Source organism: Gigantopelta aegis, chromosome 3 (assembly GCF_016097555.1).
Source record: "Gigantopelta aegis isolate Gae_Host chromosome 3, Gae_host_genome, whole genome shotgun sequence".
NCBI classification, from domain to species: Eukaryota; Metazoa; Mollusca; class Gastropoda; order Neomphalida; family Peltospiridae; genus Gigantopelta; species Gigantopelta aegis.
The window spans coordinates 76,306,436-76,378,524 of record NC_054701.1 but is presented as its reverse complement, the minus strand read 5'-3'; positions in this window follow the sequence as shown (position 1 = coordinate 76,378,524).

The window sequence follows — 72,089 nt, the reverse complement described above, 5'->3', positions numbered from 1 at the left end:
TGGCATTAACTGAAATGAAATGGATACGTTCATAATACATCTAGAGAGAAAATTAATACTAATTCTAAATATGAATACCAGTATTGTTTGACATTTATTAGATTTCATTTCGTTTGTCTTGATAGACCAGTTCTTATCGACTAATATCAAATAGGCAGTTTGTACACTGGTTCTGTATTTTTCATTAAAACTTAAAGGTAGAGTATCTCGGATTACAAAGTCTGGTTTGTAATGCCGGATTGTAGATGACATATTGTAACTTGAGATACTAAACAACGCTATCGTATCGCTCAAGACATTTGGTCGAATAAGTTCTATTTATCATACAGTCATACTTCATGTGACCCGATAACTCATATCTGATAATTCGAAGTGCTATTACGTCACTGCCTGATTAGCATCTTCGTTGCTAACATAACTTTCTCATTGCTATATTATCATGTCACTTGGAAATTAATTTTACGCATGACAGTTGTCACGGGGATCCTATGATACCCGTAACTGAATAAAACACGATTATCCAAATATCTCTCCTAAATGTATATCTATTAGATCGCTCTGTATCGGGCAGTCTATACCCGAGTGGCTCGGCTCTAGGTATAATCAGAGATAAGATCTTATATAAATAAATATATAATATATATATATATATATATATATATATATATATATATATATATATATATATATATATATATATATATATATAGCACGTTTAGTTCACTAGAAAACACAACAAAACAGAGCTAATCACTTAATTAGTTAATCACTAGGTGTCTAGTTTACACAATATTCTAATCACTTCACCGTGATACACACATACACGTGTGATAATTGAGAAACGCTGCCAGGGGAACTTAATTACTAAAGGAATTACAACTCTATTCCTAATTGGTTAATTTTTAATTAACCCTTAAATATTCATTCAGTAACCTTGTAATACAGAATTAATACTGGTACATATCACAATAAAGACAATAACCTACAGTTTACCTAGGTCCTCTAGGATGACCGGCTAAGCTTTATTTTACCAAATACTCGTATAAAAATATTAGAAAAGTGAAGCCTACAATTTACTTCGTCAGATTACCGGAGACACTGTCTAAAGAATATTGGTATAATACAGTATTAAAATATTTAAAGTCACATCAATCACATCAAGGTTATACAACAGAGCAGAAACATATATTTACCAGTCCAGTCGGACAACGTTCACCGGGAGCCTTCCAATGTTTCTCCTCGATATCTCTAAAATCCTATCTATTTATTCAAAAATCTCAGAGACAGCGAATATCGCCTGAGGGCACAACGCGGTACCTCACCTATCATGTGATATTTCCACAACTCCCAGAGACGATATATTTTCTTAGATGGCCAGATATACTGTCGCCTAGTTCGCCAGAGATACCATGGTCGCGCAGAGGTATTACGTAACCACTCTCCACATGGCCTCCACATCTGGTCTGGGTGTGTATTGGGATGCAGGACTACCACCGTCGCGCGGGTATTACGTAACCAAGCTGCACACGGCCCTCTAAAACAATTAACATCGCCACAGGCGAAAGGATAAGAGCATGTTCCGTCCCCCCCCCCCCCCCCCCCCCCCCCCCCCACATACACACCTCAAAAAAGGATATTTCCTCTACTCTAGGATTAGGGAAGATATACTACATTTAAACAAAACAAAATGTGCGTTAACCGACGCATCCGGGCGTTTATAACGCATAGTAATAAGGTGACTACCAGTAATCACACTGAGTCTCTGAGTCCCTGGTATACAATAAAATATATAAAAACAAAAACAGAAATCAAGAACGTCAACACATCATCACAACGTTCAACTTCGGGACAGGGCATCAGCGATTACATTGGATGTGCCCTTGATATGTTCAATGGTAATTGGGAATTCCTGCAGAAGAAGACTCCATCTCAAAACTCTCTGGTTGGTGGCTTTCATTCTGTGAATGAAAGTAAGCGGATTATGATCAGTAAAGACAACCACTTGATGCAATGCCGATTTCACGTAGATCTGAAAATGCTTCAGAGCTTGTACCATGGCCAAAGCTTCCTTCTCTATAGTGGAATAGTTCACGTGGTGTTTGTCAAACTTTTTGGAGAAGAAACATACAGGATGGTCCAGTCCATTTTCGTCTTCTTGGAACAGCACAGCTCCAGCTCCCACATCACTGGCATCCACAGCCAACTTGAAAGGCATTCGGTAGTCTGGTACTGCCATCACGGGAGACGAGGAGAACATCTGCTTAAGACGGTTGAATGACTTCTCGCATTCATCTGACCACTAGAACTTCGATTCCTTCTTTAGCAGCGATGTGATGGGGGCAGCTACCGTTGCAAATTTCGCACAGAAACGACGATAATAACCGGCCATACCAAGAAACAGGCGAACTTCACGACGGTTGGTCAGTGCAGGATACTGGCTGATACTTAGTGTCTTGGCCTGCAGTGGGGTGACGCAACCATGTCCGACAGTATGACCTAAGTAGGTCACTGAAGCTTTCACGAATTCACATTTACCCAGGTTCACAGTCAAGTTAGCTTTCTGTAGGCGACTGAATATTTGTTGTAAACCGGTTAAATGTTCATCCCAAGTGTCGGTGGCTAACACCACATCGTCCAGATACACACTGACGTTTTCTAAGTCTGATAACACATGGTTCATCATCCTTTGAAAGGCTGCACTCGAAATTGGAAGAGGCCGTCAGGTGTGATGATCGCCAGAATGTCCTTAGCTTTTTCCATTAACGGAATAAAAACCCTTCAATAGGTCCAATTTGGTGATGTATTGAGCGTGTCCAACTCGGTCGATGCAATCGTCAAGGCGGTGTAGAGGGTAGGCATCTGCCTTGATGAGTTGATTCACACGACGTAGGTCAGCACACACCCGAAAACTGTTATCTCCCTTTTAATTAGTATAACAGGTGATGCCCACTGACTGCTTGATGGTTCCAGAATGTCGTGTTCCAACATGTAATCTATCTCCTTTTTCAGTGTCACATGTTTTACAGGGTTTATCCGATAGGCATGCTGTCGAATCGGTGTAGCGTTGGGTTCCAAGAGCACATCCTGGATTAAGGTATTGGTAACCGTTGGAAAGTCCTGACAAATGGAAACATTGTCTTGTATCAACGTAGTCAGCTTTGCTCGCTGGGGGCTGTCAAGGTGCTGTAGATAAGAACTCAAATCTGCTAGAATCTGGCTGTTGGTTAACTTGATCTCCGCAGTCTTGACGTCATCACAGGAAATTGAGTGACTCTCAATCTGGACCGGTAACACTGGAACTATCGGCAGTCTGTCAAAATAACCGTTTAGCAAATTGATGTGACAATACCTACTTTTCCTAACCCTATCAGGAGTGTTTATCACATACCCTGTCTCATTAACCCGTTTGTGCACAACATAGGGACCGAAATACCTGTTCTGTAATGAACCCCGTTTAATGGGAAGGTACAACAGCACCTTATCCCCTGGTTTAAATTCCCGACTCCTAGCCTTCCTATCAAACACTGATTTTATTTTGCTCTGAGCATAGCTCAGATGCTTCCTAGCTAGTTCGGTCGCCTGCCACAACCTATCTCTAACTCTCCCTACATAAATCAGCAGGTTTTCGGTATTATCCTTGTCTAACCAACTATCTTTTACCAATTTCAGAGGGTCTCGGTCTGAATGCCCATAGACCAACTCAAATGGGGTGAATCCTAAAGATTCTTGCTTCGCATCCCGTGCTGGGAACAACACGAAAGGAATTGACTGGTCCCAGTCAGTACCATTGTCGAAACAATGGCAGCGGAGCATACTTTTCATACTCTGGTGGAAACGTTCTATTGCGCCCTGGCTCTCAGGGTGGAATGCAGCAGAACGAATCTGTCGTATATCTAACATAGACAGTACTTGCTGGATCTACTTGCTCATGAAGTTAGTATCCCGGTCGCTTTGAATTTCACCTGGTAAACCCGTATACGTGAAGTATTTAAGCAGCGCACTAGCTACAACAGATGCAGTAACCTTCCTTAAGGGAATCGCCTCTGGAAAACGCGTAGTTAAGCACATAATTGTTAATAAGAATTGGTTGCCTGAACGCGTTTTCGGTAATGGCCCCACGACATCTATCAATACTTTTGAAAAGGCTTCCCCAACTATGGGAACCTTCTGCAGGGGATAGGGAGGAATTAGCTGATTTGGTTTCCCCACAACCTGACACACATGACATGACATACAATGCTTACTGACATCTGCAAACATTCCCTTCCAATAAAACTCTGAGGCAAGTTTACTATCAGTCTTATTCCACCCTAAGTGGCCAGCAAACACGTCCTCATGTGCTAACAATAACAATGATGGACGGTACTTAGAGGGCACCACAATTCTACATCTTGTCACACATTCCTCACTATCAGGCACAACCTTCTCCACACTCTTGTTCATTAATACTCCCTTGTCCATATAATAACCAGTACCATCTGGCTGTTGGTTAATTTGTTCTCTGCAGTCTTGACGTCATCACAGGAAATTAAGTGACTCTCAATTTGGACAGGTAGCACTGGAACTATCGGCAGTCTGTCAAAATAACCTTTAAGCAAATTGATGTGACAATACCTACTTTTCCTAACCCTATCAGGAGTGTTTATCACATACCCGGTCTCATTAACCCGTTTGTGCACAACATATCACCCGAAATACCTGTTCTGCACAGAGCCCCGTTTAATGGGAAAGTACAGCAGCACCTTATCCCCTGGTTTAAATTCCCGACTCCTAGCCTTCCTATCAAACATTGATTTTATTTTGCTCTGAGCATGGCTCGGTTGCTTCCTAGCTAGTTCGGTCGCCTGCCACCTCCTATCTCTAACTCTCTTATTCATTAATACTCTCTCAGTTAACAATGTAGTGCGAGCTGCCAACAAATTTGGATCAGCCCCCTGCTCTAAGATTAACTCTTGTCTATTACAAGGTAAGTCCCCTCTATCAAACACAACTGGTTCATTTACCCTCTGCGGGAGGTCAACTGGTTCCACCACTTTTAGTCCCTCAGTTGACTTATCTACCATTTTACTGAAAACCTCATCCACTCCAATTTCATGAGTCACACACGTATCAGACAAATCACAATTTTCCTCTGGGTCTCGTGCTACCCTTCTGGCCATAGCCCTAGTCATTACACACGCAGGATATCTAATCTCATCAACCTTACACTCTTCTATTGGTAAAGGGCTGTCTTCAATTAACAATTTGTCACCTTGCGGCTGGCAACACTGACTAGTCAAATCGTTACCCAACAAAACTCCTATGTTTTCAAAAGGCAAGTCCTTCACAACACCCATAATGACTGGTCCCGTCACAAACTTCGAACACAAGAAAACGTTATGTAACTGGACAACCATATTTCCCCCAGTAACTGAGGTTAAGGCCAAACTACGTTCTGTATCTGAATTCTCTATACCAGCTAAACAATCTGACGTTATAAGAGACTGGCTACACCCTGTATCTCGATAGATTGATATTGCCTTAGAACTCAACTCTTGTTTTACATCACAAACCATACCAGTGGACACATACGGGTTTACTTCTCTGCCATGGGACTAACCATTAACTCTCTGGCTAACATAGCTGACCTCACTAAACCGACCACTTGCGCATTATCGCGTTTCTTTTTAAAACAGTCCCCGACAAGATGGTTATCCTTTTTACAGTAACTGCAATGTGGACGAAAAGTTCGTGCATTGGCTGATAATGCAGGTTTATCCTTACTTTGCCCACCAGGTGCATTCCTTTGCTGACTAGCTGACCAACTAGATGACTCTCCCCGATAGTTACTTTCCTAGGAAAAACCTGGCTGAAATTTCTTCTTATCACCCTGTTGTATAGAGCCACCCTGTACTGCCTGAGCTTTGTGTAGTAACACGTAATCATCTGCCGCTATGCCTGCCTCCTCTATTTTTTTTATATCACGATCCTCTAAATGAATACGTAAGCTAACTGGTAATCCATTTTTAATGTCCTGTAAGATCAACAATTTCCGTAACTCGGTATATGACCCTACCTGATGAGAAACCACCCATTTATCAAACATCCCTGCTTTCTCAGCCACAAACTCACTACAAGACTGACCCTGCGTTTTTCTCAACTCGCTATACCGTAAACGATAATCCTCAGGTCGTAACTGATAAGCCTTCAACAGTGCAGACTTAACTAGGTCGTACTGACTTGCTCGCTCATTACTCATTGAATTATAAGCTACGCTAGCCTTCCCCTTAAACTTAGACACGATTAACAATGTCCACTTAGACTGCTGCCAATTTAGCTGCTTAGCGGCCCGTTCAAAAAGTTGGAAGAACATATCTACCTCCTGGTCGTCAAATACAGGCACTGATCTATAAGCCTCCGACATGTTAAACCCATTTCCTGCCTCTCGTCTAATTTCTTCAGTATTCAACTTTAACTCATGTTCCACTTTTAATTTTGCTAACTGGAATTCTCTGTCCCTATCTCTCTCTCTCTCGCGCTCTCTCTCTCTCTCTCTCTCGCTCTCTCTCTCTCTCTCTCCCGCTCTCTCTCTCTCTATCTTCTTTTTCTCTATCCCTCTCTCTCTCTTCTCTCTCTCTATCTCTCTATCTCTCTCTTCTCTATCTTCTTTTTCTCTATCCCTCTCTACTTTTTCTCTATCTCTCTCTCTTCTCTACTCTTTCTTCTCTTTCTCTATCCCTCTCTTCTCTTTCCCTCTCCCTCTCTCTATCTAATGCACGTTCTTCTCTTTCGTACTCAAGGTTTTTAAAAGCTAACTGTTGTTCCACACTCAACTCATTTATCTCTATCTCTGGAACAATCTCACTTTCTTCCATAACAGGCCTATCACCAAAAACTTCCTGGATAATAATTGTCTTTATATCACCTAATGTTTTAGCAGATGTTAAATCAATTTCTCGCTCACTCGCGATTTCAACTAATTCGGCCTTACGCGCTCGCTTAATCTCAACTACACTGAGCGTAGGCCTATCCAGCAAATTCTTATCCATGTTTAGCTATGACGCACTTATTATTATTTTTTTCTAGTGAACAACGTTGCTACTTCTAGTAAATTTGTAAAAATAATTTATAAAGCCCCCATTTAGAAACAATACTTTTTAAATATGCATGTCCCGTTTCAGATCCGGGACGAGCGCCCCCATTTTTATTCCTGTCACGGGGATCCTATAATACCCGCAACTGAATAAAACACGATTATCCAAATATCTCTCCTAAATGTATATCTATTAGATCTCTCTGTATCGGGCAGCCTATACCCGAGTGGCTCGGCTCTAGGTATAATCAGAGATAAGATCTTATATATATATATATATATATATATATATATATATATATATATATATATATATATATATATATATATATATATACTACTCAAAAGAATTTAAGGGTCAAAAATTTATAACCAAATAAGTTTCAGAGTGTATTAGATTGATGATGTAAACTACACCAAAAATTTAATTTATTGTTCCATATTTACAAAAAAAACCACAAATAAACGTCACTGTATACAAGAAAGTCACATGACATGCTGTCAAAGTTGAAGGTTGTCAAACATGGATTTTACACATTAGAACATTCGTTTAATAGTGTGTGAATCCACCCCTGGCGCGAATACACTCGACACATCGTTGCCTCATGCTGTTGATCAGACGTCTGAAGAACTCTTGGGGAATGGCCTGCTACTCTGCCATAAGAAGTTGACCCAGATCATGAAGGTTGGCCGGAGGGGCATGGTTATCCCGAACTCTCCTGCCTAATTCGTCCCAGGCGTGCTCTATTGGGGCCAAGTCAGGCGAATATGCTGGCCAATCCATCCTGGCGATACCTTGTTGTCTGAGAAAGTCTGTTACCACCCTGGCGCGGTGGGGTCTGGCATTGTCATCCTGCAGAACTGCCCCGCCGCCAATCTGCTAAAGGCCTGGGAGAACCAACGGCCGGATAATCTCATTCAGATAGCGGATTCCATTCAGACTTCCATCCACCACATAGAGGGGGGTCCTGTGGTGGATAGAGATGCCGCCCCACACCATGACGCTGCCACCACCGAACCGGTGACGTTGTCTAACGTTAACGTCAGCGAAGCGCTCCCCAGGACGTCTGTAGACACGAACCCGACCGTCGTTGAACTGGAGACTAAACCTGGACTCATCAGTGAACATCACTCGACCCCACTGAACACGTTGCCACCGCAGATGAAGTGTGCACCAGTGACGTCTGGCCGTTCTGTGACGTGGTAGGAGTGGTGGTCGAACAGCCTGGCGACGGCAGCGTAGATTATTGGCTCTCAGACGATTGCGTATGGTTTGATCAGACACTCGAGTTCCAGTCGCAGTCCGCAGATTGTCACGTAATCGGCGTGCAGTGGTTGTGCGTTGACGTAGAGCCATATTGGTGATGTAGCGGTCCTCTCTATTTGTAGTGCTTCGGGGTCTTCCTGAACGTGGACGATTTCGAACAGAATTCGTTGCTTGGTACCGTTGCCACAGTCGGCCAACGACACTCTGACTGACACCAAGTCTCAGAGCAACATTTCTTTGCGTATTGCCATCCTGAAGCCAAGCAATAGCCCTTCCTCGATCTTCGATAGTCAGTTGACGTCGTACCATTGTCGAATTTGAAGTGTGCACCGTACACGAACGCAAGCTCCAATTATACGGAAATTCAGCATTGGGAACATGGAATACACGTGCAAAGCGTGCAAATGAAGCGCTTTTTGAAAAAGCAAGTTATGGGCACTTAGCAGACCTTTCGCTTTCGCCCTAATTTACGTGCAAATGTAAGCATGTTTTCGCCATTAGAACTAGTCGACAGTGTCAATGACAGTGGATTTTAATTAATTTATGGGTTGCTTAGACCCACTTTTGTCAAAATGGAACAATACCATACGTGACATTATGGTCTAGCTAATATAATTGACATTCAGAAAATAATGTCGAAAATATCGTCTGACCCTTAAATTCTTTTGAGTAGTTATATATATTAATACACTTTGGAATCTCTATTAACACTACCCTGACAAATGTACTAGCCGCAGTAATTAATTAACAACAACAATATAATAACAACCCAGAGCTAATCACTTAATTAGTTAATCACTAGGTGTCTAGTTTACACAATATTCTAACCACTTCACCGTGATACACACACACACGTGTGATAATTGAGAAACGCTGCCAGGGTAACTTAATTACTAAAGTAATTACAACTCTATTCCTAACTGGTTAATTTTTAATTAACCCTTAAATACTCATTCAGTAACCTTGTAATACAGAATTAATACTGGTACATATCACAATAAAGACAATAACCTATAGTTTACCTAGGTCCTCTAGGATGACCGGCTAAGCTTTATCTTACCAAATACTCGTATAAAAATATTAGAACAGTGAAGCCTACAATTTACTTTGTCAGATTACCGGAGACACTGTCTAAAGAATATCGGTATAATACAGTATTAAAATATTTAATGTCACATCAATCACATCAAGGTTATACAACAGAGCAGAAAAATATATTTACCAGTCCAGTCGGACAACGTTCCCCGGGACCGTTCCAATGTTTCTCCTCGATATCTCTAAAATCCTATCTATTTATTCAAAAATCTCAGAGACAACGAATATCGCCTGGGGGCACAACGCGGTACCTCACCTATCATGTGATATTTCCACAACTCCCAGAGACGGTATATTTTCTTATATGGCCAGACTTACTGTCGCCTAGTTCGCCAGAGATACCATGGTCGCGCGGAGGTATTACGTAACCACTCTCCACATGGCCTCCACAGCTGGTCTGGGTGTGTATTGGGACGCAGGACTACTACCGTTGCGCGGGGGTATTACGTAACCAAGCTGCACACATCCCTCTAAAACAATTAACATCCCCACAGGCGAAAAGATAAGAGCATGTTCCGTCACAGCAGTTTTATTAGGTTAGTAGGAAATGAATTCTGGGCATGACGATTGTTTGCTAATTTGTTAACTTCCAAATTGTTGAACTATATAAATAAACATAACGTTTACACCTCTCGTAACGTTATTTTTCCTCTTATGTTTTAATTTTCCATTATCCGCCCATATTCGGAACTAGCCATCGTTTTGAATTAAAGATTTAAAAACAAATAAAAAGTAGCTTTCTACAACGAATATTTAAATTGGAACAGCGTCTGACGTCACACAATCACTAGACGCCAGTGACGTAGCTCTCTTTCGCGTCACACCTAAACGTGTGTTTATTTTTACAGAAAAAAAGGAAAGAAATATAACACGAAAGGGATTGCATGATAAACAGAGGTTATTACCAAAGTATGTTTTGGTGTCGTCAATATCATATATTGTGAATTATTTGTATTCCTAATATATGCTATTGACGATACCGAAACACACACGTGTAATAATCTCTTTATCATATAATTTCAAACTTTTTGTAAACTACAAATGCAACTATAATTCCAGTCAGCCATCGCCTTGCACGAGTCTCCCCTGTGTTGTCATGCCACGACCAGAAGCGGTCAGGCCCTTTTTAAGGGAGGCACCCCAGCATCATATAGGTCTAATGGGCGTTCGAGGCGCGCCAGCTCCTTAATAGGTGGCGTTACGCAACAACAGGGTCCCACGTGACACTATGAAAAACAAGGAAGTAAACGACTTTGCGTCTATAACATTTTGTAAAAAGTTCTATAAATAATGCCTTCTTCGTGTTTTTGTGTTCCTCAATACCACGGAAGAAAGAAACTTTCCAAGTGACAAGATATTGTAAAACAAAAGACGGATTGTTGCTATGAGATACCGGTAAGACAAATGACACTTGAAAGTCGACCGTCAGTGTTGTTTCAAACAACACTGACGGTCGACTTTCAAGTGTCATTTGTGTCTTAACCACAGAATATATGCAGTCTTTAAAAACAAACAATGTTTGTTTTTACAGACTGCATATATTCTGTGACAGAAGATTATAAAACATGTAAGTCCTACTGAATTTTTATTTTACTATTTTCTCCTGTAGATTCTGTTACAATATAGTTTAGGTAATGCTAAAATATAAAATATTAATAACACGATGATATGAATTTTTTTCTTTTTGCTTAAAGGCACACTATCTCTATCACTGATATTATCAGTTTGCATGTGCTATATTTTCACAACTTTTACATTATTTAGGTCTAGCCTACTTGTCAATTATAAGTACACATTTAATTAATCAATCCTACAATTTATCTTTGCATAATTAATGCAAGGATATCAAATTGTAATGTGCAGCCAATCAAATTGTAATACGAAGCCTCTCAATATTTTATATAGAGCCAGGGCATAGACCAGTGGTAAGGCAATCACCTAATGAGCGGTAGGTTTAATATTGATTTCCGCAATGGGTCCATTGGGCTATTTTTCATTCTATCCAATGCTCCACAGCTGGTGTAACAAAGTCTGTGGTATGTACCATCCTGTCTGTGGGATACTGCATGTACATGTATAACAGATTGCTTGCTGCCCATCAGAAAGAATAGCCCATTGTGTGGTGGAAGCAGGTTTCCTCTGTCATTATCTGTGTTGTCATTAACCATATAACCTTACAAACATTTGTACTATGCATATAATAATAAAATTTAAAAATAATATTTGGATAGTGGGGGTGTTATTGTGTGGGTTTTTTTTTAAATTACTGGTAGGATATACATGTATTATATTTGTTTGCACAGAATCCCCCCCCCCCCCCCCCCCCCCACCTCCTCCCGGCATCTTTATACTGATTCCAGTAATATATATACTATATAAATTATAATGTTATATTTTTATAGCATCTTTTATGATGTTGTTTTGCCCTTGTTACCAGTTTGCCCGAGTCATTTCACATTTTTTAAAGATTTATAAATAAGGAAAGAAAAGGAACAATAACTCAATAACACCCCCTCCACTCAAATATTATTTTAATATATTTTGTGTATATTTGATAGATGTTTGGCTGTGTAAAAGCTGCAAGTTTCTTTTCTCACTAGTCAGAAATACCATACATGTATGTCAAATACTAAGTACTAAAGTACCTATACTATAGGATCTGCGGAGGCTCTTTAAACAGACATTCCTGTTGTTTCCTATTTGTTGATTTAAAAATAAGTGCAAAACATATTAAGCTTAGCTACATGAATACATTTGTATTATAATTGAATTTTGCATTTCAGGTACAGAACTAGTACCGTTCCTTAAAGACTGATGCAAGAAGCCATTCCATGCTTGTTTTTATGGATAGAACCTGATTCATTGTCTTTTGGGGACAGGACAAGCAGACTACAGAATGGAAACAATAAGAAAAGTGCCAGATTCGTATTCAGATGATGAAACAAAGTTTTTTATTTTTCATGATGATTGTTCCTTAGTAAAAAAAAAGTAATAAGTGTCAATTTGTCAGATGTTGAAGTTGTCAGATACAAGTGAATATCAGGTTGGGGATCCTCGAATCGTTGCCTTACAATGGTAATACATATTGTAAGGATGTGTCATGAATAAAAATCAAGTAGATACACAACTTCCTATAATATAAAAATATACATTTCCAATGTTCTGCAACAGAGAAAGTGAAGTGTATCACATGTGCTTGAACGTTTTTTGGGGGGATTTGTTTTACATAATTGTGATTTATATCTCTAAATTATGATGCATTGCATGTTGTTGGTTTTATATTTTTAGACATTTATAAATGCTTTCTGTTTACATACATTTGGGGTCATACCCTCCCCCCCCCAACCCACCCACCCCAACCCACCCCCAACCCCCCACAAATTCATTGACATTAATTGGCTTTGATCTGGGGGAGGGAGATAGAGAAGAAGGAAAAGAGAGAGAGAGAGAGAGAGAGAGAGAGAGAGAGAGAGAGAGGGAGGGGTGAGCAGATGGAAGACCTTGATGGTTATTGCTGGGGATAAATACACTGCGAAAGTATGGATTGCTTGTCGACTTTTTTTTTCTGTTGTGTACTGTATATATAACATAACATGGTGACAGATGTAAAAAAAAAAACAACCCACCCCAAAATATGTTGATGACTAAATAGAATTCATCTAAAAATAGTTCACCCTTCACAGCTGTTGTATTAGTGGCACTGGTACTCAGGGCTTTAGATTTCACTAATTTGGGCACAATAATAATAATAATAATAATAATAATAATAATAATAATAATAGATTTTTATTTCAGATCAGAGATCCATAGAACATATATAAATATCACATACAAAACTGATTACATAATATACAGCAGCTTGTGCCAGCGATTTACACATACAGATTTGACGTACACAGTTGTACACCGCAGGTGGGCAAGTAGGTCGTTTGAAGTTGTTTCGATTCTGCTCTTCAGCGAATATGCTGTTGAGCGAAGTAAAGCGCCAAAGCTTTTTACTCGATGACTGACAAACATCTTGCTGGCACTGTATGGTCGTCGTTGTCCGATCATCCATCGGTATGCATTATTATAACATATGTTAAGATCCTTCATGGTATCCTGCGTAAATTTCACCCATAATGCACCCGCGTACAAATTACTACAATAACTTACAAATAATTGTGTTTTAACAGATTCTGAACATTTTGCAAATCGCCGCAACAACATGTTTGCACGTACACAAAGGGCTCTATACTGTCGTTTAATGTCTTTATCGTCTTTCATGTTTTTGCTTATAATATGACCTAGATATTTATAGTTGTCAACAAATTTCAGTATATCACCACACAAATATATGGAAGCTCATTGATCAACTTCAGAGTTTCTGGCTCAATACACATACAAACAGTTTTCATTGTATTATATATAATATCATAATCTTCTGCAAATTTCTCGCAAATCGTTAACATTTTTCTTAATGCAGAAATAGATGGGCAAAGAAGTGACATATCATCAGCAAAACTGAAGTTATTTAGAAACACCCCACCAACATTACACCCAACTGCACATTTTGACAACTGTAGGTTAAGGTCATCAATATATATATTAAATAATAAGGGTGACATTACCCCATCTTGACGGACGCCATTTGTTACATTAAAGTTACAGGAAATATATGCACCGCATTTTACACTAAACAATTGGGTTAAATACCATGCTTTGAGAAAGCGAACTACAAAAATAGGCACGCCTTTTTTCAAAAGTGTCATATATAATGTCCAGTGATTTACTCGGTCAAAGGCTTTTTTCGCATCCAAAAAGCAAACATACACAGGACTACCTTGTGAAATGTAAAAGTTAATAACTTCCTTAAAAGCAAATAAACACATATCGGTGGATGTCCCACTTTTAAAACCAAACTGATAGTCCGATGTACTCAGGTCTGTTCGTGATAACAGTACATGTTCCATAACTTTTGATATCACAGTTGCTAATGCAATTGGACGGTAATTGCCTTTATCTGTTATGTCTCCGGTTTTGTTTTTCACAATAGGAACAAGAATAACATCTGTCATACTACTAGATACACGCCCGTGTACAAGCATGGCACTGAAACAAACTGATAATAGAACGAATAATCTCTTGGACGCATATTGGAGGTGTTCCGCTGAGAGGCCGTCATTCCCTGCTGATTTCCCACTGCTAAGGTTAAAAACAAACTCCATTACCTCATTGGGATTTACGTTCATTTCAGCAACATAACTTGAATCATTAGCAATATACTCTTCAACATATGCTCGACGATGCTGACCCGTCACAGAATTTAGAAGTTCTTTATAATGTTTTTTAAATAAACCTGCAATATTCTCTTCCCCGGTCACACCATCCACAGTTATTGCCAATAGAGTTCGTTTATTATTTTCTGTAGAAATATTTTTCCAAAATTTACGAAAGTTCATGTCGGTCAAATTTTGTGCTATAGCATCTGCCTTCATTCTATCGTTCTCATTTTGACACATTCTAAGAGCGTATTTAAACTGCCTACGTGTTTTTTTCATATTTTCACATATAAGTCCTGTTCTAGGTATACCATTGTCAAACAAGCATTCTCTTGTATAACAAGTAGGCCTCTCGAGCAATGAGATGTAGATCTTTTACGTAGTTATTCCACCCAGGCACATTTTTGTGATTGTCACTATTACCTTTAATCAAATGTTGAGATACCAATTTTAATGCATTAACAATTTCATTATATAAACTAGCAATACCATGTAGATGACCAGATATATTGCAGTTTGCAGTTTTACAAGAAATTGCATCATTAGGAAAAAAGATTTGATACAAGGAAATATCTGACTAAGCTCTATACGTTTTTATATCATTAGCAGTAACTTTTGACCAGTTTACAGACGTTCTTGGCAGTATGTGATTTTTGGCTAAATTGCATTTGGTCAAACCCCCCAAGCCAGCCCCCCCCCCCCCCCCTCCCGTACACCTATGAATTGGCCCATATTTCACTACTGCAATCTGTATTCCAAGAACAATTTAAGTGGAACATTTTATTTATTAAATGGAGAGAAGGAAAGGTGACAAATGTTTTATAAAAACATTAAAGTATAGTTATTAGTGGTGTGAATGTATATTGTCCCAAACTGTGACCCATGACTGGTGTCACGGGGATCCTATAATACCCGTAACTGAATAAAACACGATTATCCAAATATCTCTTCTAACTGTATATCTATTAGATCTCTCAGTATCAGGCAGTCTATACCCGAGTGGCTCGGCTCTAGGTACAATCAGAGATAAGATCTTATATAAAATATATATATATATATATATATATATATATATAGCACGTTTAGTTCACTAGAAAACACAACAAAACACAATACACTTTGGAATCTGTATTAACTCTAACGCTGACAAATGTACTTGCCGCAGTAGTTAATTAACAACAACAATATAATAACAACCCAGAGCTAATCACTTAATTAGTTAATCACTAGGTGTCTAGTTTACACAATATTTTAATCACTTCACCGTGATACAACACACACACGTGTGATAATTGAGAAACGCTGCCAGGGGAGCTTAATTAATAAAGGAATTACAACTCTATTCCTAACTGGTTAATTTTTAATTAACCCTTAAATACTCATTCAGTAACCTTGTAATACAGAATTAATACTGGTACATATCACAAAATAAAGACAATAACCTACAGTTTACCTAGGTCCTCTAGAATGACTGGCTACAATGAAGCCTACAATTTACTTCGTCAGATTACCGGAGACACTGTCTAAATAATATTGGTATAATACAGTATTAAAGAGAGCAGAAAAATATATTTACCAGTTCAGTCGGACTACGTTCCCCGGGAGCCTTCCAATGTTTCTCCTCGATATATCTAAAAACCTATCTATTTATTCACAAATCTCAGAGACAGCGAATATCGCCCGGGGGCACAACGCGGTACCTCACCTATCATGTGATATTTCCACAACTCCCAGAGACGGTATATTTTCTTAGATGGCCAGACTTACTGTCGCCAGTTCGCTAGAAGTACCCCGGTCATAAACCGCACTACCGGAGGTATTACGTAACTACTGGCCACATGGCCTCCACACCTGGTCTAAGTGCATATTGGGACGCAGCTCTACCACCGTCGCGCGGAGGTATTACGTAACCAAGCTGCACACGGCCCTCTAAAACAATTAACATCGCCACAGGCGAAAAGATAAGGGCATGTCCCGTCACAACTGGTATATAAAACCCTATGATATTTGCTGTCCTGTGTGGAGAAGTGTATACTTAGTAATAATGCTGCTAATGGAAAACCGCCAATTACCAAATGGTTGACATCCAATAGCTGATTAATTTATCAATGTGCTCTAGTGGTGTCATAAAGCAAACATATATTTTAACTTGAAAGGCATTCACAGCATCCAGGTAAGTTTGAAGACTGATAATAAAATTTGCATCCCCACCCCCCAAACCTCAAATATGTCAAATATGTTCATCCCCAACAAAAAAATCCTGTTCGCCCCAACTTGGGGTTTTGGTGTATTCTTTTTTTAAATATCGATAAGGGAAAAAAAAAATCAAAATTATGAAACATGACTACGTTTGTAGGTAAAATAGGTCATGTGATTACTAACACCCATGTATATTAATCAATGTCATCTTTACTGCCTAACATTAATATTGGGGGTGGGGCGAACCGACAAGTAGTTGGGGGCGAACTGGCTTGGAGAAAAAACGTCTGGTACCCAAGCCATTGACGATAATTTGTTTAAAAAAGTCATAATAAAGTTTTATGTAAATTCACGGACATTGTACTCCACAAATATTATCACTTCTGAAAAAAATATTAATACAAAATAATTTTACTCCCATTTTGCAGTTGGTCCGAATTAATGTTAGTCACGAAAAAACGTACAACACGTACACACCTTACCTACGTATATTAAGCCTACGGTACAACAAAGAAGAAATAAAACAAACTTTCGATCTGCACATCAGTTTCTACTTACTTTTATTTCGTTTCATAATTAATGCAAGTTGAATACGCTGTATTTTGATGTTAATTGTTTATTTTTAATTCTGTACGAAAACAACTTGCTAGACTGGTTTCCTTTTTCACGTAGGACCCTATTTTCGTGTGGCGTCACCTGGCGTTGACTTCACCTCGAAGCCTCATTAACGAGCTAATCTCGATTCACTAAATTCAAAACCTATGTCAGCTCTCGATTTTTCCCTTTTGACCAACCGTTCAAAATTGCGCCAAACGTCCTTAAATCAAAATTGCGCACCTTTTTCCATTTGGCGTTTACTTTGCTCCTTCAAAATTCCATAGCACCATCACCCCCTCCGCCTATTATCGGCCACGGCCGGGCTGCTGGTACACTCTTACACCTGCCAGTGCAGGCGGTCCCTCCTCCTTCCCACCCCCACCTTTCCTGTCCTGGGCAGAAGAGCCGGCCGAGGTCGGCTCTTGTTCCCAGGACAGGCGTGCGCTACAACCGCTTGCACTGAATGTGCACGTAAAGCCCTATGACCTGACCTGACCTGACCTGACCAGTCAGCCATCAATCGATATCCAAATGACGTATGAACATATGATGCGGTGTCCTTTTGAATGGGAACGACGTCGGATATCCTTACATAAAAAAGAAACTAGTGCATGACGGATGTTTGTTTTGTTTCAGAACGCTGGACAATTTTCAGTGTCAAGTTGCTATTGACATGTTTTGTTTGACGACTGTTGATGCATCTGTCAAGTCTGGTTTAGTTTTTTCCATTTACCATAGTTTGACACCCAATAGCCGATGTAGTTTTCGTGCTGGGGTGTCGTTAAACATTCATTCATTCATTCATTCATTCTGTCAAGTCTGGAGTGTCGCCGTAGTACGTTTGCTTAATTGTTCGCTCTAATGAGCAAAGTTATGAAATTCTGAAAATATGTGATCGGAAAAATATCGCATACTTTGATTACACTGGATATGCTAGTTATTATATGATAAAACAAAATAACAAAATAATGACTATTATACCAAAATACGACGACGACGGACGGACTCAGTACATTATATCTGACGGTTATATGGCGTCAAACATGTTTAAGGACCACTACCCGCTACTACAACGCAATGGGCTTCTCGTTTTGACTACCAGCAAGAGATATTGTATATACACCATAACACAGACAGGATAATACATACCACATCCTTTGTTGTACACCAGTTGTGGAGCACTTTTCTGGAACAGGGAATAACCCAAATGGCGCACTGAAGGGGATCGATTCGAGGACGATCGCGCACCAGGCGAACACTTTTGGGACAAACTGAATATTTAATGTTAATATTTCGTTGGTGACCTTAGTATCCGTGCCTTTAATAGCATAACCACATTTACAAGTACTGCATCAAACTAGAACAAAATAGTTTTGTATATCAGACGTCTAATGCGGGTTTTTTTTTAATTATTAAAACAAATTACATAATAAAAATTAAAATAAAATTGTTGACAGATTGACAGTTTTTCATTCTAATAATGTGAAAATAATAATAATAATAATAATAATAATATCATCATCATCATCATCATCATCATCATCATCATCATCATCATCATATAAAACAAACTGACAAACACCTTATTGCGAAACGATTTTCATCAACAAAATGAGCCAATATATGACAGACAGGAAATTGCAGAGAGATGAAAAATAATGCCAATGTGATTGAATATGAAATTAATACCTTTGATCGTGTCAAAACATTGTCAGATCGCATCAAAGTTACACTTTTTAGAGAATCAAACCCTGACTCGTATGTTCGCAGAAGTGGATTACGGCTATGCCAGTCGAATACACACATACCACAGTAGAAATCTTCCATGATGTAGTGTCGTGGAGAAGGCAATCTTCATTAATGCTTGTGAATGTGAAAGCCACGCGTCTGCACTTTTTAGAGAATCAAACCCTCACTCGTATTCCCGAAGAAGTGGATTACGGCTACGCCAGTCGAATACACACATACCACAGTAGAAATCTTCCTTGATGTAGTGTCGTGGAGAAGGCAATCTTCATTAATGCTTGGAAATGTGAAAGCCACGCGTCTGCAGACAAGTACACAAACCTTGCACCTTTACAAATGAAGAAATATTTGTTCATTAACACCTTGGTACTTATAGCTATGGCTGTGTGGTGTATAGCAGATGGTTTATTTCGACACTTGGTCAAAAGAAGATGACACCAGCTGTGGTTTCCGAAAAGCAGCAAATATGGACCTTCTGAAAAGCGAACTATCGGAGTAATTGCTCATCACAACATAGACACACACGAGCGTATGCACAATTAATTAAAGGGACTTTCCAGAGTTTGATGCATCGTAAGATTTATTTCGACTAATAAACTTTTGCAACGAATACTATTACAAGTTAAATATAGTTTCTTGTTTAGAATATCAGAGTCTGTTTATTCATTGTGTTTCCGATCGTATCCCAATAACTTGGTATGACAAAAATATATATTAAGAAATAAAATGAAGTGCAAACACTAAAATTTAATTTAGAAAAACATATTTAATATGTAATTACAGTCGTTAAAAAGTCTCTGTTGGTCAACATCATCTTAATATCCGTAAGGTCGGGACAGTCGCTTTAATAATTATTGGGTTTCCGCCATTATGACGAGATTGGAGAATAGGCGTAGGTGCTTACAACTGATGGACACCGAGCATGTGATCATCACAGACCCGCTAGCTAGTCCACCAGCACCTCCGAGGGTTGTTGTTGTCCCAGCGGCGGTCCGGCGAGAGCCCAAGAGGAGGAAGGTGTCAACGGTCACCATACCGAAGATGTCCGATCCACCCGACTGGAATCTCGTCTGCGACAAGCTGCCGGCGAAGTACCGAGGAGCGATCCAGGGGGACTTCACCAGCAGCGCGCAAATCAATGGTCCCGTGGGATGACACGCAATGGCGCCAGCTTCCAAACAGCCAAGGGAAGTACCAGATACAAGGCGCCATCCACTCGGACAAACTCTACGTGACAGCACAGCGGGACGGGCTGTTCAGGCAGGGACTCATGATGCCATCCATGGACAATACGACCATCCACCGTATTCTAAAGATGCTATTGCAAGGTGACTACCTTGGAGTCATAGACAAGCGCCACGTCTACCTGATTGAAGGACTCCCCAACTTCAGACCTGAACAGCCCATCAGCTCGCCATTAGTCCCGCGGCGCAACCCTACCTAGGACAGGTAACCTCCTTTTTGGGGCTTAGTTGGACTTTAAATTTTTTGGCCGCGGCTCAAAATTCTTATGTTTATTGTTTTATAAATAGTCCAACACACTTTACTTTGGCGCCCGTTCAATTGCTCAAATCACCTTAAAACCTTTTAGGCCGAGCACTCAAAAATATTTTTGGTTTTAATTCCTTAGTCCGGACATGGTTAGGATGCAGGTTATTCTCCGTAGGACTTAGGCTTTTTTGACCGTAGTAAACTTTTTATTCCAAATTCCGCCCACTTCAAACTTACCCCCCCCCCCCCCCCCCCCCCCCCCCCCCCCTCCTGTCCCGGACTTAGTCACTGGCGAAAGTCAGAGATTAAGCCCGTGATAGGCGTGCGTGAAGCCTTCGTGGCATATATGCACGTTAATACTTTACCTAACCTGACCTGCTTACAAATGAGAGCTTACAACTGTGGTTTCCGAAAAACAGCAAATATGGACCTTCTGAAGAGCGAACTGTCAGAGTAACTGTTTATCAGAACATAAACACACACTAGCGTATGTGCAATTAATTAAAGGGATTTTCCCGAGTTTCCTGCATTGTAAGATTTGTTGTGGGGCGAGACGTAGCCCAGTGGTACAGCGCTCGTTCGATGCGCGGTCGGTGTGGGATCGATCCCCGTCGGTGGACCCATTGGCTATTTCTCGTTTCAGCCAGTGCACCACGACTGGTATATCAAAGGCTGTGATACGTACTACCCTGTCTGTGGGATGGTGCATATAAAAGATCCCTAGCTGCTAATCGAAAAGAGTAGCCCAAGAAGTGGCGACAGCGGGTTTCTTCTCTCAATATCTGTGTGGTCCTTAACCATATGTCTGACGCCATATAACCGTAAATACAATGTGTTGAGTGTGTCGTTAAATAAAACATTCTTTCTTTGTAAGATTTGTTTTCGACCAATAAACTTTTGTAACGAATACTATTACAAACTAAACATATTTTCTTGCTTCGAATATCAGTGTTTATATATTCAACGTGTTTCTTATTGTCCTAATATCTGTAAGTATCCCCAACTGGATTTGGTATCCCAATAACTTGGTATGACAAAAATATATATTAAGAAATATAATGAAGTGCAAATACTTGGACGATCAGAAACACGTATAATATACAACCACTAAAATTTAATTTATACTGACACACAATGAAAACGCAAAAACAACTTTTCATTGCAAACAACGACAAACTATTAAAGAATTGATGCATAATGTAATATGACATTAATGACTGGTATTCATGAGATACATTCACATGGAAACATGGCCAGCTATCATCAGTATTCGAGTTGCATTCGTAATCGAAAAGTTCAACCGCCCCCCCCCCCCCCCCCCCCCCCCCCCCCCCCCAATATCAAGGTCAGTATCTGGTGTGTCCACCATTGGCCCGTGAGCATACGTGAAGACGACGGGGAAAGGATTGGCACAAACATCTCAAATAAGCCACAAAAATGTTCCTCCTGGCGGTGACGTACACGACGTCCTAACTCATCCCACATGTGTTCAATTGGGTGTTCAAATCCTGTGAAACGGCGGGCCAGTTCATAACGGTGATACCGGCTTGTTGCAGGAATGCCTGGGTAATTCTTGCAGTATGCTGACGGGCATTGTCTTGTTGAAACAGAAGGGGGACCTCCTGGTCTTCGGTGACGGCGCAAAAGTGGCTGGAGAACTGATCTAAAATAACGTCAACATAACGCTGTAAGGGCATCGTGGATCACTCCTGAAATCACAGTTGATTGCCCCCCATATCATCAGACAACCGCCGCCAGACCGATCACGTTCCCTCACACATCCGTCAGCGTACCGTTCATGGAGTATCCTGTACACACGTGCTCTTCTGTCGGCAAAGGAGACAGAGAAACGGGACTCATCTGAGAAAACAATGCTCCGGTAAAAGGCTGGTGGATGATCACCATTCTGGAGAGCAAACTGTAGTCTCGCAGCACGATGTCGCGGTGTCATGATGTTACCGTTGTACAGGCGTCTGCATCTGAGTCCAGCCGTTCTGAGTCGACGGATGACCGTCATCGGATAGATAGGCCTTCCATGACGTCCTATCGTGTTGCTTGCTATCATCGTCGTAGTTCCGAACCGGTTACGGAGGTGGTGTCGTCGAATCTGCCGATCTTGGCGTGGGGTCGTAACGGGACGTTGACCAGGTCGAGGTCGATCACGAACACTCCCGGTCTGTTGATGACGTTCAACAAGTCGTCCAATAGTTGATGGATGAACTCTGAAGGTCCTAGCAACTTGGCTTTGCGATGTCCCCCCTTGAATCATGCCCAACGCTCGCTTCCTTTGTTCTTCTCTGAGTCCTGGCATTTTTAATGTGACGAGGAATATGACACCGTTACGTGACTTTTATGTGTCCACATACTGGCATTTCACGTGCATTGCATGCAGCATGATCGAACATGTAGTGAACGCATTTCACACCATTTTGTATGTTTCTGCTATTGTATGTGTAACGAGAACAAAACCAGGATTAAAACCCAGACAAAAGTACCAATCAATGGCTTCCTCTCATAAATTGTTATTTTAAGTCCAATAAATAAATTTTTTCATTAATCACAACAAAATATTGAAAAATATCTGTTTTGCGTTTTCATTGTGTGTCAGTATATAGAAAACTATATTTAATATGTAATTACAGTCGTTAAAAGGTATCTGTTGGTCGACAATATCCGTAAAATCGGGACAGTCGCTTTAATTGGGTTTCCGCCATAATAAAGAGATTGGAGAATAGGCGTGGGTGCTTACAACTGAGTGCACACTTCGTCTTTAGCATATTCAGAGTTCTGTCATTTATATACAACGTTATTTTAAACTAACCGGTTTTTTATTTTTGTTTTTCTTCTTCTTTTTTTACGTTTCGAGGTCTTCCGAACAAGCCGGATATCCTACTTATTTCACCGACCTATTTTTGATTACCCGAGCTATCATTGGAACATGCATTCTAAGAGTACTGGTAAAGCTATACATGTCCACTGCCAGGACAAATCAATATTCGTATCTCCTAATTTCAAGGGCCATAATTCTGAAAAATGAGTAAATCGCCATCAAAATCAAACTTGATTTGTATATAATAAAACTATACAAAAATTTACAGGTCTCAATATCCTGAAGTATTGCGAAAAAAAAGGTCCGGAAAACTAATTTTCGTATCTTCTAAGTTCAAGGACCACAACTCTGTGGGAAAATGCATATAAACAATCCCTTGCTGCTAATGGAAAAAGGGTAGCGGTTTCCTGTAAAACTAAGATTAAAAATTACCAAATGTTTGACATCCTATAACCGATGATTAACAAATCAATGTGCTCTACTGGTGTCGCTAAACAAATTACATTTTTTCTTTTGGGGTGGGATTTAGCCCAGTGGCATTAGCGTGATGCGCGATCGGTGTGGGATCGATCCCTGTTGGTGGACCCATTAGGCTAGTTCTCGTTCCAGCCACTGTACCACGACTGGTATATCAAAGACCGTAGTATGTGCTGTCCTGTCTGTGGGAAAGTGTTTTGAAAAGATTTCTTACTGGTAATGGACAAAGGTAGCGCTTTTCCTCTAAAATATTACCAAATGTTTGTCACCCAATAGCCTATGATTAATAAATCAGCGTGCTCTAGTTGTGTCTTTAAACAAAAACATCTTTCTTTCATGTTAAATATAGACACCATATACGGCTAAGCAGACTTACCGGAGCGTAATTTAGCTTACACTCTCATGCATGTACGTCGTCAAACAGGTTACAAGTTTTGACAGATGCCGCAGAAAACCCGAGTAGTAACAAAGATATCTCACGGAAGAAATCAATATGTTAAAAATATTTAGTTATATTTGACATTTCTTTAAATAGTATTTTCTTACCTGATGGGTGATTTTGAATACAATCTGTGTGTGAAAAGTCAATAGCCTTTTGTATTCATTGTGTTGTTGATATCAGAGTTGCGAAATTAAAATTTGGAATATATTTTTACATGAGTGTATTATATTTGTGAAAAAACATTTATAAAGATTTTGACGTAAGAGACATGACAGGAAATACAATTTTACTGACGCAACTTCCAACTATAATGTATATTTTTATCATTGCAATAGAGAAAGGTAATATTACAAAATTTGGTATTTAAACAACAACAATTACAACAACAACAAAAACAAAACCCAAACAAAAACAATCCTAAAAAAAACCCACACCCAAACAACAACACACCCACCCATCAAAAACAAACAACCTCAAACACCCCCTCCAATCCCCCCCTCCAACAAAAACCCTCACCCAAACGAAACAAACAACAAACAAACAAACAAAAACAAACGCAACACCCCCCAAAACCCCGAAACAACAACAACATCCCCCAATCACCCCCCCCCCCCCAAAAAAAAACCCACAAACAAACAACAACAACAAAAACAAACCCCAAAACAAGCCCCAAAAAACAACAAACAAACAAACAAAAAACTACAGTATTTGTCCTGTTTATTACGTTTGGGCTACAAACATAAACAAATGGAAGGTAGACAGAGAGAAAGCTGGGTAAACAGACGGACAGGCGCATGCAGACACACAGACAGACAAACACACTGACATATAAATACGATAGATATATATTTACTTAGATTAGATACATAGGATAGATATATCGATAGATAAATATAGATAGATAGATAGATAGATAGATAGATAGATAGGACGATAGGTAGATAGATATAGACATATAGAGATCCATCCATCCATCCATACATACATACATACGTAAATACGTATATACATAGATGCATACGTATGTACGTACGTACACACACACACACATACATATATACATCCATACATACACACACACATACATACATACATACATGCATACATACATACACACATACATACATACATACATACATACATACATACATACATACATTCATACATACATAGACACATACATACATACATACATACATACATACATACATACACAAATCTCTCCGGAATTAATTTGGACACGCATCCTGAGGTGCAAGTAAGAATGTTACCCAGGCGCCAATTTTAATCACTTTCGGACCATGGCCTCAAATTATAAGGGCAAGTCTCAACCCGAAACCATTGTTCTTAACATTGGTATAAACTCAAAAGATCAAAATCCAACCAGTGCAATAAATCAGTTGCGAAACATGATAAGCTCGATTCGGAAACGTTTCCGTAGGTCAAAAATACTTTTTATCGAGCTTAACGTTTCGGACAGACTTTTGGCTAGTCAAAAAACCTGCCTCAACCAAATAAATTTGGCTGCAAAAACAATGAAGGACATCAAACTTATACCTGCACTTCACGCATGTGATTTTGAGGATGGGCAGGACAACATTCACTGGACAGAAACAACTGCCAATAATCTTTATCGCAGTTGGATGAGGTACTTAAATTTAAACTAAGGCCGGGAAAGGGTAATGTCCACCCTGATTTAGGACTAGGAACTAACATTGTTAACCTAACTGGTGACACTAACTTTCTAACATCCGCTGAAAAATCATTACTGGACAGGGGTTTGAATTTTGTTCCCACCCGCCAACCAAAAACAGGCTTAGAGGCTAAACTTGACAATGGTGTAATGGATACGGCAGTTCTTTTACCACAAAATGAAACTGGCCGACTATTTTCGGCGTTCAACTGGAGAAAAAATCCCATTCACGGAAAACTCCGGCTGGTTACCCTCAAACTCTAGTGTAGATCCTGAAATCATTAAAGCTCATAAAAGGATAGTGGAAAAAGTGGGTGATATGACAGTTTACACAAATAAGCTAAATCTTTCTGTCATGGAACGTCGTGCTCTCACCAAACTACGCAAAAACCGCAAAATTGTTATAAAACCTGAAGATAAAGGGTCAGCCACTGTCATTCTATCAAGGGAGAACTATATCCGGGAAGCCCACCGACAGCTTAATAATTCAAAGTACTACAAACAATTAGACAAAGCTATTTGGCCTGAAAATTGTAAAAAGTTCAATGCAATTATTCAATGTCTAAAAGATCAGGGACATATTAATAAAAAAACAAGTAAAATATTTAGAAGCCAGGTCACAAACACAAACTCGGAAATTTTATCTACTTCCAAAACTCCACAAGCCAGTCGATACATGGACCGATATTAACACACCACCCGATCTTCTATCAAAATTATCAAAAACCAAAATCCCATAAGATTCATTCTTGATTACCCTTGATATTAACTCCATGTACACCAACATAGGTATTGATGCGGGCATTGATTCAGTTAAGAGAGCATTTGATAAGTACCCAGATCCAAACAGACCAGATACGAACATTATTGAGCTGTTAGAATTAAGCCTAAAAGGAAATGATTTTGAGTTTGATGGAGAAATGTATCAGCAAGTGTGTGGTTGGGCTATGGGCAAACGTTTTAGTCCAAACTTTGCATCTATCTATGTCGCCGAATAGGAAGAGGCTGCTTTAAAGAAATCGAGTAAAACACCTCTTTTGTACCTCAGATATCTCGACGATATACTTATCATTTGGCCACATTCTAAACAAGAATTTTGGAACTTTTTTGGGCTATTAAATCAACAGGATGACAATATCAAACTTAAGACCACCATAACAGATAAATCAGTTGACTTTTTGGATATAACAATTTATAAAGGTACACAGTTTGAAACATCAGGTTACCTAGACTACAAAGTGTTTTTCAAACTCACAGACACACACCAACTTCTCCAATGCAAGTCTTTTCACCCACGCCACACCTTTAAAGGCATTGTTAAATCTCAGATTATTAGATTTCACAGAAATTCGAGTAACACACAGAATTTCAATGAGGCTTGTTAACTTTTATTTAGTGCTTTAAAACCGAGGGGATATTCAAAACGGTTTTTAAGAAAAATTAAATCTGAAACTGTTCGAGAATTAGAAAATCCCTTTAGGGCAACTGAAGACTATAAACCATACAAACTTCAGCATAACCAATCACCTCAAATAAACACTGGCTCCTCTACTACTTGTGCCAAAACCAGGTGTAGACTTCACAACTTACTTAAAACGCAGTCGACTTTCAAAAGTCAACAGACCAAAATTGAATATCAAGTTCGGACAGACATGAACATTGTTTCGAAAAATGTAGTATATCTAATCACCTGTAAATTATGTAAAAAAAACAGTATGTAGGACAAACGCAAAACCAACTGAGAATTAGAGCTGTTTGTTACAAGTATGATATTCGGCATGAAGTTGACACCCCTGTCGCCAATCATTTCAATCTACCTGACCATTCGTTAGATGAACATTTTGAAATAATTCCAATTGAACAACCCCTGATACTTGGTTCAAAAGACGAAACAGACCTCTTGAGACTTGAACGAGAGGCCTTCTGGATTCGTACATTACAGACAAAACAGCCGTTTGGAATCAACGTTGAATCTGGTAAAGCCGTAAAAAGAGATAAAATTATTTTTCCAATAATTTACAGTCGACGTAGCGTTGATATTGGTAAACTTATGAAGGAGGAGTTTTTAAATCTGCAAACTGTTATGAAAAACACTATTACAGCACGTCCGGTTATTGCATACAGAACAAATCCAAGTCTCAAGGATATCTTAGTCTCCACCCGACTACCCGCCGCCTAAGCCTGCGTCTAAGCCTCTAAACCAGTCCACTTTTCAGCGGTTGGTTTGTTGTTATCCCTTTCCTAACAATTGTTTTAAAAAACAAATACATGGTATTTGGCTGATAAACAAAACATAGTACTAGCCAAATAAATTTAAAACAAGACTGACCGAAAAACAGTCACAACGGTCAATTTAAAATCAATTTCGAATACCTGGTGCAAAATTAGAAAATAATTTTTGTTCAGTTTTTAAAAAAATTCATTCATTCTTAAATACACACACACATACACACACACATACATACATATATACATACATACATACACACACATACATACACACATACATACAAACATACATACATAGAATGATATCATGGCTCACTTTTGATATATTGGGATATGTTTCGCACTTTTTGCACTTTCGCAACATTTCGTTGAAATATTTGGTTTTACATACACGCTATACATGTTTTAAGTATAAGGGTACTAGACACAGTGGTATTGGATGAAATAAAATTGAATGAATGAATGAATGAATGTTTAACGACACCCCAGCACGAAAAATACATCGGCTAATGGGTGTCACACTATGGTAATGTAAACAAATAAGGTGATGATCAACATCAATATATAAATTCAAGATTTAAATAAAAACAGTGTAAAGAACTGTGCAAAAATACAAATATCACAGACAGATACGGACTTTTACTAAAAATTTCTATTTGTGCTGTATTGGCCATTCTCAAAGAGAATGTTACACCCCTGCACCACGATGAGGTTACAGCACGCGCAGGGGAAGCACAATTGAATACATTTATTGACTTGACACCATCACATTCATCACCAATTAGCATCTACAAAAATATAGCATATATGCTACATCAATTCTTTCGCTATAACACAGGGAACACTTTGTTTTTAAAATCTTGATTAGCGATATATCTAGTCAGTTGACAACTGATTAGCAACTACCGTTTAATGCTTTAAAGTCGTGTAGCGATTTCTGAAGGTTGCGTAGCCAATCACGACGTGATACAGAATAAAATGTTCCCTGTTACATTATACTTGTGTACACACAAGTGAACGTATGTTTGCTAGGATATGCTGTCAATAAATATTGAAAAACGTATGTACAGCAAATTTATGCAATGAGTTTTATTATATTTTTTGTCCGCTGAGAAAGAGCATATGTACTTAGTTATTATATAACGAAAGCAAAATACAATAACTTTTTTTAACATCAGTTATTTACAAATCATAATAATTGGTCCTTTTAGTTAATATGTACATGTATTTGCGAAATTCTCTGTCGTTTGCTACAATAGAATACGCTTTGCATACATACCAGTAATTATTAAAAAAAAAATATATATATATAATGCGCCCAAATGCAGTGCTTAGAGAATACAGATTGCTGGTCCAAGTTTACAAAGCCTGTTTTAGTTTTACACATTACACGCGTACATTTACAATGCTTGAACACAGGTTTTGTAAATTCGGTCCAGTTGTGTTCTTGGTCTTCCCATGCCTTGCTTTGATTTGCCTAGCGTGGCCTGGCCTTTTCTGTTTTGCTTTGTCTTGGCATGGCATGGCTTGTCTTGTCTTGTCTTCCGTTGTCTTGCTTTACCTTGCCTTGCCTTGCTGTACTGTGCTGTGCTTTGTTTTGCCTTGCCTTGCCTTATTGTGCTTTGTTTTGTTTTGCCTTGCCTTTCTTTCGTTTGCCTTGCTTTGCCTAGCCTTGTCTTTTCTGTTTTGGTTTGGCTTGGCTTGCCTTGCCTTGTTTTACCTTGTCTTGCTTTGTCTTGCCTTGTTTTGCCTTGCTTTATTTTCACTTGTCTTGCCTGGTTGTGCCTTGCCTTGCCTTGCCTTGCCTTGCCTTGCTATGCTTTGTTTTGCCTTGTCTTGCTCTGATTTGCCTTGCTTCGTTATGCCTTGCCTTGCTTTGTTTTGCCTTACTGTGTTTTGCCTTACCTTTGTCTCGCTTTGCCTTGTTTTGCCTTGCCTTGCTTTGCTTTGCCTTTCCTTGCTTTAGTTTTCCTTGTCCTGCCTCGCTTTGTTTTGCCTTGTCTTGCGTTGTTTGTATTGCCTTGCCTTGCCCTGTTTTGTTTTGCCTTGTCTTGTCTTGTCTTGTCTTGCCTTGCTTTGCTTTGTTTCGTCATGTCCAGTTTTGACGTGCCTTGTCTTGCCTTGCCTTGCCTTGCCTTTTTTTTCTTCTTTTTTTTAAATTTTAAAAAATTATTGTGCCCAGTAAAAGAGCAATGTCAAGGTTGGGGGCCTCGAATCATTACTGTACAATTTTTTTTTACAGAAATTGGTTTGTACTGTATGAAATATAATTAACCTATTTTTGTGTAATATAAAAATAAAAGACTTCTTTGAAAATACATAGATAAATCAAATTCGAAAACACCATACAAAAAACACACACAACAAAACAAACAAACAAAAAAACTAATAAATAAATAAATAATAATAATAAATAAAAATTATAATAAAATAAAATTAATTAATAAATAAATTAATTAATTAAAAAAGAAGAAAAAAAGAAGAAGATGATAATATATAAATATATAAAAAAACCCACAAAAAAACCCAAACAAAAAAACAAAAACAATATCATTCTGGGGATCAGAGAGAAGAGGAAGAATAAAGAAAGGACGTGAAGAAAAGAAAGAAGAAGAGAGGAAGGGGAAGGACGAGTTTGTATTCTCCCACTCTGCAGTATGAGCATAAATAAAATCATCCACTTTTTCATGATATAAGATTTGTTTTCCTTTATTTTCTATTTAAAAAGATTCAACCATGGTGTCCAATTTCGGTGAATTCTTTATAATCACAGTTTTTAAAAAGAATGTATTTTTCTATTGCAAATTGTTGTTGTAGAGTATTTGAAATTGCTAATATATTTAAATTCTTGTTTTTGGTTCTCATTCTGTATATATAATATTTTATGTTAATTGTAAGCCAGTTTACAAATCTGCTTTTTTTTACTGTCTATCAAACCAAATATTATTATTTTCTTTTTTAACTGAAGATTTACACCAGTTTCTACCAAAATCAATTTTTCTACTTCTTGCCATAGTTCATATACTATTTTACAGTCATAAAAAACTGCATGAATTTGATTGTATATAATGTATTTTGTATAAAAGAGTATTGGTGGCTAAAATTCGTTGTATTAATCTATACTCTTCAAAAGAAGAAACGCAAAACCACATTGTCGTAACATTTGGAGAATTGATTTAATTATTGAATGGTGAGTCCGATAATTACCAAATGTTGCAGGATTGTTCACAATTCACTCTAGTCCATTGTGAGTAAGTGATAGGACACACCACCAAGGTCAAGGTCATCTGGAGTCATTACCGGGTGTGGCCTCCGCGTGTGTTGACAACTGCCTGGCACCGCCTGCCCATTGAAGCAACCAGAGTACGGATGACGTCCCGGGGGATGGTGGCCCACTCGGCCTGCAAGGCTGCTGCCAGCTCGGGCAGGGTCTGGGGCTGTGGTTGTCGCTGTCGGAGGCGTCGGTCCAACTCGTCCCATAGATGCTCAATTGGGTTCAAAAAGGTGATATCGATGGCCAAGGAAGGACATTAATGTTGTTGTTCTGTAGGAAAGCCGTTGTGAGACGTGCTGTGTGGGGGCCTGGCGTTGTCATGTTGGAACACTGCGTTGGCGTTGGCCATAACTGGAACGATGTGTGGCCGGAGGATCTGGTCAATGTAGCCCTGTGCATTCAGGTTGCCCTGCACGTGGACCAGGTCAGTTCTGCCAGTGTGTGAGATGGCTGCCCACACCATGACCGACTACCCCCGCCGAATCTGTCCACTTCCTGCACGCAGTTTGCCGCATAACGTTCACCACGACGAAAATACACGCGACATCTTCCATCATGACGTCGGAGCAGAATCGGGACTCGTCACTGAACCACACCTGTCTCCATCGCAGTTGAGGCCATTGTCGATGAATCTGGCACAGGGGCAGTCGGAGTCGACGGTGTTGTGGTGTTAAGATGACACCTCGAACTGGACGTCTGGCACGAATTCCTACCTCACGTAGGCGGTTCCGTACGGTCTGGTCGGATATCCTGCGCAAACCTGGTATTGCTGCGGCTGTGGAGGTGGCAGTAGTCAATCGTTCCCGAAGGTGGCGTACCCGGATGAAAGCGGCCCTGCCCGGGGGTAGTGACCCGTGGTCGACCGGATCTAGGGAGGTCACGTGTTGATCCATGTTGCTGGTAACGGTCCCACAGTCTGGAGATGGTGCTTGGGGACACATGGAATGCCCTGGCAACGGCCGTTCTGGATTCGCCTGCGTCTAGTCGGGCCGATGGCATTGTTTCTCTGCGGTTCACTGAGACGTGGCATGTCCTGGATTGTCAAACTGTCGGCCAATACAGAGGCCAGGCAAGCGAACACCCTGCACTTTTATACTGTCGGTGTTCATGTTGCACGTGCAGACAACGCACGTGCAGTGGTGACATGGTTTGCACGTGGCTGCGTTTTTGCGAATATTCACATTTTGGAACTTTATTGTACAGTAGCTGCGTTTTATCGAATGTAACCGTGGGAATGTGTTTGGGACATGCAATGACCTTATATTCACAAAGCATGAACCTGTAGGAAACATAAAATCGGAGTTATAACCCATTTGTACCCTTTTGCGTTTCTTTTTTTGAAGAGTATATATTGGAACCACAATAGTGTCGAATCTTTTAGACATTTAAATGGTAAAACATTATATTTTTTCCATTCTTGCGGTTCTACAGTAAACCCTTCATTTTCATATTTTATTTGAGATTTTGGCGTTATAGGCATGTAATTTATTAGCCTGTACATGTCATTGCAGCCCTTTGCGTTTTTTAGAAGTTTTAATTTTAATGGAAAAATCGGGTTATTCTTCATTTTAAAACTGTCACTTTTTAAATAGTGTAAATTGTATATGTAGCATTTAATTGCCTTTATTATTGAAGCAAAGTTCTAGGAAATTGGTTTTTACTGGAAAACAATTTTTGAAAACTTTTAAAGTTATGAAATTCTTGAGAAAACAAACCATATATTAATCCTAATGTGTCCTCAGTGCACTGGGGGATTTGTTTTACTTGAATTTCTTCATAGCTAAGTAAAACAGAGAGGGAAAAAACATAGAGAAGATTTTCAGGGGAAGACAAAAGAATAAAATGATTACCATATATTATAACTTCCTTAACAGATAATACCCGTTGAGACTTGGAATAAGGTACTCCATTTTGTATTGTCTGTAATAACTCTTCTTAACCATGGTTGATTTTAGGGCTATTAGGAAATGGGGATGTTTATCAGGAAAGAATCCCTCCATCTTAATAGTCCTGAGTAAGGAATCTCGTTTCAGAGGGTCGGGCTTATTTTGCCAAATGGGGAATTAAACAAATATTGTATTAAAGTTTTTTTATTACTATGAAGAAGGTTAGGTGAGGAAATAAAAAGATGGTTAATTTTGGAATAATCATAGAAGAGAAGACTGTAAGTCTTCCCAGGGCTGTTAATTTTCTAATCGACCACATTTTAATGTATTTTTAATATCCTGAAATGATTTGTATAATTTAGATCAACAATCTGTTCTAAGGGAACTGAGAAGTTTATAAGAATAAAGGAAAAAGTCTGTTGTACCCCATTCTAATTTCCATCTTGTGTGATGAAAAACGTCTTTTAAATATTTTTTACTTCCTATCCATATTACTTTTGTCTTAGCATAATTTAATTTGAGACCAGAAATATTTGCATAATAATGTAGTGTAATACCTTGCCTTGCCTTGCCTTGCATTATCTTGACTTGCCTTGCGTTGCGTTGATTTGTTTTGTCTTGCCTTGAATTGGGGAAAGGGTATTTTTGTTTTTTTGCCTTTTTCTTTCTTGGCCTCATTTTGCCTAGTTTCTTGGCTTTTCTTGCCTCTTCGGTTTTGTCTTGCCTTTTCATGAAAAAATGCCTTGTTTTGCTTTGGGGTTGGAAATCGTCTTGCCTTGAATTTGGAAGAAGTGGGGGAAAAAAAGCCCTATTTATTCAGCCTTGGTTTGACTTGCTTGCACTATGAAACAGTCAACATGGAAGAGGAAAAAAAAAAAAAAATTCACTTGGGATCCCTTTTTGATTCCAGAACAGAACAGGGGCAATCTTTCACATGATATCAATCACCCAGAAATGGTGAAGACAGGGGGATTTGCCTAAGCCTGTTTCAGCAGGAAGGAAATATTGGGAACAAGGACCCTCTTACAAAACTGTTTTAGAGAGGAAAGAAACCCACATATGAAATTTAGAAAATAAAAGTGTGTCACCTAATATCATTCCCCAGAGACAAGCAGTGTTTAAGGTAATGAAATTATATCCAGAGTCTAAAGAGGAGGCGGGAAAGTGCCGCTATTTGCCGCGTAATATTTATATGGATTTGGAAAAGGAATAATGGGGAGCTTCAAGTGCTGTGAGAGAAAGGAAATCGAACCACTGGAAGAGCGAGAGCAGAGGGAGAGAGAGAGAAGGAAGGAGAGAGAGAGAGGGGAGAGAGAGAGAAAGGAAGAGAGGGGAAAGAAGAAGGAGAGGGAAAGAGAGCATAGGGAAAAGGAGAAGGAGAGAGAAAAAGAGAGGAGAAGAGAAAGAGAGAGATACAAAGAGAAGAGAGAAGTCCAAAGAAGAGAAGAGAGAGCGAAAGAGCGAGAGGAGAGAAGGAGAGCAGAGAGAGAGAGAGGAGAGGAGAGAAGAAAGGAAGATTCAAAAGAGAAAGGAAAGTCACAGAAAGAGAGAGAGAGGAGAGAGAGGAGAGAAGAGAGAAGGAGAGAGAGAGCGAGAAGAGAGAGAGGAAGAGAGAGAGGAGAGAGAAAAAAATCGAAAGAGAGAGAGGAGAGATAGAGAGAGAAAGAGTCAAAAGAAGAAAAATGGGAAGAGAGGGAAAGAGAAAGAGAGAGAAGGAGAGAAAGGAGAGAAGAAGAAGAGAGAGAGGAGATATTCAAAGAGAGAAAGAGATATTCAAAGAGAAAGAATAGGGAGAGAGGGATATAGGTCAAAAAGAAAGGAGAGAGAGAGGGAGGGAAAGAGGGGGCGAGAGGGGGAGAGGAAAGAGAGAGCAAAGAGAAAGAAATAGTCAAAGGGGAAAGAATATAGAGATCGGAAGAAAGATGACAGAGAGGAGAGAGAGAGAGAAAGAGGATAAAGTGAAGGATAGAAAAACCAAAGAGGGAAGGAGAGAGAAGTCATAAAAAGATAGAGGAGAGGAGAGAAGAGAGAGTAGAGAGAGGGGAAAGAGAGGGGAAGGGAAAAAGAGAAAGAGAAAGAGAGAGAGGAGAAGGGAAAGAGAGAGAGAAAGAGATAAGGAAAGAGAAAGAGATAGGGGGAGAGAGAGAGAAAGAGAGAGAGAGAGAGAGAGAGAGAGGGAAGAGAGAGGAAGAGAAGAGTCAGAGAATATAGTGAAGGAGGAAAAAAAAGAAGAGAGAGGGAGAGAGAGAGAGAGTCAAAGAGAAAGAGGAGAGAGTAGAAGAGGGGAGAGAGAGAGAGGGAAGTAAGAGATAGGATAGTCAAAAAGAAAAGAGATAGTCAAGGGGAAGGAGAAAGATGATAGTCAAAGGGAAAGGAGGAGAGAGAGGGAGACAAGAGAGAGAGAGAGGAGAGAGAGAGACGTGAAAGAGAGGAACAGAGAGAGAGGAGAGAGAGTCAAAAAGAAAGAGATAGGGGGAGAGAGAGGGGAGAGAAGAGGAGAAGTCATGGAGATTAGGAAGGAGAGAAAAAAACAAGAAAGAGAAGAGAAGAGAGGAGAAAAGAGAGGAGTCAAAGAGAGAGAGAGAGAGGAGAAGAGGAGAGAGAGAGAGAGAGAGAGAGAGAGATAGTCAGATATATAAATGAAGGATAGATAAAAACAAAAAGAAGGGGGCAGAGAGGAGAGAGTTCAAAGAGAAGAAGAGATAGAGAGAGAGAGAGAGGGAGAAGAGAGAAAGAGAAGAGAGAGAGAAGAGAGCAGAGAGGGGAGAGAGAGAGAGAGAGAGATGGGTCAAAGAGAAAGAGATATCTCAAAAGAGAAAAGTAGAAGAGAGAGGAAAGAATAGAGAGAGAGAGAGAGGAGAGAGGAGAGATAGGTCAAAGAGGGAAAGAGATAGTCACCGAGAGAGAAGAGAGAGAGAGAGAGAAGAGTCAGAGATAGCTATTGAATGAGAGAAAAAACAAGAAAGAAAGAGAGAGATGGAGAGAGAGAGAGAGAGAGAGAGAGAGACAGAGAGAGAAAACAGGAGACAGAGACAGAGAGACAGAGAGAGAGATATAGAGGGAGATACAGAGAAAGATATGTAGTTTTTTTAAAATACGTACTTGCCACCAATACGGTACATTGAGTTCTAGTACAACATCAATATCTTAATGGCACCTGTCTGTAACAAACACGTTTATCTTAGCCTTTAAGTGGCCTTCATAGACATGTTCTATATACGTACTTATCTACCGCTGTGTGTGTAGGTATGCGTTACAAACAGTCTGGAAAACTGATCGTATGTTTGACACCTGATAGCCGTTCAGGAGAGCGCTAAGTTGTCGTTAAACCAACATTCCTTTCCTTCTTAACAGTTCCTGCCGTAATGAAGTGTCAGCTGGTGACAGACCTGTGAAGTCCCCTATAGGTGTCGCGTGAAATGCGTGAAATCAATGTGATGCGAGCGGAAATTAAACAGCATTAGCGATCCCAGTTACTAATCTACACTTCAGATATACACGCCATTTGAAAATGACCAAAGGAACGGAGTAGACATTTCAGGAAATCTCCGTTAATTCTAAACAGCTTGGAATGGATGAGGAAACCTGTCTTACCTCAAGGGCATAATGCATTACGAAATGTCTGAGGTCTATCTTAATGGAATTAACACTTAAATCGTGACTAAGAATCAATTTCTATTGTTTTCTGTCCAGTTAGCAGAACGTAAGAGTTATCTGTATAAAAGACAGACTTCAAGGGATGTTTGTTTTGAAAATAATAGGGACTGACCTACACTTTAAATATCCAAACCATGTGTGTTGCATTTAACATGATCTAACATACGTCTGACATATCATAGACTTTGAGTAAGCAAAACAATATATGGGATAATAGAGAGGTTTTGCAACCACACAGTTATTGTTGTGTTAGACTCAGACTACCAACTGTCAGCAAAACGTTGGTCAGATTTCTGCTCTCGCCACTTCTGCTCTCACCACTTTTGTTAAACGACACCACTAGAGCACATTGATTAATTAATCACCGGCTATTGAATGTCAAACACTTGGTAATTCTGACTCAGAGAAAACCCGCTACATTTTCTTCTAATCCAGCAAGGTATCTTTTATTTGCACTTTCCCACAGACAGGAAAGCACGTTTGTCCAGTTGTGGTGCACTGGTTGGAATAAAAAACACAAACCCAATCAGCTGAATGGATCCACCGAGATGGTTCGATCCTGCGACACAAGCACCCCAAGCGAGCACTCATCCGACTGAGCTAAATCCTGACACCCCCCCCCCCCCCCCCCCCCCCCCCCCCCCCAACAAACACACTTCTACGATGGTCCAGTTGCTAATCTCAGCGCTCGTCGTATAACCCATTAGTTGTTAATCTCAGCGCACCCGTCTAACGTCTGGAGTTGGATAAATTATAACGCAAACGTAAAGTATGTGATCTGAAAAATATCATATACTTTAATTGCACTGAAAATGTAAGATATTATACGATATATATATATATATATATATATATATATATATATATATATATATATATATATATATATATATATATATATATATATATATTATATATATTGTGACGGGACATGCTCTTATCTTTTCACCTGTGGCGATGCTAATTGTTTTAGAGGGCTGTCTGCAGCTTGGTTATGTAATAGCCCCGCGCGACGGTGGTAGTCTTGTGTCCCAATATGCACTTAGACCAGTTGGGCACTTGGTTACGTAATACCTCCGCGCGACCGTACCCCCTAATACACACCCAGACCAGATGTGGAGGCCATGTGGAGAGTGGTTACGTAATACCTCCGCGCGACCATGGTATCTCTAGCGAACTAGGCGACGACCAGTCTAGGCTTCTAAGAAAATATACCGTCTCTGGAATTTGTGGAAATATCACATGATAGGTGAGGTACCGCGTTGTGCCCCCAGGCGATATTCGCTGTCTCTAAGATTTTTGAATAAATAGATAGGATTTTAGATATATCGAGGAGAAACATTGGAAGTATCCAGGGGAAACGGACGTCGTCCACTGAACGATCTATATAAGTTCAGTCCGGACGTGGTAAATATATTTTTTTGCTCTGTTGTATAACCTTGATGTGATTGATGTGACTTTAAATATTTTAATACTGTATTATACCAATATTATTTAGACAGTGTCTCCGGCTCTGACGAAGTAAATTGTAGGCTTCACTGTTCTAAAAAGATAAAGCTTAGCCGGTCATCCTAGAGGACCTAGGTAAACTGTATGTTATTGTCTTTATTGTGATAGGTACCAGCATTAATTCTGTATTACAAGGTTACTGAATGAGTAGTTAAGGGTTAATTAAAAATTAATCAGTTAGGAATAGAGTTGTAATTCCTTTATTAATTAAGTTCCCCTGGCAGCGTTTCTCAATTATCACACGTGTGTGTGTTGTATTACCGTGAAGTGATTAGAATATTGTGTAAACTAGACACCTAGTGATTAACTAATTAAGTGATTAGCTCTGGGTTGTTACTCGGGTATAGACTGCCCGATACAGAGAGATCTGATAGATATACAGTTAGGAGAGATATTAGGATAATCGTGTTTTATTCAGTTACGGGTATTATAGGATCCCCGTGACATATATATATATATATATATATATATATATATATATATAATATATTATATATATATATATATATATACACATACATACACATATACACACACATATACATACACATACACACACACATACACACACACACACACACACACACACACACACATATATATATATATATATATATATATATATATATATATATATCGTATAATATCTTACATTTTCAGTGCAATTAAAGTGCAATTATGATATTTTTCAGATCACATACTTTAAGAATTTGATAACTTTGCAAATTAGATGTAAATTAGTCGAGGTCTCGGCACTAGGTTTATTGACATTTAAGCAAACGTACTTGGGTGAAACTCCATGATTGACGTATGCATTCATAGTCATCAAATAAAAACATTTCAATGGCAATTTGACACTGAAAGCCTTCCAGCGTTCAGAAAACAAAAAACGTTAGGCATAACTTTATTTTGATGTAAGGACATCCAAAATGACGTCATTCGAGTTTGACGTCATTTCCATTCAAAAATACACCGCGCCACATATTCTTACGTCATTTAAATATCTAGTAATGGCGGACTGGAATTAAAGTTGCGTGTACAGTTTACAAAAACACGTTGAGCTTGAGCTTATATGATAAAGAGATTATTACCCTCGTGTATTTCGGTATCGTCAATATCATATATTAGGAATAAAAATAATGTATTATACTCGCCAGAGGCTCGCATAATACAATTTTTATTCCTAATATATGATATTGACGATACCGAAAAACACTCTGGTAATAACCTCTCTCTCTCTCTCTCTCTCTCTCTCTCTCTCTCTCTCTCTCTCTCTCTCTCTCTCTCTCTCTCTCTCTCTCAACTACCAAAAGTTGCTCTCGTACCTTTATTTTTCGTTAGATTTTACTCACATTTTGTCCAGACAGAAATCTAGGAAAAACCATTGCAATAACACAGATTCCACATACTAGATGATAACCATGTCACCAATATCGACTTCGCTAAGATCGCATAGGGCAAAAAACATGTAATTTTGTGCTGGCTGCCATTTTGACTTTTTATGGAATATTCTCCAAGAGGGGTGAAAGGATATGACTTAATCTAGCAACGTCATAACATGTTATGATATAAAAGCAAACGTGATGACGTCATATTAATTTTTAAAATTATATTTTGTTTGTTTAAATATACCACTGTGACGGTACATGCTCTTAATTTTGTTTTCGGCTGTGGCGATATTAATTGTTTTAGAAGGCCGTGTGCAGTTCCAAATTGCACTTAGCCAGATGGGCAACTTGTTACGTAATACTTCTGCGCGACGGTCCTCGATCGGTACGTCTAATACACATCCAGAGCAGGTGTGGAGGCCATGTGGCTAGTAGTTACGTAATATCTCCGGTAGTGCTGTTTATGGCCAGGGTATTGGTCGCGGATTGGCGACAGCCAGACTGACGATCAGAGAGAAATATACCGACTCTGGGAGAGGTAGAATTCAGATGATACGTGAGGTACCGCCTTGTACCCCCAGGCGATTTTCTGATTTTATAATAAATAGCTAGGGTTTAGAGATATCTGGGAGAAGCAAAAAGGACAGAACGAGAGGAAGGTATCCCGGGGGAACGTTAGTCCGGTTGGACTTTGGTAAATATTTTATTTTCTGCTCTGTGTATAACCTTGATGTGATTGATGTGACTTTAAATATTTTAATACTGTATTATACCAATATTCTTTAGACAGTGTCTTCGGTCATCTGACGAAGTAAATCGTAGACTTATTGTTCTAACATTATACGAGTATTTGGTAATATAAAGCTTAGCCAGTCATCCTAGAAGACCTAGGTAAACTGTAGGTTATTGTCTTTATTGTGATAGGTACCAGTATTAATTCTGTGTTACAAGGTTACTGAATGAGTAGTTAAGGGTTAATTAAAAATTAACCAGTTAGGAATAGTGTTGTAATTCCTTTATTAATTAAGTTCCCCTAGAAGCGTTTCACAATTATCACACGTGTGGGTGTTGTGTCACGGTGAAGTGATTAGCATATTGTGTAAACTAGACACCTAGAGATTAACTAATTAAGTGATAAGTTCTGGGTTGTTGTTATTATTGTTGTTATTAATTAACTACTGCGGCAGTACATTTGTCAGCGTAGATTAATACAGATTCCAAAGTGTATTGTGTTTTTGTTGTGTTTTCTAGTGAACTAAACGTGCTATAATAATATATACTTTATTTAAGATCGTATCTCTGATCATACCTAGACGAGCCAAAGCGGTTTTGAACTGCCCGTTACAGAGAGATCTAATAGATATACAGTTAGGAGAGATATTTGGACAATCGTGTTTTATTCAGTTACGGGTATTATAGAATCCCCGTGACAACCACTAAAGATAATTGATTTTATATTAAATACGACACGTACTTTGGAGGCTTTCACCCCTCTTGAAGAATATTCCATAAAAAAGCACAATGGCAGAGGCCTGAAAACTGCATGTATTTTGCCCGATGCTATCTCAGCAAAGTCGATACTGGCGACATCGTTATAGTATCATGTGTGGAAGCTGTGTCACTTTAATGTTTTTTTCACAACTTGTGTGTGGACAAAATTTTGGGGAAATGTAACGGTAATTAAAGGTAGGTGAGTAATTTTTTGTAGTTGTTAACAATTTGGTTCGGACAGTAATTTGTAAAGTTATCAAGTATGTGATCTAAAAAATATCACATACTTTGATTGCACTGAAAATGTAAGATATTATATGATAAATATACTGACACACAATGAAAACGCAAAAACAACTTTTCATTGCAAATAACGACAAACTATTAATGAATTGATGGATAATGTAATATGACATTAATGACTGGTATTCGTGAGATACATTTACATGGAAATATGGCCAGTTATCATCAGTAATCGAGTTGCATTCGTAATCGAAAAGTTCAACACCCCTCCCCCCCCCCCCCCCCATCAAGGTCAGTATCTGGTGTGTCCACCATTGGCCCGTGAGCATGCGTGACGACGACGGGGAAAGGATTGGCACAAACATCTCAAATAAGCCACATGAATGTTTCTCCACTCCTCCTGCAACGCCTGTGCTCAGCGACGTTACGCGGTGGTGGCTGGCGGTGACGTACACGACGTTCTAACTCATCCCACATGTTTTCAATTGGGTTCAAATCCGGTGAAACGGCAGGCCAGTTCATAACGGTGATACCGGCTTGTTGAAGAAATGCCTGGGTAATTCTTGCAGTATGTGGACGGGCATTGTCTTGTTGAAACAGAAGGGGACCTCCTGGTCTTCGGTGACGGCGCAAAAGTGGCTAGAGAACTGGTCTTAGAATAACGTCAACATAACGCTGGGCTATAAGGGCATCGTGGACAATGATGAGATCATACCTGAAATCACAGTTGATTGCACCCCCCCCCCCCCCCCCCCCCCCCCCATAACCACTAGACTTCAGTACACACGTGCTCTTCCATCGGCAAAGGAGACAGAGAAACGGGACTCATCTGAGAAAACAATGCTCCGGTAAAAGGCTGGTGGATGATTACCATTCTGAGTCGACGGATGACCGTCATCGGATGGATAGGCCTTCCATGACGTCCTATCGTGTTGCTTGCTGTCATCGTCGTAGTTCTGAACCGGTCACGGAGGTGGTGTCGTCGAATCTGCCGATCTTGGAGTGGGGTCGTAACGGGACGTTGACCAGGTCGAGGTCGATCACGGACACTCCCGGTCTGTTGATGACATTCAACAAGTCGTCCAATAGTTGATGGATGGACTCTGAGGTCCTAGCAACTTGGCTTTGCGAAGTCCCCCCTTGAACCGTGCCCAACGCTTGCTCCCTTTGTTCTTCTCCGAATCGTGGCATTCTTAATGTGACGAGGAATATGACACCGTTACTGACTTTTGTATGTTCACATACTGGCATTTCACGTGCATTGCATGCAGCATGATTGAACTGAACTGAAACTCTATTTACGTGCCCATATCCACAGAGGTTCAGGCACGCCCACCCCGGACTTAGCCTTTGACTTAGCCAGTGACCAAATCCGTGGGGAAGGGGGGGGGGGGGGAGGTAAGTAAGTTTGAGGTGGGCGGAATTTGGAATAGAAATTAGTAAGTTCAAAAAAAATACTATCTCTGGTAAAGTTAGGCCAAACAAAAAATTTGACTGCTCATCCAAAGTCGAAGGTGATTAGAGCAATTTAGACGGACTGCCAAAAAATAAAGGGTGTCAGACTATTTACAAAAAAAAAATAAACAAAGTTTTAGAGATGGCTGCCAAAAAGTTTAAAGTCTGACCAAGCAGCATGATTGAGCATGTAGTGAACGCATTTCACACCATTTTGTGTGTTTCTGCTATTGTATGTGTAACGAGAATAAAACCAGGATTAAAACCCAGACAAAAGTACCAACCAATGGCTAAATTGTTATTTTAAGTCCAATAAATATATTTTTCATTAATCACAACAAAATATTGAAAAATATCTGTTTTGCGTTTTCATTGTGTGTCAGTATATATATATATATAGTAAACCGGAATTCCCTCAAAACCGGACGTTTTACAGTCCCGTGATTTGTGTATCTTTCAACACTAAAATTTACCCCTCTAAACCGGAAACCCCTCTAAACTGCACCGGACGAAATTATCCGGTCCCACTGTGTTCCTTTAATACAAATTTTACCTCAGAAAACCGGACGGTCACACGGACGTCAATCATTACTGCAGTACCTGTACTTTGAATACCCACTCAGCTGATAACGTGATTGCGTACGCAGAGCTAATTACATGTGAGCATGCTCCAGTGTCACTGGTGTGCAGTTGACACATACCAATTAAGGGATTAATTAACAGTTTTGATGTTTAAATAACTGGAGGAAACACACGTACTCCCTTTATTCTGAGCTCGATTGTTACAATGTTAGATTTACTTACGAATTTGATTGAGCTACTTTTTATAGCCTACATGCACGTCTCACGATTACTGCAATGAACGGCAAAGCAACTAGGAAATTAATTCTTTTTTTTTCAATTATTTGAACCCTTTTTTTTTTTTTCTTTTTTTTTTTTTATCTTTACAAAGTTTATTTAACAAAATAAAGAGTAACCAAGAGTAAAATTATTTGTCAACAGTGTTTCATTTTAGTATTTACTTTGGACATGAAACGCCGTCATGTTGAATTATCGCTTGTGACGGAATATGCTCTTAATTTTGTTTTCGCCTGTGGCGATATTAATTGTTTTAGAGGGCCGTGTGCAGTTCCAAATTGCACTTAAGCCCAGATGGGAACTTGTTACGTGATACCTTTGCGCGACGGTCGTCGAGCGTCTAATACACACCCAGCGCAGGTGTGGAGGCCATGTGGCCAGTAGTTACGTAATAACTCCGGTAGTGCTGTTTATGGCCAGGGGATTGCTCGCGGAATGGCGACAGCCAGTCTGGCGATCTAAGAAAATATACCGACTCTGGGAGAGGTGGAAATATCAGATGATAGGTGAGGTACCGCGTTGTGCCCCCAGGCGATATTCGCTGTCTCTGAGAGTTTGGAATAAATAGCTAGGGTTTTAGAGATATCGGGGAGAAACATAGGAAGGCTTCCAGGGGGAACGTTAGTCCGTTTGGACTTGGTAAATACCATTTCTGCTCTGTTGTATAACCTTGTTGTGATGGATGTGACTTTAAATATTTTAATACTGTATTATACCAATATTATTAGACGGTGCTGCCGGTCATCTGACGCAGTATACTGTAGGCTCACCGTTCTGATATATATATATATATATAGCTTATCCAGTCATCCTAGAGGACCTAGGTAAACTGTAGGTTATTGTTGTTATTGTGATATGTACCAGTATTAAGTCTGTATTACAAGGTTATTGAATGAGTAGTTAGGGTTAATTAAAAATTAACCAGTTAGGAATAGAGTTGTAATTCCTTTATTAATTAAGTTCCCCTGGAAGCGTTTCTCAATTATCAAACGTGTGGATGTTGTGTCACGGTGAAGTGTTTAGCATATTGTGTAAACTAGACACCTAGAGATTAACTAATTAAGTGATCAGTTCTGGGTTGTTATTATTTGTTGTTGTGAATTAACTACTACGGCAGTACATTTGTCAGCGCAGGTTAATACAGATTCCAAAGTGTATTGTGTTTTTGTTGTGTTTTCTAGTGAACTAAACGTGCTTAATAATATATACTTTATATAAGAGATTATCTCTGATCATACCTAGACGAGCCACCAGCGGGTATAACTGCCTGTTACAGAGAGATCTAATAGATATACAGTTAGGAGAGATATTTGGACAATCGTGTTTCATTCAGTTACGGGTATTATAGGATCCCCGTGACATCGCTTGATGATAAACTTAAAATAATTCGAAAGTTCTGCCGTGCTTGATAGGACCATTCCCGATTAAAATTTGTCAAAAGTCTAATCAAGATCCTGTGATTCGTGGCGGGAAATCACGACAACAATCAGATATTGTTCAGGAAGCGTCCCGATTCAGCCGTTTCCAGCCGAATTCGTCCCGATTCTCCAGTTCTCAATCCGATTCTGATCCGATTTGTATCTTTCGCATGGTAAAAAACTATCAAATCTGTCCCGACAGCGTCCCGATTCTCCCGAATGCGATCCGACAGAGATCCGACAGTGACCCGACGCTGACGGAAGACATCAGTTAGAAAACCGTTAGTCACGTTATAGTCCAGATCATGCCCGTTCATCACGACAGCGTCCCGATCCACAAGACACCATCCAGACACCGTCCAGACAACACAGGACATTGTTACGATTTTGATCCGATACAGCAGAATCTGTCACGACATAATCACGATTGTAATCCGACTAGACAAAATCGGCTGAGTTTCCCGAATGTTACGGGACACACCTAACTGTCGGGAGTGCTTGGCCGACCTCCCCGGACCATTCCCGACCCGTAGGACACTGTTACGAACGTATACAACTGCGTTCAGACAATGATAGGACATTCCAGATCATTGAGGATAGTAATCCGACTTTTTCACTTTTCGTGTCGTAGCGCTGTCTGATCTCAAACGGGTGCCATAATCGGCACTGTGTGAACGCCGCATTAACGATTAGTACTGTCACTGTTTTTCTTAAACGGAATCGTTTAATTAGTTTATAGTTATACGACGCGAGTAAGAAAAACAAAACAGGCTTTGTAAAATTCCTCCCATTAGGATTAACCGTAACAGTAATGGTGTCGTTGCGAAACCGCTCTAATGTCAAAGAAATTTCCCTTTTGTATTACAGAAGACATGGGGAAATAGATATAAAATATTTTAAGTCTTCTACTTCCCTAAGCCATCCTACGAAGAGTACGTGTACTACTTTTTCTATTTCGTCTTGTCCTTGTTCTTGTTCTTCTTTTGCTTATTCAAACGCTCAGACAGGGACAGCAGTGGCTCGGATAAAGGCTGCTGCGCGTTGCAGGTTTTCCTTGGGGCTGAATAGTTTCTCCTTCAGGGGTTCATCTGAAGGTCAGACTGCTTTTTTCTGGGCGGGACGTAGCCTAGAGATAAAGTGTTCTCTTGATACGCGGTCGGTTTGGGATCCAGCCTTGTCGGTGGGCCAATTGGGCTATTTCTCGTTACAGCCAGTACACCGCGACTGGTGTATCAAAACCGTGGTATGTGCTACCCTGTATGTGTGATGGTGTATATAAAAGAGCCCTTGCTACTAAAGTAAAAATGTAGCGGGTTTCATCTCTATGACTGTCAAAATGGCCATATGTTTGACATCCAATAGCCGATGATTAATAAATAAGTGGTGTCAAACGCTCAGATTGGGACCCCAATAGCTCAAACAGGTTGCAGGTTTACCTTGGGGTCGAATAGTTTCTCCCTCAGTAGTTCATCTGAATGCCAGACTGCTTTCTCCTGGTCCTGGTAGTAGGGACAATGCTGCAGGAAATGACCACAGTCCAAAATTAATTACGCTATATGTTTTTATATAACGTAAGTGGCTATAATATTTTTATTAATATTAGCAGGCCCATGGATTTTGGTATGTACCTTTGCCTGCCCGGGGGACACATACCCTGAAAAGGATAACCCCTGTTGTCCAGCTCTTTCTCCCAGGATATTGGTTTGAACAAACACACCCACTAAACCTGGCCACAGTACATCCATTTTACACAAAAAGTACTACTTTTGCATGGGCCGGAATTACCACAAACAAGTCTTCATTGTCAACAAATTACACGTTTAAAACTACATGCTCTCCCTTGTCAACTTCAGTCAAATAGTTGCCACTTCAGAGCTGTCTGCCATGAAATAATCACAGTCAAACAGCAGACTACATGCGCGGACAAATTTCCGGACAACTAAATGGGAAGATAACTGTGATCTGTGGCCAAATGATCGACAGTGCCACAATCACATGTTCCAGTTTCCCCCACTCGGGGTTTGGTGTACATATGGTAATTGAATCTACAGTGGCCTTTTCCAAGTCGTGTAATTAAACTATTTCAGCCTTCTGACAAAATCCACACATTCTCACCGTAACGCTACCATATTATTTCTGGGGTCAATAAACTTTCTTAAAGTGTCACTTTCACAGGCAACTCTTCTTTCCTCGCTAATGCAGGTATTACACTTTGGTCCTTAAATGAATTCATAATCTATATAATTCAGTTTTTGTTATCCAAAATAAACCCATAAAAAGTCGAATACCCATTCAGAATATGTTGTATAACCTAAAGTATATAACTTATACAGCATGACGGCGTGCACATGGCAATATACTTATACATCAGACAGTCTGTTTTTCTTTGTTCTTATTGCAATATTAATGTGTTTAATACTTTGTTTTATTGTTGGATGTCAGACTAGACATATAGATAGAAGTAAAAACATTTCCATTACAAAAAAATATAAAACCCCCACCCACTCACATTTTGTTCACCCACAATCTTTTCCTAACATTTCCCACCTTTTGGAGTGTATAATCATAATTAAAAAAAAACAAAAATCTTCTGGAGATTCCAGTTCCACTAAACCGGATTTGAAGGATGAATTAGGAAGCTAGAAGTACTTTGTCCTGATTCACACTGCAAGAACCCCGAGACGAATTAGTAGTCTGATTTAACGACACGTGTTTGTAACAATATTTCGGGGATTGTATTTTGATTGCCCTTGTCCTTGAATCTATATTTTACGTTATTTACAATAATTGTCGTTCGTCTGGCGTTTCTCGGTACATTCACTTAATAGTCTGGTTTTAGTAACACTTGCAGTCTTTGATTTTTCATTGACTGGTATATTGCACAGGGCGGCAAGAGTGGGCGCTGACCGTTTAAACTAGTCCAGTGAACACAAGTATCTTCAATAGTTTCAACCTACACTGCTACCGCTTTTCAGTGATAGTTCACTGGCGTAACCGCTGGGTGTGTGGGTGGGAGAGGGAAGGAGGCGGTATATGGGCAATGTCCTCTCCAATAACACATATCTCCACCCACATTATCTTTACTTTTGCCTATCGCGCCATAACAGATGAAAGGCAGTATGGGTAGGCCACAACGAGGGTGCCCAATATAAAACATACGCCAATACTGTGCTTAGTTTGTAAAGTGGCAGGATTACATTTGTTGCACCTTCTCTGAAAACAGTTAATAATGAATAATGTTTATAAGCATTAAAAAATTGCTTTGTTTAACGACACCACTAGAGTACATTGATGTATTAATCATCGGCTATTGGATGTGTGATAATTTTGACATATAGTCTTAGAGAGGAAACACGCTACTTTTCTTCATTAGTAGCACATACCACGGCCTTTGATATACCAGTTGTGGTGCACTGGATGGAACGAGGGGCGGGACGTAGCCCAGTGGTAAGGCACTCGCTCGATGCGCGGTCGGTGTGGGATCGATCCCCGTCGGTGGGCCCATTGGGTTATTTCTCGTTCCTGCAAGTGCACCACGACTGGTATATGAAAGGCCGTGGTATGTGTTATCCTGTCTGTGGGATGGTGCATATAAAATATCCCTTGCTGCTAATCGAAAAGAGTAGCCCATGAAGTGGCGACAGCGGGTTCCTCTCTCAATATCTGTGTGGTCCTTAACCATATTTCTCACGCCATATAACCGTAAATAAAAATGTGTTGAGTGCGTCGTTATAAGCATTAAATGCATAATATCCTCATGAAGTGAGTTACACTTCCTCAAGTATTAAACGCATCGAAATTTAGAAATTCTGTAACATATATAAAATTGTCAGCCTTAGAGGGTTAATCATTTCCGACAGTACCCGTATCTGTATTACCTGTTTTGAGCGAACTGAGACTATTAAAGATTATTATCTTAAACGTTATAATTAAGCACATGTTACCATACGCGTACGTCCACGAGCGTTACCATAAACCACTGCCCCCTAGTGCTGGAGCAATACCTCAAATTCGTACAAAAATGATACAGATATTCGGTAAAATTGTGCTAACTTGAGACCTTTTTACCATGTACTTCCATTACTCTACCCTCAAAGTTAACTGTACTCCATGTAAAAATGCGAAGTGATTCGTTTGCAACACTATATAGCTGTTTGGCAACAAAGCTAATATGAATAAATGTTGTTATCCAGATTCTAGCATTTCAGTTCAATATGGGCAAAAGGCAGACTGCCTCGCCAACAAAAATGGGAGCCCGTACGCCTATGCATGTTACTGCTGAAAGTCAACTTGATGGGGATGAGTGGCTGTGAATGTAGGAATACGAATGTGTTAAGTACTTCCCCCTTTCCCATGTGGCCAGTTGTAGAACAGGCCTCAAACTTAAAGACTCTTTAAGCCTGCTTTTCGTTTTTATATCTAATTCAGGTTCAGGCACGCTGTCATGGGATTTCTCCTAAGCTATCTTTGCTGTCTGACCTGGACATTAATGAATAGTTTATTACTTTGGTTCGGTTATTGTGTGTGTGTGTGTGTGTGTGTGTGTGTGCGTGTGTGTGTGCGTGTGTGGTGTGGTGTGGTGTGGTGTGTATGTGTATGTGTATGTGTGTGTGTGTGTGTGTGTGAGAGAGAGAGAGAGAGAGAGAGAGAGAGAGAGAGAGAGAGAGAGAGAGAGAGAGAGAGAGAGGGAGAGAGATGGGGAAAGAGAAAGAGAGATAGAAAGAGAGATGGGGAGAGAGAAAGAGAAATTGAAAGAGAGATGGGGAGAGAGAAAGAGAAATTGAAACACACACAAAGACAGATATACAGAAAGAGAGTTAAAACAGTTTGTTTTGTTTAACGACACCACTAGAGCACATTGATTTATTAATCATCGGCTATTAGATGTTAAACATTTGGTAAATTTGATATAATCAAAGAGAGGAAACCCGCTACATTTTTCCAGTAGTAGCAAGGGATCTTTTATATGCACCATCCAACAGACAGGATAGCACATACCACGCCCTTTGATATACCACTGGCTGAAAGAAGAAATAACCCACCGACGAGCTACGTTCCTTCTTTCCCCGAAAGATACAGAGACAGACAGATAGAGACAGATACAGAGATAGACAGAGAAGACAGATAAAGACAGAGAGAGAGAGAGAGAGAGAGAGAGAGAGAGAGAGAGAGAGAGAGAGAGAGAGAGAGAGAGAGATACAGAGAGAGGGACAGAGAGAGAGAGAGAGAGAGAGAGAGAGAGGCATAGAGAGAGACACACACACACAGAGAGAGAGAGAGAGAGAGAGAGAGAGAGAGAGAGAGAGAGAGAGAGAGAGACAGAGAGAGAGACAGAGAGAGAGACAGAGGCAGAGAGAGAGAGAGCGACAGAGAGAGAGAGATAAAGACAGAGCCAGGGAGAGAGAGAGAGAGAGACAGAGAGTCATAGAGAGAGAAAGAGACAGAGACAGAGACAGAGAGAGAGAGAGAGAGAGAGAGAGAGAGAGAGAGAGAGAGAGAGAGAGAGAGAGAGAGAGAGAGACACACAGACAGACATACAAGACAGAGAGAGAAACAGAGAGAGAGAGGGAGAGAGAGAGAGAGAGAGAGAGAGAGAGAGAGAGAGAGAATGTTTATATATGCATTTAATGTCAATTTGGGCGGGATTTAGCTCAGTGGGTTAAGTACTCGCCTGAGGTGTTTGCGTCGCAGGATCGAACAACCTCGGTGGATTCATTCAACTGATTGTTTTTTTAATCGTTCCAACCAGTGCACCACAACTGATCAAAGGCGAGAGATGTAGTTGCCTTACACCTCCCTCCGTAAGCAGCGGGGTCGGCGGATACCAAGATGTGAACCCCGAAATTACCAATCTTACAACCGATAGCTTAACCTGTACACCACCGAGGTCGGTCAAACACTCGTGGTCGTTACTCGTTCTTATTTATATGGCTTCAATTACACGTGCACTTCCGCTGTGACGTACGCTCGCGAGGCTTCCACTAGACGAGGCGCATTCTGCACAAAGTCGAAGAGACATTTGTAATAGGATTGTCGTTTTCATTTTGAGATACATTATCTGATTCTGCTTTCGGATCTCTAACCTCCAACGTTTAATACAGGATCAGCCAAACCGACAGATTTTCTCATTGGTCCTGTCATCACCATCATACTTGTTATATTCGTCACGCAGCGAGTTCTGATTTGTGATAGGAGGGGAGAAAAAAAGAGAAGTTGTGATGATGATGATTCAAATATTGACAGAAAAAACCCATGAAGGTGGCATGAATCGATGTACATGTATGCATAAGACGGATAAGTTTGATGAGTATTAGAAAACATTGCAATCTTCATTGAACATTTCTGGATAAATTTTTTTTTTAGCTTTACGACACCACTAGAGCACATTGATTTATGAATCCATAGACTTAGAGAGGAAATCCGCTAATTGTTGCCATTAGTAACCAGGGTTTTGTAATTTGTACGTTATCACAGACAGTATATACAGCACATGGCAAAACAACTGGTATGTGGCTATGTCTATGTATTGCACAGAGTTTAAATAACATGGGAAAAACATCTGGTATGTGGTTCTGTATTTATTACATACCACCTGTCTATATTATGATTAACAAAAGTTTAATAAAATAACACAGCTTACTTCGTCTGGCAATTTAGTTGCATTTTATGGAATTGTCAAACGCTGAGTGTCTTGGCTAGGAACATGACGTCATTCCTGGATAGGAACATGACGTCATTCGGGTAACAACGTACTACGCATAACATATTTGTTTATTGGACGGTCAGAATTAGAGAATAACTAACGAGCTACGAGGAATTACGGATTATCTGTCCCGAGTGAATTAATGTTGTAAACCCGAGCCTCTGGCGAGGGTTTTACAGCATTAATTCACGAGGGACAGATAATCCGTAATTCCTCGTAGTGAGTTGGTTATTCTCTTTATTACCCATTGTCAATCTTTAACGATTTTAAAAGTATATTTACGTTCTCGTTGCTGTAACAACTAACAAGCTCTACCAGCCATAACAATATATTCATACGCGCCGTTACTGGTGCACACCCAACAGTATCCACCAAAGAATAGTTCCAAAATAAACCCAGTCAAAATAATAAAATAAAAACATTTTTAAACATTTGTACATATATTTTTATTTTTAATTCCGTAAATGTTCGTATTGTAAACAAATATTTGAAGTTCGTAGTAATAGTTTGACCGATGAATGGAATCATGAATGAACAAAAAGTAGTCCCGGCAGTATGTAATTGCCAATCAAATCTTGTCTTTTTAAAGCCAGCCAATCAGTGACTGTAGAAGCAATCTGCACACTGTGCAGAGATCGAAAAAATATTACCACGTATATTTGAGCCCATATGGGTAATAATTGTCTTTATTACTATAGTAAGATTCAGTGGGTATGTAATAAAAGGTTTGTCACCAAAAATCACATCTACATACATCTAGGAAACACAACTCTGCCAACACGCAACTGGACATTTGTAGGTCGCTGTTAAATATGATGGCTCTCTTCGAAATTCGCGCAGTGTCTTCCACTTGGCCAATACGGCAATAGTAAGTCGTAGATGTGGTATCTTTTGCAAAGTGTTCACTTTATTTTTAAAGTTGATTTCTAATGGATTTTTCTCAAGTAATCCGATGGTGTTAACTGATTTGTGATAACATGTGTCCAATGTGACCCCTCAGACCCCCCATACCCCACCCCCCACCCCGTTATTAGTATGGAAACTTACTTATTTATGTAAAGTTTAATCGATTTGCGGACTTTTTGCACCGATTTATATCAATTCAAGGATGGTCAATTCAAGCAAATAATTTTCAAAATCCAAGATGGTCACCATAATGCTTAACATGTAAAATAGAATAAAAGATGGTTGACCAAATCTGTTTCAGGTCTCCTTAATTAATATCTTTATCTTATATATTTATCAACCATATCACGTGTCATAAGATGCATTCGCAGAAAGTTATATATCAGTGAACTTTTGTTTACAGACAAGTAATTCAAAGATGGGAATGACATCTGTCTCCCTTTGTCAGGGAATAACATGATATACCAACTTTCACTTGGTGTTGTTGTTTTGTCCGTTTTGGGGCAGATGTATATCACATGCAGAAAAAAATCAATAATCGTATCCACATGTACATATGTGATATGTTGACCCCAGTATGATGGAAGGGTATACTCTCTCCCAGCTGCCACACGGAAAGCTGGTAGACATTTTCATGATGCCACCAATGCCTTGACATTGTGGCAGATTAATTATCCCTCTTTTCAATATTGATGGTATTTGCCGAAAGTATAAAGAACCCTCGCATTTCGTAGCAGTAAAGAAATGGAGTACCACCAGTATCATCAGCTATGCCACGTGTGTCTGTATACCTTGAAGAATAGCATGCAATGAAAGCCTTGGGTCAGCCTCTTTATGGATACCTATATTGGGTATCCTTTGTAATATATGTCCTATCCATACGTAAAAGACTAGAGAACAAGTAGCTGGCATCATTTGTAAGAAGTGGGATCGATACCCGTTGGTGGCCCCATTTGGGCTATTTCTCGTTCCAGCCAGTGTACCACGACTGGTATATCAAAGGCCAAGGTATTTACTACCCTGTCTGTGGGATGGTGCATATAAAAGATCCCTTGCTTCTAATCGGAAAGAGTAGCCCATGAAGTGGCGACAGCGGGTTTTCTATCTTAATATCTGTGTGGTCCTTAGCCATATGTCTGACGCCATATAACCGTAAATAAAATGTGTTCAGTGCGTCGTTAAATAACACATGTCTTTCATTTGTAAGAAAGTCGTCCTATTCTCACAGCTTTAGTACGATTTGACTGATATCAGAGATTCTCTGTTCACTAGCATTGTCATTCTGTGGACAAGATGAAGAATAGTACCTGGCAATGTTTTAAGGTAGTCCACAATCCTGTCTACTCAAGATTTGAAAGTACTAGGGGCAGATAATTAATGTGAATTATGCATACTACTGAAGTTGGTGGTTGTGGACAAAGAAGCCGGATATTGTTTCTTAACAAGGACTTTGGTGATGTCCCGTTAACACCTCGCTCATCATAAACAGCCCCCGTGGCTTGCTTGTGATCAGCCATTTCATATTATAAATACACAACCATTTTTTTCTCTCATCAAAATCAAATTATAGTATACAATTATCTTTGTATTCATTAGCAGCTGGATGAAGGGCATCGCATGTGAAATCTTTCCTAAACAGGATTATATCTCAAGTTGATCTTAAAAGTACTTTACACAAGAGTCTGTAGTAGTGTATACCTTATTTAAAATTTTAAACCATTAATAAATTTACCAGAAAAAAAGTGAAGTTAAAACAATATAACATTTCACCTTACCCACCAAAATATACCACAAAAACGAATTCATTATAATTTATGAAACAACCATTAGACCATTGATAAACGTCCACATGAGATATGTCAATCATCAACTATTTCCCGATACTCTTTGTTTCTTTGTGAACATGTTTCACCAAGTCTGTATAATATTAGTAGATGCGGTATCTGATAACATTCTCAAAATTAGTGGTGTAACAATACATCGAACTATCGATATGTTGCGATAATCAGTTCCTCGATAGCAATGCATCGATAGTTAATTAATTCAACTATCGATAACTATCGCAATTGTTTGCTCACCTATCGATAGTTTCGATAGTATGCATAGTGAATTATGGTCTACGACCGATGTATGATTTAATTACCCAGTGACAATAATAAAAAGCACATACATACATACATACAAACACAAACATGCGTACATAAGCACGCACACTCACACTGACAAAAAACATACATGTTTACATACAGACAGACAGACAGACAGACATATTGGTTATCAAGCGATTTAAGAATTCACAATACTATTGCAATAGTACTATCACTATTGCAATACAATCACAATAGTATTATAACTATCACAATACTATTGCAATAGTATTATAACTATCACAATACTATTGCAATAGTACTATCACTATTGCAATACAATCACAATAGTATTATAACTATCACAATACTATTGCAATAGTAAAGCTGACCGCAATATCAACCCTACTCAAAATACATGCACAATGTTAACTCACTCAGTCTAGGTATTATGTTTGTGAAAATGTCTTACCAAGTCTGCATATTATTATTATATGCCATATCTGATAACATTTCTCTTTTTGTGACAGCCATTTTCGGTAATTTCTATCTTATTATCAATATGCTACAAAACTATGGCAGTAAATACATAGGATAAAAAGGGAATTTATATTCGGTAAACCCATTAGAACATTTCTTCATTTTGGTGGCCATTTTGAATGATGAGCAATATGATGGCCATCTTGGATTTTGCTAAAATTATTTGACTGAATTGGTCATCCTTAAATTGAAATAAATAATCGATAATTTTGTTTTTAAATCGACAAATGTATACATATAGTTTTCGTGATGACCCACTAATAAATAACTAAGGTCCCGGGGGGGGGGGGGGGGGGGGGGCAGGGTGGGCACATGTTATAAAACAAAATTATTTACACAGTCAAATTCATTTAGAATGAACTTCAAGCATAAAGTGAATACTTTCCTAAAGAGACCAACTACTGGAGAAGTGGAAAATACTGCGTGGTTATCCCAAAAGGGCACCATATTTAACAGCGACCTACACATTTCCTGTAGCTTATCGACAAGGTTGTCCACCTAGGTTGTAATCCTAGATATCTTAGGTATTATTTTTAGCGCAAAACATTTTACAGCACGCCGGGTCCATTTTTCAGGGGAAAACAAATGGTTTTGCCCCCTGGGTATCACATTACGTTCGGCACTCTACAACTCCAAATTTTGAAATGTTATCTGCAGAAGAGTAATTTTACGTACTTGTACGTATATTCGTGATCAGTTAAAATATTCTCAATGGTAGTATATCCGGACAGTTATCTAAGCTTCACTAAGGCCCAAAACACACCGAAGTTGTGTCTGGGTCTAACGAGTGTGGAGCTAAGAATTTTCAGGTTGCGCGATCGCGTTCGCTCGCTTGGCTGGTTTTTTAGTCAAACGATGAATGGATATGATATGAAAGTAGACAGGCAGACCTACTATTTATTGTATTTAGGGGCGAGACGTAGCCCAGTGGTAGAGCGCTCGCTTGATGCGCGGTCGGTTTTGGGATCGATCCCCGTCTGAACTGAACTTTATTTACACTCAGGCCGTATTCTACGGCATATGAGGACATGTTTACATAGAACAATTAATACATTGTGACAAGATGGTGAAAGTACAATAACATACATAAATACAAAAACACACAGAAAATCAGCCAGAGGATTTGAAAGTATCCATAACTAAGTTACAAAATATAGAAAGTTTTCTAAGGAAACCAGCTTTTTTTTAGTTAAATAATTTATAAAATGTATATATATTTGGTTTTGATTGACAGAAAGCGGGTAAATAGCGATTTCTTTCATTCTTAAAAAACATGCATGTAAATATATAATGAAACTCATCTCCGATGTCGTAATTTTTACATAATGGACATATTCGATTGTTTAGTAATACATTTTTCCATCTGCCAGTTTCAATAGGAAGATTATGATTTGAAAATCCGAATCGTAATATTGGACACCAGTTTTTTTCTCTATAAGTGTGAGATATGTCTCAAATGCAACAGTATTTTTTAATAATTTATAATTTGAAGCTTTGGATGAGTTATTAACGTGGGTGTACCATGATTGTAAGTATTGATCAGTAAGCCTTGTGGAAATAGATATTTTCAACAAGGAACAACTAGTAATACCACTGCACTGTGAGGGCCATATATATGTACAACCAACATCATCTAAAATTGATTTTACAAACATAATCCATTTGTGATTAAAAACATTATTGTTCACATCATTTAGTAATAATTTATAGACTAGTAACGATAACTTGGGACTGTTTTCCAGTGATTAATCGATACCAGAAAGAAATCATTCTTAATTTTACAGTGATATATACTGGATAACGTCCAAGTTCTCCATATAGCATGTACAATGGTGTTGACTTCCTTACAGGTAATAACAATTTTAAAAACTGGTTACATAATTTTTCCATTAATGACAGAGTTTCAAAACCCCAAATTTCGCCACCATATAAAAGGACTGGTAAAACCATGCAATGAAATAATTTTAGATGACACCAGTCGTATAGTTCGCGAGCGCTCGGCCCGTTGTCAGAACATAGCTCATGTTCTGTGTAGTCTGTTGCCAGATCTGTAGTTCACGCCACCACAAGCGCGGTGTATTTTTTTTTTTTTTTACATTAGATTCAGTATTGTTATGGAAACAAATACTACATTCGTGTCCGTTAGATACCATTTATCTCACAACGAGCTGTTTTAAAATGTATCTACCTAGCGAGAGCACGTTTGGGACGTTTTTAAACGAGTTGTGAGATAAATGGTATCTAACGGACACGAATGTAGTGTTCTATTTCTTACATATTCTCAAAAACCAGGTTTTAAGCAAATTGTAACATCTTTTTCGACTAAAAGGTATTTACAGCCGTTGCACTTGTAGTTGACTTACGCGTAACAGATACATGAATGTCAGGTTAACTATACGTCACGGTCTATAATCGATATCCATCGCGCTGTTTTTTTATTGGACGTATGGCGAATTTATGAAACTACTTTTTCTATTCACGAATTTAAGTGTCACGCGAAATATGTGGGGTTTTGTTTGTTTGTTTGTTTGTTTTTAAGCAAAACGACGATAATTTAATCCCACAAAAATACAATGTGTTATATAATTTATATTTGGAGTCCATCTCTCTACCATTGCAAAATTCAGAAAATTATATATGTACACTAAAAAAGAGGAAGAAGAAGAAGAAAACATCACCACACTCGACCCCCACCATCCCCCAAAAAGAAGTAAAGCACACAAAAACATCAACAAGTAAAAACCTAAAAAAAAACAAAACAAAAAAACAACGTATACAGAAGATCAACAAGACCAAGAAAATCCTGTGTACATCCCACGAGATCAAATCAAAAGGAAGCATATACCAAACAGAAATAATTTCTTCACGTATTCAATTCATGTAGTTCAAACAACTTGTGAAAATAATAGCAAATTTGATTTGTTCTTTCTCCTTGGCAGCTCTCGTTTCTAGACAACAGGCATGATGGCTCAGCTTCTGAATTTGTGTTACATTTCCCTCTCCGCCGAGAGCCGATGGGTCTTTCTCCTCACCAAATTGACACAATTGCATCATATCAAGCTTGGGCAACAGACAGATGGTTTGCACAATGGAGTCTTGTTGGAATATATGAATAAAGTGTGTCAGATTGCTCAGCAGATGATTCGATTTCTCTGATGTTATCTTCTGAATCACTGTCAATATATCACCTCTGTATGCTATGTCAGCATGGTAAAAGAGCCTGTTCTGGCTTTGCTGCCAATATAACATGTTTGTTTGTTGATTAACTGAACCTTTGTACCGGCCAAACTTACATAATATATCGGGTGTCCCCCTTCCCTAAACCCCCTCCCCTACCACCTCCCTTAAACCCCCTCAAAAACAACAATCCAGCAACTAGCCACAGTGGTGTAGTGGTTATACCAGCGGACTTGATGCTGGTAGGTACTGGGTTCGTATCCCACCTGAGGCAATGGCGAATATTTCATGCCAGAACCGGCTCCAACCCAGAGTGAGTGCACCGCTAGTCTCAATGGGGGTAGGTGTAAGGCCACATATACCGAGTTTCACCCACTTCACGGGTGCGATTACGGGTGTGTCAACCCGAGTGTATGACCCCACATGGGGGATGATTACCCGGCATGCACCCGTGTACCCCGGGCTCAATTGACAGCAAGCGTGGAGTACGGCCCTGTTAAGTAGTCCCATACCGAAATAAAATACTGCGGCTTCACCATTAATCTCATCATCATCCATGTTTGTAGTGTAAAAAAAGAAAAAAAAAAAGAAAGAAAAAAGCCACCAACAAATGCAAAAAAAAAAGCCCACAAAAACATACCACAAAAAACATAACCCATCCGAATATAGAATGATTTAATATGTGGACTGATATATTTCACACCCGTTACTATATGGATAGTTCACGCCTTCAGTAAAAATGTTAGACCCATAGGTCAAATATTGTTAAAATAGCAACTGATTCAAAATTGTTAGTAAAATATCCGATTGAAGGTGGCAACTATCCATATAGTAATGGGTATGAAATAACAAAGATATAATCCCCATAGATTTTTTAAATATACAACTCCATATTTAGTACGGTTATCGTTGTATTTTCTTGGGGGTTTTGACACCCAATAGCTGATGTAATTTTCGTGCTGGGATGTCGTTAAACATCTATTCTATTCTATTCTTGTTTGTTTTTTGTTTTTGTTTTTTTATTGTTATTATTTATTTTTTGGAGGGGGGGGGGGGGGTTGTGTGTTTGTTTTTTGTTTTTGTTTTTTTGTTGTTTTTGTTTGTTTGTTTTTTTGTTTTTTCCTGGGAGGAGGGGAGTGTGCAAGCGATATACAGAATATCAGTACTATATGTGTAGGAGGTCTAACTGACTTCACCTCCGAATAATTTGGAATATATAATTTTACATGTATTTGGAAATAAAATGAAGTTTGAACTATTTGGGACATTAGATCAAAATCACATGGAATGCCAAGACACTGATATTGTAAGCACGAAAATACATGTAACCTTTTCAACTCTGTAAATCACTTTGGACAAGCCAATGTCCGTAGAACGGGTAGGGTAATACACTATAGAAAGCTAGTGGCGAAAGGTTGAATATGTAATTTGAGTTTGTGAAAAAGCTCTCTTGGTTGGGGAACATATTAACAATGACACCAATCCCAGGACAGTATCTTTAACAAAGAACACGCTGCTATTTGTTAGGCCAAAAAAGATATAGTCGGTTTCTGGTTAGACAAAAGTTCCTCAATTCAGGCGGCGATGCAAGTTTAAAAACATTAAAACAATATTGTTTATGAAAAGAGTGGATTCGACCAAAAGGAATATATATCGACTAACGGAGACGTTTTAACGATTGTAATTACATATCAAATATATTTGTCTGCATAAAATATTAATGGCTATATATTAAACGTGTTTCTGATCGTTCGAATATTTGTACTAGATTAAATTTTATTTTATTTCGTACGTACGAAATTATTTGAAGACAAAATCCAGTTTGGCCTTCTCACGAATATTAAGACGACCAGAAACACATTGAATATACAGACACTGAGATTCTAAACAAGAAAACATATTTACTATGTAAGTTTAATCGTAGAAATGTTTTATTAGTCGGAAACATCTTACAGTGCAACAAACTCAGGAATGTCCCTTTAAAGCGTCGTTGCATTATTTCTGGTATGGATGTCCCTGTTATTGCTACCGCGGTAAATTAAAAAATAATAACAATATAAAAAGGTTGACGAGCAAGGTCAAAATCGACGCGCGCGCTGACCAGAGACCAGAAATATATTTTGTTTGACCTTAGTTTGCAAGATTATTCGATTTTAATTCTCGTAACGGTGAACGTTTGTTAGGTTTGCCCCAAGGAATCGTCATTGTTGGCAACGGGTAGCTTTTCTTCCAGAAATACACACACAGATGTTCAGAAGACGAATGGATACATCCAAATTACGTTTGTTTTATGGATGGTGGGTCTACAAATAATTCCAGATGACCTAATTGTGTTTTATTGGTGACTGATATTGGGACACTGCTTCCTCCCTTCTCACATATGGTACTGACTAACAAGAACAATGACACTTTCTGTACTCAATATAACGAATATTCCAAACCTCGCCTTTTAAGCCGAGCTATTTCCCTATCTCTCAGACGGGACGTAATCCAATGGTAAAGCACTCGCTTGATGCTCGCGGTCGGTTTGGGATCAATTCCAATGAGTGGTCCCATTGGGCTATTTTTCGTTTCAGGCAGTGCTCCACAATTGGTGCAACAAAGGCCGTGGTATGTACTATCCTGTCTATAGGATGGTGCATATAAAAGATGCCTTGCTACAAGTGGAAAATGTAGCGGGTTTCCTCTCTAAGACTATATATTGAAATTACCAAATGGTTGACATACATCCAACAGCCGATGATTAATAAATCAATGTGCTCTAGTGGTGTCGTTAAACAAAACAAACTCTTTTTTTCTGGCTCTCAGTCATGACACTGTTATGTTTATGTTAATTAAAACATATAGTTCTATAAAAAAAAAATTAAATGTCAGTGCACAGTATGGTAATATTTTAAATGGCTCCCCACAATCTAAGTTAGTGGAACAATTAATCACTCTCTTCAATTTGTTTTACACTTCGAGGTATGTTATTCGACTTAAATAGAAAATACTTCTTCTTCTGTCTACGTTCTAGGTTTTAATAGGTGTGATATCTGGAATAATCATGCAGCTTTAACATATTTATTTTTGATTAATTACTGAAAAAAACTATTTTTAAATGATAAAATTACCCGAACATCTATTTTCTTGCATTATTTTCTAATCCGAATGAATAAAATATGTACATTAGATGTATTCCTGCAATCTGTAATCCAGCATTTTATTTAGCTAGTTATATTAGGTAATACAGCTTTAACAATAAAATAAATTTATCAACTTAATCCAAGGCAGATAATCAAATCTGAAAAAATTGGTTCTGAATCTAGTATAAACCCAAAATGCTTTTCATGAGAGCTAACTAAGTGATTATTAAGAAACAAAAATTATCTGGAGATCTAAGTATATGTTTAACAACCTTATTGTTATGTACAAATAAGAACAGAAGGCACAATAGTGACAACAAATTTAATTATGTTTTTGGTAAAGTTTTTCTTCAAATTTACTTTAAATTTTGCATAAAACTACAAATTTGTCTAAAATATAACTTAGCACCCTATAAATATGTTAAAATGACAATAAAAATCAACTTCTTTACAAATTTGAGTTTTCAGAATTTCATACATAAAAAATTAACAATGTTAATGGAAACTAAAGACATTAACCCACTATTGGCACATGCTATTTTTAATATAAAAATAAATTGCTATTAAAATCTTAGTTCAGGTTGCCTATATATAATACCATATTTAAGAGCAGTTGTATATGGCAAGTCAAATACCATGTAAAAAGAAATTATTGAAATCTTTACAGTATGAATTATAGGCCAAAACCAACTTTTCTTCAGTGCTAACTTTGATTCAAACTCCATTCAGAGCCATGTACAGAGATTATTGTCAAGGTCAAGGTCATTGTGAACTTGCATGATCGAGTGATGGCTAATTAATCAACCAGTATAGTTTAATTAAATAAAATGACAAAATCATAATATTTTTTATTATGCACTGAATATGTGCTATAGGGTGTATACTACCAAATCAAATCCCATAGACGACAATAGTAACATATGCGGCTAAAACTCCTACCTGCAACGTATCAACCGACATAAACGCCACGGATATAAATACTACCACCCTTTACACTTAAAGTGAATCAGAAAAAAATGGGGGTCAAGCTGCTCGTTTCTGAGATAACGGGTAGCGTCTATGACTACCCTAGTTTCGCACAAAATTCGAGTACTTTTTTTTACAGGTACCCCATACATGTTTCAAGCACAAGGCTACTTGACACATTGGTACTAGATGAAATAAAATTGCACATTTATTTTACCCAGATGAAACTATTATTTTTTACAACCAACACACTCACATTTATAACCAATCACAGGACTTGTGGTGTTCACTTCTCTATCAAAAGTTGTGTGCACCTCGAGCTTTGACCCAGCCGGAAGTTATTTGGTATAGTACTACCTATAACGCTTTTGCCGAACCTGAATCGAGCGGTATGTAAACTACACGGACGTGAAGTTTGTTTTGCTTAAAGACACAACTGGAGCACATTGATTAATTAATCATCGGCTATTGGATGTCAGACATTTGGAAGTTCTGACTCATAGTCATCAGAGGAAACCCGCTACATTTTTCCTAATGCAGAAAGGGATCTTTTATATATTATGCACTTTCCCACAGACAGGAAGCACATGTTATGGCCTTAGTCCAGTTGAGGTGCTGTCACGGGGATTCTATAATACCCGTAACTGAATAAAACACGATTGTCCAAATATCTCTCCTAACTGTATATCTATTAGATCTCTCTGTAACGGGCGGTTATACCCCAATGTGGCTCGTCTAGGTATGATCAGAGATAAGATCTTATATAAAGTATATATAATATAGCACATTTAGTTCACTAGAAAACACAACAAAAACACAATACACTTTGGAATCTGTATTAACCTACGCTGACAAATGTACTGCCGTAGTAGTTAATTAATACAACAATAATAACAACCCAGAACTGATCACTTAATTAGTTAATCTCTAGGTGTCTAGTTTACACACTATGCTAATCACTTCACCGTGACACAACACCCACACGTGTGATAATTGAGAAATGCTAACACACACACGTGCGATAATGGAGAAACGCTTCCAGGGGAACTTAATTAATAAAGGAATTACAACACTATTCCTAACTGGTTAATTTTTAATTAACCCTAACTACTCATTCAATAACCTTGTAATACAGAATTAATACTGGTACCTATCACAATAAAGACAATAACCTACAGTTTACCTAGGTCCTCTAGGATGACTGGCTAAGCTTTATATATATATATATATCAGAACGCTGAGCCTACAGAATACTGCGTCAGATGACCGGCAGCACCGTCTAAATAATATTGGTATAATACAGTATTAAAATATTTAAAGTCACATCAATCACATCAAGGTTATACACAGAGCAGAAAATATATATTTACCAAAGTCCCGTCTGAACTAATATAGATCGTTCAGTGGACGGACAGCGATCCCCTGGAGCCTTCCAATGTTTCTCCTCGATATATCTAAAATCCTAGCTATTTATTCAAAACTGTCGGAGACAGCGAATATCGCCCGGGGGTACAAGGCGGTACCTTACGTATCATGTGGATTTTCGACAGCCACCATGCTGGCATATTTTTCTCTGATCGTCAGACTGGCTGTCGCCAACCGCGAGCAATCCCCTGGCCATAAACAGCACTACCGGAGATATTACGTAACTACTAGCCACATGGCCTCCACACCTGCGCTGGGTGTGTATTAGACGACCGTCGCGCAAAGGTATTACGTAACAAGTTGCCCATCTGGGCTTAAGTGCAATTTGGAACTGCACACGGCCTTCTAAAACAATTAATATCGCCACAGGCGAAAGAAATTAAGAGCATGTACCGTCACAGGTGCACTGGATGGAACAAGAAAAAGCCCAAACAGCTGAATTTAGCACTCAACCGACTGAGCTAAATCCCGCCCACACGGAAGTGACGCATTTAGTATCAAAACTCATGTGAATAAGTAGGAAGGGGCGATACGTAGACAAGTGGTAAAGCGCTCGCTTGATGCGCGGTCGGTTTCGGATCGATCCCCGTCGGTGGTCCCATTGGGCTACTTCTTGTTCCAGTCAGTGCACCACGACTGGTTATATCAAAATCCGTGGTATGTGTTGTCCTGTCTGTGGGATGGTATATATAAAAGATCCCTTGCTACTAATGGAAAAATTTAGCGGATTTCCTCTCTAAGACTATATCTCAAAATCACCAAATGTTAGCCACTCATAACAGCCGATGGTTAATAAATCAATGTGCGCTAGTGTGGTCGTTACACAAAACAAACTGTATCTTTATCTTGAAGGTGTTGAACTTGTTGTGAGGGATTCGGGCCATGCTCCCCCGAGAAACATGTGAATTTCAGGTGTTCAAATACAGAATTGCCAGCCTTACGAGCACAACAGAAAAACAGAGAAACAGGGGAACATGTGAATTACAGGTGTTCAAATACAGAATTGCCAGCCTTACGAGCACAACAGAAAAACAGAGAAACAGGGGAACATGTGAATTACAGGTGTTCAAATACAGAATTGCCAGCCTTACGAGCACAACAGAAAAACAGAGAAACAGGGGAACATGTTTATCGAAGCCCCCGCCTATTCGGCGGTCGCTTTTTAAAGGACATTCCCGAGTTTGCTGCAATTTTTAAGATGTTATCGACTAACAGAGACTTCTTAACGATTGTAATTATATACCAAATATATTTTCTGCATAATATATTAGTGGCTAAACGTGTTTCTGGTCGTTCTGATATTTGTACCGGGTTAAATTTCATATTATTTCCTAGAATATATTTTTTCGTACGTACGAAATTATTTGAAGACAAAATCCAGTTTCGATTTCTTGCAAACTCGGTAAATGTCCCTTTAACCAACCGCTCGGACGATGTTTTGCCCTGGAACCGCTACCATACTATTCAATTGGAAACATCTAGGTCTATTTAAAACGATTGAATTGTTTTGTTTAACTCACGTGTATCGCTTGCATACGCAAAAAGCAGCATCCACATTCATATACATAACGAAGTGGTCTTTATACCATCTCTGTTTGTCGTAGAATCCATCAAGAATAGATGGAAATTTGTTCGCAACTCTATTATATAAATGATATACAATTTAAATCAACCGAACCCACAAAAAAAACCCCATAAAATCCAAAACCGCCACCACCCCACCCCCCTCCTGCCCCCACCCAAAAAAAAAAGGAATGAAAAAAGAAGAAGAAAAAATAGCAACAAACAAGAAAAAAAAAAAAAAAAAAAAAAAAAAAAATCCAAAAATCTACCACTATAAAAACAAAATAAATCAAGACCCGTACCATTTTTTTTCCCATATATAATAACAAATAATCAAAATAAATCACTCCACATTAACATATTGTCTTTTCACCCATTGAACTTCTGAAAGCAATGTGAGATGAAATCTTTTTGGAGAAGCGCGCCAACGGTGTTGACGGCGTCGTTAATGTTAAAACGTGATAACACTCCGCACGCGGTGTGATTTACACGCCGACTCACGGATCTAATTATCTCTTTCTGATAGTCAGCAGGTGCATCAATAATTAAGGTGATGGTCATACGAAGACTGATAAATTGCTTGATGGCTTTTAGTAAGAAGTATCAACAATTAATAGTATATCATTTATACCAAGGAGCCGAAATAGCTTGGAGCGAGATGTGTAGCACAGAATATGTAGATGGGACTACTGAGGTGTCGTGGTTCCTAGGATCGATACTCTTCATGCACGAGGTCACAGATTTACCGGTATTATAGATATAATTAATCCAGACAAGGCTTTCAAAGGCGCACCAACCGAGGAGGTGAAGGGTGTTTGTGCGTGTGTGTGTGTGTGTGTGTGTGTGTGTGTGCGCGTGTGTGCGTGCGTGTGTTTGTGGAGGGGTGTAACATAACTGCCACAACCTATATCCCTATGACAGAGATAGATAGAGAGAGAGAGAGAGAGAGAGAGAGAGAGAGAGAGAGAGAGAGAGAGAGAGAGAGAGAGAGAGAGAGAGAGGGAGAGAGAGAGAGAGAGAGGGAGGAAAGAGTGTGTGTGAGAGAGAAACAGAGACACACACAGAGAGAGAGAGAGAGAGAGAGAGAGAGAGAGAGAGAGAGAGAGAGAGAGAGAGAGAGAGAGAGAGGGGGGGGGGGGGGGGGTCAGTCGATATAGCGCTGACCTAAAATGCTTGTCCCTAAAGTTCGATCCCCTTCGTGTACTTATTATCTCATTGGGGTTTTACCACCCCAACCAGTGCTTCACGACTGTCATGGTGCCCTGGTTTGGGGGATTTGTAAAAAGTAAAGTTTGTTTTATTTAACGACGCCGCTAGAGCACATTGATTTTTTATCTTATCATCGGCTATTGGACGTCAAACATATGGTCATTCTGACACTGTTTTTAGAGGAAACCCGCTGTCGCCACATAGGCTACTCTTTTTACGACAGGCAGCATGGGATCTTTTATTTGCGCTTCCCACAAGCAGGATAGCACAAACCATGGCCTTTGTTGAACCAGTTATGGATCACTGGTCGGTGCAAGTGGTTTACACCTACCCATTGAGCCTTGCGGAGCACTCACTCAGGGTTTGGAGTCGGTATCTCGATTAAAAATCCCATGCCTCGACTGGGATCCGAACCCAGTACCTACCAGCCTGTAGACCGATGGCCTGCCACGACGCCACCGAGGCCGGTAGGGGGATTTGTATATACAATTTATTTGCTGCTAATGGAAAAATGTAGTGGGTTTCCGCACACTGTTTGTCACAATTACCAAATGTTTGACATCCAATAACTGATGATTAATAAATGATTGCGCTCCAGTGGTGTCGTCCAACAAAAGACACTTTTTTTAGAATTGTTATATCCCTGGCTAGACACTTACAAAACTTGTAATACTGACCCTACATTACCATCTAGTAATCAATGTGTCTAAAAGTCGCGCATTTTAAAACGACATTGTCTATAATATAAGACGCAAGGCCTTTTTGAAAGTTTCCGATCGTTCTGACAGCTTCTGCTCTTTCGATCTGCACTGCCGGCTGCCTTCTCGGTATTTACCCGATGCCGCATTTCGTAAGGATCTTTTTTGCACTCAGGTCCAGTCGACTACCGTACACACATCATGCCAAATATTGTGTACAAAGATGAATTCCATAAATACAATTTTAATGGATGACGCCTGCCGTGTATATAGCCTAGTCTAATGAGGACTGACTATCTATACGGCGGTCCTATTTTTGAAAGAAAACCCACTATAAGGTCACCATATATATATATATATATATATATATATATACACATATACATATACATATACATATACATATACATATACATATACATATACATATATTTTTTTTAAAACAATTTTGGGCTGCATATTTGGGGGGGGGGGGGTATATTTCTTCGTGTTGAATACATGGACATATAGCCTACTATATATCTGTAATTGCATTATATACTTTTGAAAAAAGCAAGATATTCGTCCTATTTCAATATGTTAACAAAAATGTATATATTATTATAGCACGTTTAGTTCACTAGAAAACACAACAAAAACACAATACACTTTCGAATCTGTATTAACCTACGCTGACAAATGTACTGCCGCAGTAGTTAATTAACAACAACAAATAATAACAACCCAGAACTGATCACTTAATTAGTTAATCTCTAGGTGTCTAGTTTACACAATATGCTAATCACTTCACCGTGACACAACACCCACACGTGTGATAATTGAGAAACGCTTCCAGGGGAACTTAATTAGTAAAGGAATTACAACTCTATTCCTAACTGGTTAATTTTTAATTAACCCTGAACCTGCTATAATAATATATACTTTATATAAGATCTTATCTCTGATCATACCTAGATGAGCCAGCGGGTATAACTGCCTGTTACAGAGAGATCTAATAGATATACAGTTAGGAGAGATATTTGGACAATCGTGTTTCATTCAGTTACGGGTATTACAGGATCCCCGTGACAGGAGTGAAAATTGGGGCGCTCGTCCCGGATCTGAAACGGGACATGCATATTTAAAAAAGTATTGTTTGTAAATGGGGGCTTTATAAATTATTTTTACAAATTAACCAGAAGTAGCAACGTTGTTCACTAGAAAATTAATTAATAATAAGTGCATCATATCTAAACATGGATAAGAATTTGCTGGATAGGCCTACGCTCAGTGTAGTGGAGATTAAGCGAGCACGTCAGGCCGAATTAGTTGAAATCGCGGGTGAGCGAGAAATTGATTTAACATCAGCTAGAACCTTAGGTGATATAAAGACAATTATTATCCAGGAAGTTTTTGGTGATAGGCCTGTTATGGAAGACAGTGAGATTGTCCCAGAGATAGAGATAAATGAGTTAAGTGTGGAACAACAATTAGCTTTTAAAAAGCTTGTATACGAAAGAGAAGAACGTGCATTAGATAGATAGATAGAGAGAGAGAGAGAGAGAGAGAGAGAGAGAGAGAGAGAGAGAGAGAGAGAGAGAGAGAGAGAGAGAGAGAGAGAGAGAGAGAGGATAGAGATAGAGAGAGAAAGAGAAAGAGAGAGAGAGAAAGAGAAGAAAGGGATAGAGAAGATAGAGCTAGAGATAGAGAAGAGAGAGAGAGAGAGAGAGAGAGAGAGAGAGAGAGAGAGAGAGAGAGAGAGAGAGAGAGAGAGAGAGAGAGAGAGAGAGAGAGAGAGAGAGAGAGAGAGAGAAGAGAGAGAGATAGGGATAGAGAATTCCAGTTAGCAAAATTAAAAGTGGAACATGAGTTAAAGTTGAATACTGAAGAAGTTAGAACGGAAGTCGGAAATGGGTTTAACGTGTCGGAGGCTTATAGATCAGTGCCTGTATTTGATGACCAGGAGCTAGATATGTTCTTCCAACGTTTTGAACGGGCCGCTAATCAGCTAAATTGGCCGCAATCTAAGTGGACATTGTTAGCCGTGTCTAAGTTTAAGGGGAAGGCTAGTGTAGATTATAATTCAATGAGTGATGAGCTATGAAGTCAGTACGACCTAGTTAAGGCGGCAGTGTTGAGGGCGTATGAATTACGACCTGAGGATTATCGTTTACGGTATACCGAGTTGAGAAAAACGCAGGGTCAGTCTTATAGTGAGTTTGTGGTTAAGAAGGCAGGGATGTTTGATAAATGGGTGGTAGAGTCATATACCGAGTTACGGGAGTTGTTGATCTTACAGAACATTAAAAATGGATTACCAGTTAGCTTACGTATTCATTTAGAGGATCGTGATGTCAAAAAGATAGAGGAGGCAGGCATAGTGGCAGATGATTACGTGTTAATACTCAAAGCTCAGGCAGTACAGGGTAGCTCTTTACAACAGGGTGATAAGAAGAAATTTCAGCCAGGTTTGTCCCGGGAAAGTAACTATCGGGGAGAGTCATCTAGTTGGTCAGCTAGTCAGGCAAGGAATGCACCTGGTGGGCAAAGTAAGGATAAGCCTGCATTATGAGCCAATGCACGAACTTTTCGTCCATATTGCAGTTACTGTAAAAAGGATAACCATCTTGTCGGGGACTGTTTTAAAAGCAAACGCGATAATGCGCAAGTGGTCGGTTTAGTGAGGTCAGCTCCGTTAGCGAGAGAGAGTTAAGGGTTAGTCCCATGGCAGAGAAAGTAAACCCGTATGTGTCCACTGGTATGGTTTGTGATGTGAAACAAGAATTGAGTCCTAAGGCAATATCAATCTTTCGAGATACCGGGTGTAGTCAGTCGCTGATCACTTCGGAGTGTTTAGCTGGTATTGAGAATTCAGATACAGGACGTAGTTTGGCCTTAACCTCAGTTACTGGAGAAAAATTGGTTGTCCGGTTAAATAAGGTTTTCTTGTGTTCGAAGTTTGTGACGGGACCAGTCATTATGGGTGTTGTAAAGGACGTGCCTGTTGAAAACATAAGAGTTTTGTTGGGTAATGATTTGACTAGTCAGTGTTGTCACCCGAAATGTGCCCAATTGTTAATTAAAGACAGCCCTTTACCAGTAGAAGAGAGTGAGGTTGATGAGATTAGATATCCTGCGTGTGTAAAGACTAGGGCTATGGCCAGAAGAGTAACACGAAACCCAAAGGATATTTGTGATTTGTCTGATACGTGTGTGAGCCATGAAATTGGAGTGGATGAGGTTACCAGTAAAATGGTAGATAAGTCAACTGAGGAATTAAATGTGGCAGAACCTGTTGATCTCCCGCAGAGGGTAAATGAACCCGTTGTGTTTGATAGCGGGGCCTTACCTTGTAATAGACAAGAGTTAATTCTAGAGCAGGGGGCTGATCCAAATTTGTTGGCAGTTCGCACTACATTGTTAACTGAGGACAAGGGAGTATTAATGAATAAGAGAGTTAGAGATAGGAAGGCCAGGAAGCAACTGAGCCATGCTCAGAGCAAAATAAAATCAGTGTTTGATAGGAAGGCTAGGAGTCGGGAATTTAAACCAGGGGATAAGGTGCTGCTGTACCTTCCCATGAAACGGGTTTCTGTGCAGAACAGGTATTTCGCGCCCTATTAATTCTTGTCTATTACAAGGTAAGTCCCCTCTATCAAACACAACTGGTTCAATTCCCCTCTGCGGGAGATCAACAGGTTCCACCACATTTAATTCCTCAGTTGACTTATCTACCATTTTACTGATAACCTCATCCACTCCAATATCATGGCTCACACACGTATCAGACAAATCACAAATATCCTCTGGGTCTCGTGTTACCCTTCTGGCCATAGCCCTAGTCATTACACATGCAGGATATCTAGTCTCATGAACCTCACACTCTTCTATGGGTAAAGGGCTGTCTTCAATTAGCAATTGGTCACATTGCGGCTGACAACATTGACTAGTAAAATCATTACCCAACAAAACTCCTATGTTTTCAAAAGGCAAGTCCTTCACAACACCCATAATGACTGGTCCCGTCACAAACTTCGAAAACAAGAAAACGTTATGTAACCGGACAACCACATTTTCTCCAGTAACCGAGGTTAAAGCCAAACTACGTCCTGTATCTGAATTCTTAATACCAG